Source organism: Verticillium nonalfalfae, assembly GCF_003724135.2.
Source record: "Verticillium nonalfalfae strain VnAa140/NRRL 66861 chromosome Unknown scaffold_3, whole genome shotgun sequence".
Taxonomy (NCBI): domain Eukaryota; kingdom Fungi; phylum Ascomycota; class Sordariomycetes; order Glomerellales; family Plectosphaerellaceae; genus Verticillium; species Verticillium nonalfalfae.
In genome coordinates this window covers 761-61,708 of record NW_021167228.1, presented here as the reverse complement: position 1 = coordinate 61,708, position 60,948 = coordinate 761, and the positions used below count along the sequence as shown (strand labels likewise).

At 46.8% G+C, this 60,948-nt stretch overlaps 8 protein-coding genes across 8 annotated transcripts; 4 read left to right on the top strand and 4 right to left on the bottom strand.

Annotated features, from left to right (window-relative positions):
* Nucleotides 1-5,510: 5,510 nt before the first annotated feature.
* Nucleotides 5,511-7,255, bottom strand: D7B24_004968 (uncharacterized protein; the record flags this gene model as incomplete). The annotated part of the gene is made up of 4 exons (XM_028639131.1): nt 5,511-5,523; nt 5,594-6,778; nt 6,857-7,110; nt 7,169-7,255. 4 exons carry the CDS (start codon nt 7,253-7,255, stop codon nt 5,511-5,513), a joined length of 1,539 nt encoding a protein of 512 aa, XP_028499038.1.
* A 4,569-nt stretch (nt 7,256-11,824) lies between these two features.
* Nucleotides 11,825-17,005, bottom strand: D7B24_004967 (uncharacterized protein; the record flags this gene model as incomplete). Its single annotated transcript, XM_028639130.1, has 7 exons — nt 11,825-12,664; nt 12,723-13,121; nt 13,184-13,219; nt 13,290-13,601; nt 13,646-13,758; nt 15,412-16,813; nt 16,871-17,005. 7 exons carry the CDS (start codon nt 17,003-17,005, stop codon nt 11,825-11,827), a joined length of 3,237 nt encoding a protein of 1,078 aa, XP_028499037.1.
* A 978-nt stretch (nt 17,006-17,983) lies between these two features.
* Nucleotides 17,984-20,879, top strand: PAN3 (PAB-dependent poly(A)-specific ribonuclease subunit 3; the record flags this gene model as incomplete). The annotated part of the gene is made up of 6 exons (XM_028639129.1): nt 17,984-18,252; nt 18,819-18,967; nt 19,051-19,151; nt 19,207-19,386; nt 19,439-19,583; nt 19,786-20,879. The coding sequence occupies 6 exons, from the start codon at nt 17,984-17,986 to the stop codon at nt 20,877-20,879; spliced, it is 1,938 nt and encodes a 645-aa protein (XP_028499036.1).
* A 733-nt stretch (nt 20,880-21,612) lies between these two features.
* Nucleotides 21,613-22,176, bottom strand: LSM7 (Sm-like protein lsm7; the record flags this gene model as incomplete). The annotated part of the gene is made up of 3 exons (XM_028639128.1): nt 21,613-21,743; nt 21,799-21,870; nt 21,954-22,176. The coding sequence occupies 3 exons, from the start codon at nt 22,174-22,176 to the stop codon at nt 21,613-21,615; spliced, it is 426 nt and encodes a 141-aa protein (XP_028499035.1).
* A 2,368-nt stretch (nt 22,177-24,544) lies between these two features.
* On the top strand, nt 24,545-26,576 carry D7B24_004964 (uncharacterized protein; the record flags this gene model as incomplete). Its single annotated transcript, XM_028639127.1, has 3 exons — nt 24,545-24,656; nt 25,008-25,121; nt 25,180-26,576. 3 exons carry the CDS (start codon nt 24,545-24,547, stop codon nt 26,574-26,576), a joined length of 1,623 nt encoding a protein of 540 aa, XP_028499034.1.
* Nucleotides 26,577-27,215: 639 nt separating this feature from the next.
* On the top strand, nt 27,216-28,531 carry D7B24_004963 (uncharacterized protein; the record flags this gene model as incomplete). Its single annotated transcript, XM_028639126.1, has 3 exons — nt 27,216-27,424; nt 27,484-28,219; nt 28,307-28,531. The coding sequence occupies 3 exons, from the start codon at nt 27,216-27,218 to the stop codon at nt 28,529-28,531; spliced, it is 1,170 nt and encodes a 389-aa protein (XP_028499033.1).
* Nucleotides 28,532-29,791: 1,260 nt separating this feature from the next.
* SF3A1 (splicing factor 3a, subunit 1) lies at nt 29,792-36,119 on the bottom strand (the record flags this gene model as incomplete). Its single annotated transcript, XM_028639125.1, has 5 exons — nt 29,792-30,604; nt 31,283-31,527; nt 31,626-32,928; nt 34,230-34,948; nt 35,456-36,119. The coding sequence occupies 5 exons, from the start codon at nt 36,117-36,119 to the stop codon at nt 29,792-29,794; spliced, it is 3,744 nt and encodes a 1,247-aa protein (XP_028499032.1).
* A 6,091-nt stretch (nt 36,120-42,210) lies between these two features.
* Nucleotides 42,211-43,034, top strand: D7B24_004961 (uncharacterized protein; the record flags this gene model as incomplete). The annotated part of the gene is made up of 3 exons (XM_028639124.1): nt 42,211-42,247; nt 42,312-42,358; nt 42,585-43,034. 3 exons carry the CDS (start codon nt 42,211-42,213, stop codon nt 43,032-43,034), a joined length of 534 nt encoding a protein of 177 aa, XP_028499031.1.
* Nucleotides 43,035-60,948: the final 17,914 nt, after the last annotated feature.

Genomic DNA, 60,948 nt, shown 5'->3' with positions numbered 1-60,948 from the left:
GACGTTGGCACTCGGGTACAGACTAACGCAGGTAAGACGTTGATGTGTGGCATGCTAAATGGTGAACGACAGGGAGAGTGAATGCCCACCGTACGCTGGCGTGTATGAGGCAGGCTGAAGGAGAGGGGTCTAACGCGATGCCAGCAACATTAGCCTAGGGCTTCTTCTCACTGAACCTTGAGCGCGGTTATTGGGCATCGTACCACGATTCGACACGGACGCAGGACGGCGACCTCAAGAGATGATGATGGTGTGGGCCTGCTCGTTCTGTCGTTTGCTGACTAGCTAGCCCGCCCAAGTCCGGAGACTCTCGGTGAGACGACAGCCGAATTAGCGTGCTATACGGTTCCGGAAGCCGGAAGGCGGCTTGATTTTTCGTCGTCGGCGATGCGTCATGAAAGCCACCGGGCTCACCGAAGGAGGAGGTTTTAGCAGCCTGTTTTGTCTCACAAAGAAGCTGTTCGTGTGCTTGTGCTGAATATTTGACAGCAAGAAGATTTCGGGTGCTGCCTCGCCCTACTGGCCCCGAGCCCACATGGCTCCGATAAAATGTCGATCATACTCAGCTCGCATGATCATGGAGACGGACCAAGACTAGAGGGGAGGCAGGCGCCGCGCGAGAGGCCCGTGTGAACGGGCGGGCGAGGGGTGCAGGGAGAGGGCTTGGAGGCCTTGTGCATATCGAGTAAGGCCGCTAGATGTTGAACAAAGGATCGCGTCACGGGCGCTGCATAGCTCGCAGGATGGGGACAGCTCCTGATGACACCGACAGGGCCAGACAAGCTGGAGTGAAAGAAACGCAGCGGGGAGCACTCCCAGGGGGGTAGGTTGGGCTGATCTAACGTCGCTCGTCTGTTCTGTGCACTTCGAAGCGGTTGCAAGATGACCTGATCTCGCGGCCTAGCTCCCTCTTCCTGGAGCGATCCAGTTATAATGAAAAGTCGCAGGGGCGGGGATAGCCCGTGTTAGTAGCTTGCTCGAAGGGAAGGGGGGGGGGGGGGTAAGCCAGTCTTGCCAGACAGAGGTCAAGAGCGCCAGAACATGACGCGAAACGGCAACGAGCAACGGTGGTTGGCAAGCATCTGTCCGTTGGTGCCATGTCTTGACAGATCTGTGGTCTCCAAGCCTTGGGAGGGTCGCAGGCTGAAAGTAGAGACCGTCTCCAACCTTATCCGACACTTGTTGGCCCTGCCCATCCTTCGTTCGACGTGTTGGAAAATCAGGACCTGCCCTACTTGATCCGCGGCCGACGTCCTAGCCTTGCTAACTGTCGCCCAGATCTGCAACTTCAGTCTTCCCTTCAGCTCTACCGTGACGTGAAACGTATATCCATCATGATGGTCTGGTGTTGTAGTCGTCTTGTATGGATAGGACTCGCTTGATGACCGCAGCACAGACTCGTCACATGATGCAAATATCGGCAATCTCCCTTCCTAGGGCTGACAGGCAGCAGCAGCGGCGGCGACGACAGATAGCCCAAAATGAGTACCGAGCAGCTGTAAGAAGAAGCCTTGGACAAGTATTCGATGTGTAGCAAGATCCATTGGCACCCTGTAGCGTGGACCGGATATCTCAGCCCCAAATCAAGCCCGACATTAAGCGCAAGCCTGCTGACTTTGAGTCTGTGGAAGCTGACTTTACGAACGTTGTTGATACATGTTCTTTTTTAAGGTTCGCTCTCTAGGGTGAGATGATCATCTGTACTCCGTTCTAATCGGTGTCTTGTTAGGAGTCGTTCATTCATTGGGAATGAGCCCGCGATGTGCAAGATGACGTGTTGGATCGTGACTACTTTTGGCAAGATGTCTCATCAAAAACGATATAGCGGTGGCATTGTTGATCTCGTGTGGTTTGGTGCCCTCCCGGTAGTAGCAGAGGAAGTCGACTGGGGAGAAAGGGGGAGGAAGGAGGGATGACAGGCTGGCCAGCTCCAGTAGTGCCTGCCGTGGCTGGCGTTGGTTGCTTGTACCTGGCACTACCTAGAAGTGGCGATACTCAGGGGCTTTGGTCAATCTCGCTGGATTCTTCCTCCAACTTTTTCCTGCCCACGAACCACATCTCACATGGCCTGCCATCCCGCAAATGCATTTCACAGCATGCTCGTTGCAATGTTCCCCGAGAAAACTCTACTCTCTGGTCACCATGATTTCCCCCTTGGAACCTCTCATCTATTCCTTTCTTTCTACAAACACTACGTTAGGGGGGGCTTGAATCCATAGATTCCGCATCTTTCAGTCGACATCACGCCGGGCACTCTGAGGATTCCGGCTCCGCATGGCTTTACCATTGACTATGGAAACGTTCAAAACAAACCTTGGAAATTTGCCAAATCCGATCGATGGCCATGCCAGGAATCCCGGTGGTCGACAACCCAGGCGGCGTGTCGTGCCGAGACCCTTAGAGCCATCGACTTCTCTCTTACAGTCGAATGCCCGACCCGAACTGAATATGCATTTCTGGTTGTAAGAACTCGTCAAGTGCCGCAGACCCTCTCCTGGCTTCAGGTACGCGTCCACTGACGTAGTAACCCCGCCTCCCATCACCACCCTACCGTCCCTACAACCGAACACACATTGTATCCGGCCGGGCTTTTTGTTCCCGTGGATCAGTACTCAGTCAGTCCAGTGGAATCCGACGCGTCAATGATGCCAGATACCCAAAAGAAATGTTGGTCAGGCAGTTGATACTTCCGTCACGGTACCGAACGAACGTTTGGTATCTGGCCATCATGGGGCTCATGCAGCGTGATGGCTCCATTGTATCATCGTTTACTGACGTGGGAACGTACCTCTCTTTCCAGGACTAACATTCTGCGCGGGCATTGGATCAATACTAGCAATGGCTGACGTGTCCTCCCAGAGAGTACTGGCAATACAAAACAGAAACCCCCATCCAGACCAACTCCTCGCCGATCTTTCGATATACGAACGGGGAAAAGCAGGCTGCTGCATAGCTGCACAATGCCACTTACGGAAGCCTGTCTTCGTGGCTTTCTTCAAGACTCTGTTGGGTCTTGAGAAACACCAGGGTCGAGTGGCGACAGCTCTTGATCGTGCTAGCATCTCTTTACCCAACGACAATCCGATAAGACAACAAGCGGTGAAAGAAGCTCGGGCACAAAATCCCGTGTTTGGGAAGCGCCCAGCAGCAGTGATCAAGGAGATTATCTCCCTCGCCGAAGCAGACTGCCTATAGGGTCTCTCGTGGCAAAATTGAACTTGCGTCAGGTCTCGCAGCCGCAGTCATGCTTTCGCAGCACCTATTGCGCAGGCTTGCCATATTCCCCAAGCCTTCCACAGACTGAGGCTGGCCATTAGGTCACGGTCCACGATTGCCTCGATTGGGAAAGCCTCCCACATACTAGAAACAATTGTTGAAGGGCAAGAGGTGGAATCGGTACAGACTCAACGCTGCTGATCAGGGAATTGTGCCGAAATTCCGTTCATGTTTGCATTCCTGCATGGTGCGGGATACGACCCGAGGGACTGGTACGCTAGTACCCAGAGTCAGACTGTGTTTCTCTTGTCCATTCTTGTCTCTAAAGTTCTGACACAGGCAAGACAGTGTTGTCAGGCTGTGTTACACCGCACCAACACTCTGTAAAGTATGTGGGACGTACGAAAAGGGTGACGTGTCCGCGTTATCTTTACTAACGATCTCAACTGTATTGTATTGTCACCTCGTGCGATGGGGCATGCATTAAGTCCATCCAGTCTCAACCGTTCCCGTTGCTCAGCTCGACAGCCCGACTCGCGTGTATTTCCTGATAGGCTAGATGTTTTGACAAGGGAGCTGCGTGATGACGAGAAAGGACGGGAAGGACGTGGTTCCTGGCATCTTCAGGTTCCTATCAGCATTTTTTGGTCTTTCTGAACCAATGAGCCATGCGTCACTCAAACATGCCGATGAAGTCCCCGATGATGATGACTCACCGCCGGTGCTGCCGAGCAGCCAAGCCGATCTATATATCCCTTTTCTAGGCGCATGACACGGAGCGGACGAGGTGCTGAACGGGTCTCGTGCTTGTCAGGCCCCGGAGGTTGCCAGGAGTTACGTTATTTGTGCCGCAGGGCACGAACCCGGACCAGACTTACGGGCAGATGGTAGCGAATATGATGATGACGGAATGAAGAATGCGCGACTGGGATCTTTTGGTGGTCCTGTCCTCGGGATTTTTTCAAGTTTGATCTGCTTTGCTATTGTTCAGGGATAAAAAAGGCTTGGCGGCTCCCGTACAGTACCGAAGACTCTACATAGTTCATGCAGTCAACTGGCTACTCAATGGTTTCAAGAATGCTTAAGAGGCAGAAGCGTGACAGGCCATGGAAAAGCGCCCTATTCCAAAACTATCGGTAGCAATTTTAACGCGGCCCTGCTAGCCCTATTGCAGTGAGGTGATTGCTTGCTTGTGTCTTCTCGGGCCATGGCTTCAACGGTGATATACAGTACTGTAGGTCTCTTCTTGACTCAAATATGCTTCTATTGTGAATTGAGCTTTTCCCAATTCTTTTGGGATGCTCTTGAAATGCCTCCTCGTATTTCACTCAGGATGTCCGGCCAGGATAACATCTTTTTTCTGCATGACTACTTGGCTTCGCCTGAAAGAGTTCTCAAAACCAGCTCTTCGCCTTTGGCTTTTCGGTTTTGGACCCCTCAGACCTCAACAAACTTCCGAGGGTGGTTTTGAAAGTCTCGCGAGAGGGATGCATTTCGATCGCTTGCCTTGCCGGGCAAGCAATGTCCTTCTCAAGTACACAGCCGGGAAGTCACCGAGATACGTGATGGCCTACCATGCAAGACCAGAGCATGCTCGCACAATGTACATCTATCTTGATGAGTATGAAGCACAAAGAGTAGCCAGCCCTGACGGCAAGTGTCAAAGTTACGACGTATCCACGCAGGTAAATCTCCTGGAGCACAGGAGGATCCATAGTCTTAGTATACCAGACAGTGGACACCAAAATCACATTAACAACCAGAAGACACGACGGAGGCCAACCGGAGCGAACAATGGTACTCCTGCTGACGAACATGCCGAATCCATCGCTGCTCGGATCAGCTCCGAGTCGCTCGGCGGAGCCCGATCGCAAGCTCATCGAGCTGAAGCGGGCCCTTGACACCTGGGCAAAGCCATGTGGCATACCGCAGCCCCCTTTGAGCGCCAGATCTTAGAAATGGGCGGCTCCTTTTCTCGTGTGACGGCGTGTCGCGATAAAAGTTTACTGCCTGGGGCCGTTTAGACTTCGAGGCTACTGAACACTAGATGAGCGGAGCACTCGGGACGGATGAATGGAGTCCAAACAGAACACGTGGGAAGATTCAGCCGAAGCGGGGCTGTGGCAGTAGTAGGTAGTCATCGTCTCATTAATGTAAGGGCCTGGGTCGGCCTGGTATGGTGGCCTATGTCTAGTATCATGGTATCATGGGGGCGGCGGGTCTGGCAGGTGCCGCGGCAGCTCGGGGCTTCCGAGCCGTCTACGTCCGGTCTTGTCCAGCTACCTCTCTGACTTTCAGCCTCCCTGTCTCCGGAAGGTGTCAAACACTCCGCAACATCGTCTCCGGGGTAGGCGTCGTGGAGCGCGTCTCAACACACCTTTCCTCGCGGAATGTCAAGCGCCCACTACTACCTCTGTCTCGCTCGAGAATAAAACACCGCTCCGCGAAGACCCCCTGTTCATTCTGCCGGCGCCAGGCTGCACTAAAGCGACGGACCATGGCACGCCGCCAACCTCCAACGTTTATGGTCATGTGGCGCCATGGTTGCGGACCGCAACCTGGCGCTGCCCTCGCCTCGAAATCTTGCTTGCACTGTATGAGACAGCCAAAAGTGCGGACTGCGGCGTCGTGATCACGGTCCATGCCCGGGTGGACTATTTCAAGCGGGTGTAGGACAGTCTGCACGTGTAGAGTGAGAGTATGTAGTTTCTTGAAGGCACAAATGGCGCGCAAAAACTCAGGCGGGTCGCACAGAGCAATGTCCATGTCGATCTCGAGAGTGTGGACAAAGGGCAGCTGGCGGCCAAGAGTCTCGAGGTCAGCTGGCCAGAGAGTCGGACAGCGACGGTCTTCCTCCCCAAAACCAACATGATCTCGGAAGCGCAGAGACCGAAGTGTCGATGCATGCGCCAGGATACCGTCAAGCGGGAAGGAAGAGATGTGGCACGTCAGGCTTAGGGAATGGAGGGCTCGGATATGCTTCTTGACAAGCAGATGGAGGCCCCGTGTCGCATCCTGTCGCTTGTCGGTGACCTGGTGGGCGCTGTAGTCCTCGCAGTGAAGCCGTTGGAGATTTGCGAGGTCATTGAAGTTGACAGACACAAGGAAATTGAAAATGGGCACAGAAACCAGGTCGAGGGATTCCAGGCGAGAAAAATCCCAATTCCGATTCACGTCTTCTCTGGAGTGGTTCCAGTCATATGATTTCAACACCAGTTCTTTGAGAGCCGGCATGCGCTCACCGGGGCTGAACTTGAAGTTGGTACCTTGGCCTCGATCTTCGTAATGAAAAGTTTCGAGTCGTCGCGAGAGCAGCAGCAGCTGCTTCAGTGAGTTGAGCCGTGTTGTCAAGGGGGGCGCGGGGCTGGCTAGTTTGAGCGTCGTCAAGAGATCTGTGGGGATGGCTCGAACGTAGGTGTCACGCAAATGGCCTTCGAATTCCCGCAGCGGCAATCCTTGCACATGAAGCTTGGTTGTGTGATGTCGGGTCTGTTCCGATTTGAGCACATCAGAAGGTAACCACAAGAGGCCGCTGTTGAATTCAGCATCGACATAGTCCCATCTGCAGAAGTCAAGTGTGAGAAGGGCATGTTCCGAAGCAGGGACAACACGGTTGCTCTTGTCGTAGCGGACGACTTACTGGACAGATTGGAGCCTGCGAACCCTGTCTAGCACGCGCTTGATGCCAAAGGGGTCTAGATTGCTGCGGGCCACCACATGGTTGGTGTGGGCCGTTACGTTTCGGAAGAGGTTAGGGTATCGTGCCTCGGCGTCCGTTGACACAATGCTTTCGTTGAGGCACAGCACATGATAGACGATGGGGGTCGCGACTGCCTCGAATCTCCTCGACAAGCGACGGCTTGTGGCGGCCGATGGGGGATCAATGTCCCGGAGCTGGTCTGGTGTCAGCTGCGGGTTCGACGTGAGTTCGGGACAAAGACGAACGCCTCACATGCTCGATAATGAGGGCTAGCAGCTCAGAGCTGAGGTCGTTGAGAGACCATCGCTGTTCTGCAAGGCGGCGTGGGGAGGTCGCCATTCGCATGCGCGATGTGGTGCGGCAACTCAACCCGTCTCGATGGGGAGGGGGGAGGAGGAGAAGGGGAGAGGAGAGGAAGGCGAGGGGAAGATATGGCGAGGCGGCATTCGAGATGAAGCTTGTCAGGGAGGGGATAGGGCCCTTCTGGTCATGGAGAGGGGACAGCTTAGTTTTATTGCTGAAGCCGCCATGGACGGCAGGCGTCCGGGCGTATTTGTCTGATGAGATGGAATCGGGATGGGGCGAGATCATGATGCGCTCGTTGACAGGTGCGCTAGGCTTCTTGGGGAGAATGTCACGAGCAATGTCGGTACGGGGGCAGAAGGCACAGCAAGGTAAGGTACCTCAGGGTAGGTCGGTAGACCAGGGGAGGCGGGAGGCGGTCGTGGCAGATCGGGGCCGGAGGATCCAAGGAGGCCAGCGGACCGCGCATGCAATTTTAGGGCGAGAGAGGCTGCAGGCTGGCCGGCACGTCGTCCAGTAGAAGGTCGGCGATCGAAGCTGCGAGTGGAGGTGGAGGGCGCCGACAGCGAGGCGGAGGGATGAGACTAAGGAGGAAGATGGGGCCGATCAGTATGAGGATCAGGGGGTGCCAGCCAACTGGATCAGAGTAGGAGCCTCTTCCCAGGGTGGGATAGAAAGTGAGAGAGAGAAGAGGCGGGGAGGGGAGAACAAGGGGACATGAACCGACTAGATGCGCGGGCTGTGATGGGGTGTGAGAGGTGTAGGACAAGAATACGCCGATGAAGGGAAGAGAGGGAGAGGAGGAATGGTCAAAAAAGACACACATAAAGCCACGGGCAGGCAAAATACACTTGCATCGACCGACGAAACCAAGCGAGATCAGACCGCGCCTGCCCAGAGCTCAAACTCGCTCCCATGGCTCCTTCTGACAGCAACGGCTGCGTGGGAGCAGAAGGAGAAACACGGTCATGATTCGTTGTCAATTGTTTCGTTTGGGGGCCGGGGAAGCGGAGAGTATGAGCAATAAAAGACAGCTACGGCTGGAAGGCAAGCTCGACACATCAAAGGGGAAGGAAGGAAAAGTGACGAGGCAAGAGGTGTCGTTCGCAAGATTGTCCCAAAAGGGCAAGAAGCGAGCCTACGCTTCCCCCCCCCCCATGCCCCCATGCCACATGCCACGAAGCACAAGACGGCAGGGCCGTGAACCCCACAAACCTCGAGGTGCATATGCATGCTTGTAAACAGAATCAGACCCGGAGCCCTGTCACGCAGATGCAATGAGGGGCTGTCTTGTCGCCAGCATCACCCTGCTCCCACGTTTTGTCGTTGCAAGTTGTGGTCGATGCAACATTCGACGAATGAGGCATAGGCCGCGAGGACGGCCGTTGCCAAGCTCGTCCATGCTTCTCGCGGAAATCTGTCGTGGATTTTCGCAACCAAATGGCTTCCAAAACAGGTAGCTGGATATTGGGGCTGGTAGTGTTTGGCTTCTTTAATCGCATTTTCGCGATGCGGATCCAATCCAGCCTATCTGACTACTTAGGCAGATGTACCTAAAGGGTTGAAGGTACCACCAGGTGTCCTTAGCTCCCTTCCTCCACCATTTCCCTTCTTAGAACGAACCGCCGAGCCCAGCGACCTGGCCAGCACCCCCAACCCGCCTCGCTACTGATGACCACCACACTCTCAAAGCTCCGGATGCCGTCGGAACGGCATGGCATGGTGAGGTCTATTCTAATCTTGCCCTCCCCTATGCTACTGATTTCTCATTGAGTTGGACCCTCCCAACCCACGCGACCGCCGCTCCCGTGCTCGCGGCTTCAACCCTCCACTACACCTGAAAGTCTTTCGTCATCGTACATAGCAGGTATCACTGCCGAAGATGATATTCATTGACTGTTCGAGCAATCCCTCACATTGTGCTGTACAGTACCAGTTGCCGCGGCCCGAGCACTGAACTCGACCGACAGGCCGGCTGGGCCCAGGAAAAATCAGAGTAAGAAACAACCCCGTACAACACAAGGTCCCAAATCTCCGACGTCAACTCAGCCCGCCGGAACCCTTTCACTGCGCTCAGACTCCCGCGCAACCGTCAGATTGGTGACCCTGGTCTACCATTCTACCGAAGTGACCTGCCCATGGCTGAGTAGCGAGCGGTCCCGCCACCCACCGCAACCCGCAAGGAAAACACCCCTGCCGGGGGAACGGACGCCGAGTTCTTGGACGAATCGCATCTGGAGGAGAAACCCTGCCCGCTTCCCAGCTGTCGGTTCTTGACGTCGCTATTCACCCACCCCTCCTGTCGCACCGAGTGATAACCAGTCAAGTGGCATCCCCGAACTGCATCCTCAGCCGCGGACCCGTCACTTCATTTTCACTATGGGAGTGTAGGGTCATGGACGTTCATCTGCTTTGGGTTCTTGTCGCGATACCCCCACAAGACAGCCACGCCGCTTGCCTACGTACGCCTGCATTGGCTCCAGTTTATGCTTGGTACTTCTCTTCCGGCCACGCTTACTGACAGGCACGCTGTTAGGCAGGGTATTGACCACACTCAGCAACGCACAACTTGTTTTGCCTCTGATCACAGCACGTACAACCAAGTGGTTCAACCCGAAAGGTGACACACCAACAAAAAACTGGTTGTCGTCTCAAGTGATGATCGACAACCGCCCCTCCCCCATCTCAAAGGTTTGAGGATCAGCTTCAAACGGCCTGGGACTATCCGAGCTTTCGGCCCCGTTTCAGAAGCTTTTTCAGGGTTCGGTTGACATTTGTTCCACCACCACCCGCATGGGCCTTCATCTGATTGTTGTCTACGTCTAGCTTAGCCCCGAGTATTACTTTTCTTCCTCGCGAACCTGGTCTGTTCGGAGATGCGAGTGGCCCATTATATCCCTGTCTAGCGGCACCGTGCTGTTGATATTGAACCCGTCCTTTTCGGCAGGCCATCCGAATCCTAGTTCGCCAGTTGACCACCTCCAAGGTGCGTCAGCCATATGATTGCCAGTCTGCTTGCAAAGCCTTGAGAGCCAGCTCGTAAAAGCCCCAGATTGACGTAGCCTCTAGGCGATGAAGCTGAGATGGGGTAGGTATCGTCACGGTCCCAATGTTGCAGGAAGGCGGCCCTGACTCTTGGTCACACCATTTGTCAATCGAGCTTTGATTTGACGAGCCGTATCATGACCAGATACCACGTCGAGTCAGCCACTGCGCACTTCGTGTCCGCTAAACGCCGAAGAGCATCTGCATGATTTCTGCGCTTGACATTGCTCATATCGACGAGGCCACTTCTCCTACTCGCAATTCCTCCAACGGCCACAGCTACCCCTCAAAACACCCCCCAATCGGCCCCCTCACGGACGACTCCGCACCAAGACAAGTTAACAACTGCAGGCCTGTCTCAACTAAAGCATCTACGAGCCCCGCCCCCCCCAAAGTCACCTTTGATGGCGGAGCTGGTTTGCAAGCCACGGAGGACACTAACCAACGACAGCTTGGGGCCGGAAACCAGATCTAGGAGTGGGCTTGGGGGTGGGGGCAAGGGTCATCGCTGGCAGCCGCCGTGGCCGCCCGAAAGACGTGTCTACATGTACATGGGACGTGGCCGGTCCCTTGGCCTTGGTTATTGAACGGCACTTAATCTAAGGCTGCATGTGCAGCTTGGAACTCAATCGATGGCGTCTTAAGGCAAAAGGACGACATGATGCCCGTGATGAGTTAGAGCCGATCCAAAGGCGATGTAAGTGCCGCTTTCGTTTTTTTCTCGGGCCACGCATGTCCTGTCTACATGGAGATCAGAGCTGCGTTCAAGATGGCTGCAGGTGATGCTCTATGCCTCATGTCTGCCTGTATCCCTACACGGCGGCACAGGGCGAGGAACTGGGAGAAGATTATCTCATAGAGCGGCCAGTATTTTATTTTGTCCGCCAGTCACGAGAACGCTGCGGAAGCAACATGATACGAGCAGTCGGCTTCTGTACCCCTGTCACACTACATCGTGTCCATCTTGCATCCCAGCCGGCCATACCATTATTGCTCCCCTATACCGTCGTCAATGACCAACTTTGGCAGCCCTTGCGAGGACACGCATGCTGCGTCTGACGCGCACAGAGATCCACGAGCAGGAAAGAACAAGCACATAGAAATCGTGACTGCAGCGAGTGGACGAATCACGGTGTACACCAATCGCGCGAGCGGAGGCTCGGCCTACCGTTGACAGGGGAGATTGTCTCCGTTCTGCTGAATCAGAATGCTTGCTTCATCTGCCTAAATGGCCTGCGAATAAGGGAATAGACCACCAAATATGAAAAGAGCCACTGCCATCTCGCCTTCAGTTCCTTCTTCATTCTTCTTTAGCCGCCGGAAAGAGTACGTCCCCATCGGGATGTCTGCCTCCTCCCCTTCTCATCCGTTCGTATGCTGCTCTGTGTCAGGCTGGTCGCGATGACAAAGAAGGACAGTCGGAGACGATGGCATAGAGGCATGTCGGGAAAAGTACAAGGCAGAGCACGTGCCAGTGTAGATGGAGCCTCTGGAACCCACTCGCCCTAGATCGACTTCGGGGTCTTCTACACTGAGATTGTCGGACGGACGAAGTGTAGATTACCTCGAGTCGTAGATGTCATCGTCATCCCGCGTGTTCCGGCTGCCCTGCGCGCCATGCATCGTCGTGTGTCCGACGGCGCTGTCCTGCCGGCCGACGTAGCTCTGCGTCGGATTGAAGCCCGGGACTGGCGGCGCGCCGCGCAGAGGCGCGGGCGCGGGGTCCTGGAAAGGGTCACCGCCACCACCAGACTCAAGCGTTCGGTCCTTCGGTGGCAGACCGGGCGGGGGGCCCGCCGGTGGCGCAAAGTCGCCGTGGCTGTTCTCGTTGGTGCCGCCGACGGGTTTGCGAGATGGCTGCTGAGGCGCCGAGGTCGGTTGAGAGGGCAGCCACTGCTGCTCATGCTGTGGAGGACGGGTGTCGAGGGGGAGAACGGGTGGCTGGCCGTTGGTCATCTCGGCCGAGAACGTGTTCTGCTGGTTGTGGCTCGGGGTGCTGTTGAGGCCGAGCTGCTTCCGCGCGTTGAGGACGCCTCGTTGGTGTTGGTTGAGGGCAGTCTGAAGCTGCTCGTTGGCGTCGATCAGGCTCTCCATCGTGTCGTTGTCAGGAGCGGGGTCCTCGGCGAGCATGTAGAGCTGTATGCTGCGCGTCGCGCTCTGGCAGCGGTCGGCAAACTCCTTGACGAGGTCGTTGTTGAGAAGTTCCTGTGGCGGGGTGTTGTTGACGACTTGCGAAAGGAGCTTGGCGGAACTCCGGGCTTCCTCGAGGCGGCTCGCGAGCTCAGCCGGGCCTGGCAGCCTCCTGTTCGAGTGACTCCTCGCAAAGTAGTTGGAGTTGTGACCGCCTTGGTTGTACTGTGATGCCGTCATCTGCGGGGCAGAATGCGCGCCTTGGGGATACTGAAGGTGTCAACTGGCGTCGCGTAGTGTCGTGATGAGGAATTGTCACTGAACATACCCTGAAGTTTCTCTCGCCGCGCTGGAAGGCGCGCTCCTTCTCCTTCTTCCACATGTAGACCAAGTCCTTGACGCCCTCATCGTTGGCCCTCGTCTGCTCGAAATCGTCCAAGGTCTCCATGAGGATCTGGCGCACGCTCGGGTCGCGGCCGTTTCTCAGCACATCCTTGACGACGTTGCAGAACTTAAAGTCGAAGTTACGGGTGAAGCTGCGACCAGGGTTGTCGGCCAGGATGCGGATCAGCATGACGGCGTTGTACTGCCAGGAGGCCTTTGGTGAGTACTTGTCCGTCAGATACTTGCGGATGTAGCGGGCGCATTGCGTCGCGGCGGTCGGAGAGGATTCGGCGGCATCGACAATGGGCGGGAGGAAGAGAACCTCGTCTCCCTGGTGGCACGCCTGTCAGCGCACGTGGTTCCGGCGCACATGGGAGTGAGGAAGACGGCAATGGATATACATACCTGTCTGTTTGGGCCTCCAGACTCGCAGAACGCTTTCTGTTGGGTCGTCAGTGAATAGGCACAGGCGAAAACAGTTTCCCAACGACGGCAACCGAGGTCTGCATACCACATTGCGAACAGCAATTCCTTCGGGGCTGTCTTCTTGTAGATCATCTGCGATGGCGAGTCCCTGGGTTGTCGGTGCCTCGTTGGAAGGCCCGCTGCCACTGCCGGTGTTGTTGCTGTTGCTGTTGTTGGCTGCCGAGCTTGTTCCCGTCCTCCGCTTGAGGGTGCCAACTATGCGGTTGACGCTGAGACCCTTCTTGACGGATTTCATGATTGCGACCACAGAGCCAAGGTTGAGGTGAGGTTTTCGGGTGGGCGCAGGCCGCTTCAGATCCGGGCCTCGGCGGGGTGGTGGATGACGCGGATGGGTCGGCTTCAAGCGGGATTGGGGTTTCAATGGCAGTCGCCTTTTGGAACGGGATACGGCTCTGGTTCGTTGGGGAAGACGCGCAGCTGCAGGTCGATGGCGGCTGAGGCGAGGCAGTTGTAGATGCAGGTCCCAGGTCTCGGGATGCCGGTCGGTGGGTGCTCTGTTCCAGTTCGGGTGAATGGATGATGAGAGTCAATGCTGAAAGGGTATCAAGTCGAGTTGCACGTTTGGCGTTGGGTCACGCCGGGGTCTGGGTACTTTTGGGGTTGGTCGCCTTGCTTTGGGGTGGGAGGGGCGAGGGGACGAAGGAGCATGGGGCTCGTGAGCCGAGAGCGAGAGGGGGGCCGCGCGAGGGAGCTTGTGGTTTGATCGGTACCTGTTACCGACCTCTGGGATCCCTCGACGATGGATGGCGCCTCTCTGTGTCGAATATGTTTGGTTTTATCAGTGGTCGCGCCGCATTCACTGCTGCACCTGCAACTGCAACTGCACCGGCATCAGCCTCGGTATGTTTGTCGGGAGGCACGGTAGACAAGATGGTGCGGCGGCGACCAAGTTGGCTTTGGGGGTCTCTTTCTTGCCTTTATACCAGGGTCCAAGCTACCTTGGCGATATGTGCCCTCGGGAGACTAGGAACGAACAATAAGGGTCCTGTGGCCTTGCGCGCCCACTCCACAATTCACTTGAGCATGGTCGATCTTTCGCGGCTTTGCTGTCGTGGGCCCTGTCAAGCTTCCTTTCTTTGCTTGCTTGCCTGCTTGCTTGCTTGCACACCTCCGCGCCATGACCAGGCGCTTGAAGCATTAACCCCCGCTGTCCTCGTGGCCAATTTTTTTTTTGAACGAGTTCTGCGCTACCTGCTCGCTCATCTCGTCTACTTTCGAGCAGAGCAGGCGGAGGGGGCTGCCCTGTAGTGACGTCTCCCATGCCAAGCATCTGCCACGCGCCTGCACAGCCTCATCCACGCAAGCTCTCGAGCAGGTTGCCGCACCCACGACGGCAAAAAGGACACGCCATCTACTGGACAAATGTCCAGTTTCTCCCATCCAGTCCATCGAAAAAAAAGGCCGGCCGACGTCGGCAGTTGGACCGACGCGTCTTCGTCGGGCTTCCGTCCACGTCGAGCATTCATCGTCCTACAGGCCTCCGCCTCAGAGAGCGATAGTCCCCTGTGCCACTCTGTGTGTACCATGTACCGCAATCCCCGATCAGCAACGCATCCCGCCCCCTTTCGTCGTCCCTTGAGGGTCTCGGCCCCCTCGCTCGCAAACAGGGTGAAAGCTTGTGATACACCCCTCGCCAACGCGCGGACGTCATCTTCAACATGCCTCGTCCCGCCTGCTGTGTGCGCCGCCGCGGCCCTGTGCGCCGTCGTGGCCCTGTGAACTTGTCCCCCTCTGTGTGTCTCTCCGAGGCTGCATCTCGAGCCTGAGCCAGAGTGACAGACAGGCAAAACCGACAGTCTCCTGCATCACGTCGCTTAGCGCCTGTTGGCGGGACACTCTATGAAACCCAGTCCTTCCACAAGAACCGCAGAGCCCCGCGGCAAACCAATGTTTCATCCCAAGGCTATCGCGACAAAGTGCGATCTGAAACGAGCGAACAGTGGAGGAGGAAAAATCTATTCGTAGCGACCAACTGGTCGGTGGCCTACTCATCCCCCGCCCGTGATCACGGTGCCATAACGGCCCCATTGTCCTACAGCCCAGGCCCGCCTTCCCCGGCGCAGGGCCACGCCGCCGCCTGGACATGCGCTCGTCTGCCAACCCCACATCACAACAAAAACTGACCATCACACCTGATCACCTCTCACCATCTGACTCGTCGACATGCGGGGTGACGTCCTCCACGATGAGATTGCCCGACCGCCCTATCTTCTCTCCCATGGTCGTGTCCTCGCTGGCTTCGTACACCACCCTCGGCATGATCGATGCAATGCTGAAGCCGAACTTGTGCATGTAGTCCGCCGGTTCCTCGGCCTTCTCGTCGAGCTCTCCCTGTAGCAGGTCGTAGCACTCGACAAACGCGTAGAGGGCCTCGAGGGACGTATCCTTGCGGAACCGTCTCACGATCCTCCCGGCGCCGGACGACTCGGGCATCTTGAGCGCGATGCGCACCACCTCCTTGTCGTCGGCGGCTGGCTCGGCCTCGATCCTCGCCGCCCGCCAGCGCTTCCACTGATCACGCTGCGCTGCGAGCCGCGTAGCCGCCGCGGCCTCCTCCTCTGCCCTCTGCACCGCCTCTGCCGCAGCCTTCTCCGCCTCGCGTCGCTGCCGAGCCCTCTCTCGGTCCTTGGCCAGAGATCGCTCGTAGGCCGAGTCTTGCTCGTGGCGCAGGTTCTGCGTCACCTCCCTGGCCGTCCTTTCGGCACGCACGCCCGCCAGGTCTGCCGTGTACTTGTTGATGGCGCTCTGCGCTTCAGAGAGGTAGGCTGTCGGCGGCATCGCGCCGACGAGGCGCTTCACGATGCTCATCCTCGTGCTGCCCTCTTTGGGCGTCAGGCAGACCAGCGCTGAAAACGGGTATTTGGTGCAGTTGTACTCTTGCGCCACTTGGTAGGCCTCCGAGTCGAGGATGTTGCCACCCCACAGAATGATGTTGTTGGCCGGGTCCCGGATGAAACTGATGACCTCCGGTGCCAGGAGCGTCTCGCGCGTGAAGGATTCCGTATCGTCGTGCTCCGGTGACATCAACACAACCCACAGGAACTTAAGGTCCTTCTTCGCCAAATCTTGCGCTTGCGCGATGCCTCCTTCGAACCACGGCAGCTCGCTATTGCCGTACTCTTCGTCAAACTCGCGCTTGAACCTGGCTGCCGTATCTTGGGGCATCAGCATTCGGCGGCCCGTGGTGTTCCGAAGGCCGGGTGCCGCTCCGTTCGTCAACCCTCGCGGTCGAATTGAGGCCGGCAAGAAGGAGAAGAGGTACCAAACAGTGCGGAAGAGTCGAGAGGCAACAGCCCACCCGAGGCTGAAGGGCGTCAGTAGGAGTCCGACGAGGAACGGCGGCCTGTGGATTGTGTTGGGCATGGGGACGATCCTTGGTGCCGGTTCGGGTCTGTCGGCTGGGTTGCGTCTCGGCGGCTGAGCCGCTGATGTGTACATGCTCTCCTGCAAGTTTTCGAGTCTGGCAGATGACCGCGGGAGCTCTTGTTGAGCCAACGCCTCGGCTAGAGGATCAGGCCCTTCGCCGTCGAAGAACTTCGCGATGGCAATCTGTCACGAGTCTCGTTAGTGTTCGTGAATACCTGGTTGATTGGTTCATGGCCGTACCTGGACATTCCATTGTGATCGTTGTAGGAGTGGTATGGCGTCTTTGACCTCTTGATCTGTGACCTGCATGTACTGCTGCAGGGCATCTTGTTGGCTTGGAGAAAGCTCTCCCAAGTCAACATCTCCCGTCGCCATCGGTATGCTTTTGAGTGGCGATAATTCTGGGCGTTTTCAGGAATTGTCCTGAATGTGAACCAAGTCGCCTGGTCTAAGTACACCAAAAAAGAATTACTGATGCTTGAAGTGACGCCGTAACCGAATCAAGTCAGGAGACTCTCGAGCACGACTTGAGCCTGTTCGTTAATGTTGCGTGAATGAGTGACCGTGCCGTGATGCCAGTGTCTAGTGAGACGCGTTGGAGAGATTTGGTTAGGCCGCGAATGGGAAAGAAGGTGCAGGCGGGTTAATACAGCGTACGCACTCGTTGCTCGTCATGACCGACTGAAGAAGTCGGCTGCCTGTTGTCTCTACCCAGTGACGACACATGGCTTCTCAAAGCTAGGTATCCGCTGTGGTCCCACCGTTATCTCTTATCCTGTGTCGCGTCAGACACGGTCGCAGGTGTCTTGCCCCATTGCATGACCGGGTAAATGCCCCTATCCTACACTCCTGTCACACAGTGTACCGCATAGCTGCATGAAGCCCCTCCAATGCCTTGTCCCACCCTCCGATTCAGGGATGGATGGCCACACTTGACATGGGAAGCTGGAACCGCGACAGTGGGGAAACCAGCTTGACCCCCCCCCCCTCGAACTCCACCCCTTGGGCCTCCTCGCGAACCTCGAAACGCTGCGGCGATCTGCTCAGTGGTGTCTTCCCACTCACCATTACGATCGCATCCCACGCTCGCATGGGCGAGCCGCCGAACTTTTTATCCGAACAATGGGCCAGGCCAGCGAGGCTCAAGTGCGTACAGCCCTGCCAAGCCTCTTACATACACCCTACACCTCAACACTGTCCTTTGTCTCGAAGGCTCGACACCCATCGTCCGACGACTCGAGCGCATGACGCGTTCCCCAGCTCTCATCTTATTACCTCCTGCTAATATCATGCTGCAGACGTCGTAAAGCCGACCTCCAAGGGCGTCCTACCTAGTCAACGCCGCGAGCGATCATGTCGGCGCCGCGATACAGCTCGGCCGGGCGCCAGGTCGGGTCACCCAAGCCGAAGACGCGAGGCGAGTCCTCCAGTACCCGCCGCACCCAGCCGCGAGCCGAATTGCTGACCGCGCCAGTCAATGCAGAGAGCAAAGACACGCTCTGCCGAAATGTCCTGATCTATGGCCACTGCCGATACGAGAACAGCGGTTGCGCATTTAATCACGACCAGAATAGAACCACAAACCAGAACGGACAATCGCCGCAAGGCCTACAATCAGAAGTGTAAGTCTAAGCTGCGCGTGATCACGACCCGTTCTCCTTCTCGACCAGCGTCATGTCATGCTGCCAAAAACTTGACGGGAACTACCTCGAAACCTGGAACCGACCCGCCCTCCTCCAAATTGCACCCAGACCAGCGTCCCAAGCTCTTCACTTCAATACTCTTTGGGTTGGTATGACAGGGCTCAGACTGGAGTCATGCAGCCGAATTGGATCACTACCCAATGATGCCATTGTACTGCCTCGCCAGGGACGACATCTTCGACCCGAAGGACCAGGCGCTGGGGCGATTGCTGACAAGTACAAACGAACCCGGGAATCCAAAGTTGCGGGCATCACCACGTGATTCCACGTTGATCCATGCATCGACAGCCTATGAAAGCTCGTGCGCGCCCTCGACACGAAGCCGGCCAGAAGGATTCGGGTGTGGGAGTCTTGCTGGACCTCGTGGGAAGCTGCCGTCGAGGAACAGCCAGATGGCATTTGTCTTGATCTCGCTCGCGCGGCCTTGAAACCTTGAGTCAAGGGATGAACTTCGTATTGATCACCAGCTGACCGGATCAAAGCAGCGCGAAACGATTCAACGTCGACTCGCCGTCGTTCACCCCGACGACGTTGCAAGCCGCGCCCGGGTCGGCGACGACCACGCCGGTCAAGAAGTCTACTTTTTCGTCTCAAGCGGCGAGTGCGGCATCTTTTGTTCCCCGCGGAACAAGCAGTAAGTAATGGCTCGGTGTTGAAGCCACCCATGCCAGCGCAGGTCTCAAAAGTTTACTAGAAGCTGACGCAATCGCCTAATAGGCACCCCGTCTGCCGCGAAAGATACTGAAAGCTCTGCATCGCTATTCAATCCTGCCAAGTTTCAAGAGTTCACGCCCCAGAACTTTGAGTTGAGCCCCAATGTAGGAACTTGTTGAAGTACAGGCAATTACTCGTACGTAGCTAACTTTGCGCAAGGTCAGCACCAATGGCGCTGCCAGTGATGCTGGCCTTACATTCGATGCCTTCTCCATGGCGAACCTCAACCAAGGGCTGCCCCAAACCCCATTCAACCCGTATGCGGAAGACCCAACAGCCCTTGCCTCCACTGGAGCATTCTTCCAACAGCAGAACCCCTTCGCGGCTCACACGCAACCAGTATGTCAAGCCTTGCTGGACACGTATCCTGCGTGACTGACAAGTCCCTCAGCTCCAGTACCACCTGTATGCTCCACTAGGGCAACATCGCGAGGGCCTCCTACCATACCAGAGGCAAACAAATGATTTCTTTCTGCCAGAGAAGATTCGCGAAGATGTTCAGCGAAAGCTAGAAGCTGCCCATCAAGTTATGAACAGTAAGCATCAAGACACTCCTGAGATCCGGGCTCTCCTAACACCGCGCAAGACACGGCACTTCCGAACATTGATCACTACTCTTCTCTGGTGCCCCTGGATACCAGCAACAGGGAGAGCTCAGTAATCTTTGGCTACACCAGTTGGGTCTACAAGGCTACCTCGCAAGAAAATGGCAAGACGTACTTTTTACGGCGTATCAAGGGTTTGTGCACTCGCGCTACATGGCCCAACACGTGCTGACAAGTTCAGACTTTCGGCTATCTAATGAGCAAGCCATCCGTCTCGTCAAGGAGTGGAAAAAAGTCCACAACGGAAGTGTCGTCTCGGTGCACAGCGCATTCACGACGCGTAAATTCCAAGACAGCTCCATCATCTTTGTCTATGACTACCATCCTCTTTCGAAAACGCTGGCTCAGCATCATTTCCCGCAACAACAAACCAACAGATACAACACAAGGCCGACCGTCACTGAGGATGTAATGTGGAGCTACATCACCCAGCTTGCGAACGCCCTCCAGGCAATACATAAACTCAACCTTGCGGCGCGCTGCATCGACGCTAGCAAAATAATCCTGACAGAGAAAAACAGGATACGACTGAGCGCATGTTCCATTCTTGACGTCTTGCATTACGAAGCCCGGAGACCATTGGGAGAACTTCAACAAGAGGACTTGACTCAGGTCGGCAGGCTCATGATCTCCCTGGCCAGTAACACCCCGGCCAATTCCATTACGGCCAACAACGTCAACATTATCATGCAGCAGATGGGCAATATGTTTTCTGAGCCACTCGTCAGTAGTCTGATGTGGCTTGTCTACCCCAGCCAAAATGGCGAGACTAAAACTATCGAGACATTCCTCTCCAAGATTTCAAGCCAAATTATGGCGAATATGGATATGATGCTGCATCAAAATGATGCGCTGACGTCAAACCTGTACTCAGAGATTGAGAACGGCAGGCTCTTCCGCCTGCTGTGCCGCTTGGGCACCATTAACGAGCGACAGGAGTTTGATGGAGACCGCCAGTGGTCGGAAAATGGCGAGCGTTACATGCTCAAACTGTTCCGAGACTACGTCTTCCACCAGGTCGACGCCAACGGCCAGCCGGTCGTGGATTTAGGACATATCGTTCGCTCCCTTAACAAACTGGACGCCGGCTCGGACGAAAAGATATGCCTCACCAGCCGTGACGAGCAGTCGGTCTTTGTCGTTAGCTATAAGGAGCTGAAGAAGCAGATCGGTAGCGCTTTCGGCGACCTTTTGAAGGGCAGGCCCAGCGCCGGGCGGGGATTCTAGGAGCCAGCAGGCGCAGGGTCAGAGACCCCGAACCGCGACATTTCCAAGGACGAGGTTGTGAGCGACGGGCAGGCTTTGATGACATGACTTGGAATGGTTGGATCACAAAGACCGCAGCCTTAGAGATGATGGCTTGGCGGATGCTTGGATGGAAACATGGTTGGGCCTGAATCACGAGCATAACGATGAAGCAAGGGGCGATGACGAGGTGGATGAGTGATGCAACGGAAATTTGTCGCTTGGAACCTAGGCTTGCACAATCATAAGGGCTGACAGGGCGGTGGCCAACGTGAGCCCGTGTCTGGCTCGTGTGGCTTGGCCGCTGTCTCTCCAAACTGATGTCGGCCCGGTCCCGAGAACATACAGGTAGCAGATGCAGTACAATAAGTCAACTTTCGATCTCTTCACAGACTTCAGCTGTCCAATTTGGATGCTGACGCTCATGTCATGCTACAGGGTTTGATGCATTTCCATGTGCCGAAATGATGGCGCGGCATGCAGGCCATGGGCCTGGAGCGGCTGGTCCAACATTGATACGTCCCCCGGACACAGCTCTACCCCGCATCGTCATAGACTCCTTCCCACCTTGAGGCATCCTCGTCCTCGGAAAGTGTTGACCTTCACAGGCGAGTTGGTGTGTTTGTGTCACTGGAACATGGCAGCCTCTTTCCCTGCCTGTCCTATCAGAGGTATGTGCAGGCCACTGTGGCGCAACGTCGTCGGATCAAGGTCCTCAATCTTCTTCTGGCTGGGCGAAAGGGTTGGCGATCGGCTCGCTTCCGTCGACAGGGCTGACGAGGACCAAGAGTGTACCGCGTGCCACGACGAGGCCGAGAGATCGGGTGTTCTCCTTTCCCTCATCATCTAGAGGCAGAAGGTCAGTTGCGTGTCCAGCCAAGGAGGGGGAGGGGTAGCATACCTCTCATGACTTCTTCGACGTCATCGAGCACGAGATTCATCAGAGCGTCGTATCCCTTGAGTGTGCCAGTCACTGGACACAAAAGTCAGCCGGTGATTGTCGCCGTGACGCGCTGGGCCGCTGGCCCTCGGCGGTCGATACGAGGGATCACTGACCTTCGCGACCGCCATTGAACTTGACGGTAATCTTCTTGTCCATATACTTGCCCAAGTCAAGGATGTTCTCCTTCTTGGGCCTCTCGCGGTCGCCGCCAGCACCACCCTGGCCTCCACCGTGTCCGCCACGACCTCCGCCGCCGCCGCCTCCCCTCCCTCGATGACCTCCTCCACGACCGCCGCCTCCTCCTCCTCCTCCACGATGCGAGCCTCTGTCAGCCATGGCGAGGTTTGATGCCGAGTCGCGTGAGGTTGCCTGAACAAAGCAGCTCGATCGGTCGATTGCGATTCTCGAGAGATGGGATGTGAGATATCGGGAGGAAAGCTTTCGTCGCGGGATGCGCGTTGTGTCGGCCTCCGAGAAAAGTTGGGGTTGGGCTTGATGGAGTGGAAGTACCTTGTACCTACCTCACCACGTCTCTATCGATTGACGTCCGACGTTGTTCAGGCGGCGGCGTTGTACAGATGTGGGCGGGGCGGGGTGGAGGGGTGTGGCGCTACCTCCTACTACTGTGGCTGACGCTGATCGGTGAGCGCACCACCCCCCCTTTCTGTCTCTGGGCCGACGCTGCGGCGTCGATGGAGGTGCCCTACCTCGGAGCGCTGCTAATGGCAAGCCAAGTAGATGTTGCACAGCACCACAAGTCACGATCCAGTGGCACGCCCACACGACCATACAGTCATAGAAACGACCGAACGATAAGTCGGGTAGGACGAGCATCCATGATATGATAGGATCCTGCGATGCATTGCTGCATGGTGGTTGTCGGCACAGCATCGGACTAGTTCTGTTGGCCTTGGACAGGCTTCCTGCAGGAGGACATGCTGGTTGCTATACTGCCTTGAATTTCAGCTTGTCACTTCAGATCATGCAGGGTACCTCATCCGTGCGGGCCTCCACGCGTCTGAAGAACTCCGTCAACTTGCCGAAACCTTATGAACCTGGCCGGCAGTTTGAGCACGCGAGCGCTGCTCGGAAACATTGCCACACTGTACTTGCGATGGCAGGTTGGACGAGCTTGTCAATACCTGCAGGCTGTTATCTAGCAGCTTCATGTACACATTTGATTATTTGTAGGCATCCAATCGTGTTAGACCCGAGGTGAAGCAGATCGCCGTTCCAGACCAGGTCCATTTCCACGCCTGCGAAAATCAAGGGGGCCAGGAGCAGCGTGCTTGGTTTTCAAATGGCGCGCCTTTGCCGACCGGATGCTGGATCGACGTGCCTTAATCTCAACTGAGGTTGGAAGCAGGCGAGCAAAGCAATATATTGCATGTATAGTGCCAAAAAGCTCGAGTCAGGGCGAAAGACCAACACCACATGCGCAGAGCTCATAGCGGACAGGCCTTTGTGTTGACGCAGCTCCCAGGTGGGTGCAAGTGGAAAGGGGGCGGGCGAGGAACCTGCGGCGCGCGGGTTGCTGCGGTGGGCTCTCTGTCATCCAGGACGGTGCAGCGCGTCAAGTGGTGGACAGAAAGGGAGGGCTGGTTCAAAGGCAGTCAGTGGCTGGCAGGCAGGTGCGGCCCAGCGGCCTCCAATGTCCCGTCCCGTCAACCCTGCCCACCGTCACCGACTGCCCGTCCCCATCGCATATGCCCCGGCTTCCTCCCCGCCCTTGACGCTGGAGACGCTAGACCCAGTCAACCCAGTGTACTTTCCTGCTTGTATCCAAGCTGCTTTTGGGGGCCCATCTGAAGCGGGCAGGTACTTCCCAGGCTCCCGGCTACCTATCTACCCTTGGTGGTACGAAGTGCACATGCACACACACACACACACACACACACACCACCCACTGAATGAACCTCCACCAAGCAGGCAGCGCATCGGAGAACCCCCGGACCTTCTTTTCTCTCCATTTCCCTCATCCCATCCATTCTTTCATCCACCTCTCCTTCCCGTCTCCCCCCTCTGCTCCTACTCGCTTCTTCTCTACATTACCTTCTGGTCCCTTTGGCAGCTGTGTACCAAAGTCTCGGTAGTCCAGTGCAAGAACTCGGCGCCTCTGGTCTGGTCTGTTGTCCTGGTGCCTGCCTTTCACTTCAAGGTCACAGCCTGCGTCTGTCATTGAATCGACCACCTGAAGAACGTCCAGCGGCATTCGACAATGGTTCTCTAACAACAACCCCTCGAGCTCTGAGCGCTACCTCGTGTTCTCGTGACCATTCGTCTCTCACGACGGCCAGAGCTCACCCAAACAATCTATCTCGAGATCCAACAACACTGCGACAAACAACCCTCGGTGCATCCTCAGTGCTCAATCTTATTGACACACGTCTCTCTCACCTACGCGGCGACCAATTGCTACCTACGAACGACATTGGAATCTCTCCCCTGTTGACTTTTTCTTTTTGCTGCAACTCGTCTTTGGCGCAACAAAATCAGCTCAGCAGCATCTGTGAACTGGATTAGACTGCGCTTTCTGCCTGCAGCGGAGCCGAACTCAACCTGACGTGCGTTCGCCGGTTGTGAGAGAGATCCTGTTCTGGGGCCCCTAGCTTGCGCTCCGCCAAATTTCATCCGCCTGTCCACTCTTCCTAGGATTTCCCTTGGTGTGGTGTCCATTGCAAGTCTGCAATCTTTAGCCGTCACCATGACACATGTTTCAGAGCCTCAAGAAATTCACAAACGGAAGCGCGATGCGGACGATGCTGGCAGCCAAAACAACTCAGACCGCATCCCTCAACCGCCTCCGCCGCAATCTGGTATGTAGCAGCGGCTCACACTATTGTGTTTGCGACCGTCTTTCATCTTGTCTTGCCCACATGAGCCCTCCAATCCGATGCAACGCACCCATCATGCACCTGAACGGCTATCCACCGCGCGAAAAGCATAGACCCGTCATCCAATCCTCGGGTCTATCATTGATTCTTGGCGCTCCGGGCCGGGCGTGCTCGGCTCCGGGCGTGACGATGTGCCGAGGCTTTGACTTGAACTCAGCAAACAGCCAGCCTTGAATGTTGGCTGCCTCACGGATACTCGCCACTGTATTCAATCAGCCTTATGGGGACGCAATACATCTTGTTGAATGAAACCCGGCTAATCTATCTTTCCAGGCAACTCGTTCCTCATCAATTACCTGACCAAGTCGAGCACCGGAAGACTGGAGCTCATTCCCGGTGACGCTGACACATTTTCCGATGTTCTTGGCCTTCTCAACAGTTATGAAGGTGCGAATAGAACCCAGCTATTCCCCTCCTTGTTCGATCGTAAACTAACACCAGCCAGGGGTGCTGAACAGGCACGAGAGCCTGGCAGCCAACCTGGGTGCCAAGCTCACGGGCCCTCGCCTGCTGAGGGCCATGGAGGGTGTCTTTGAAGGGCCCATCATTGCATCTCCCGCATCTCCATACCATCATCAGCACGCGCCAATAAGCTGGCTCGATATCGTCACGTTCGCGCGATCAAACTCGGACAAATTTGTACTGACCACAAACGCTGATGGTGAGCGATCGTGCCAGTTCTTCCTCAATGGGTCGCAGGTACAAATCCTTGAAGACGATTGGCGACTGATAGTGAACGGCACCCTTGACCGATTCTCCATTGCCTCAAACGCACCGCTCGAGGAAGACGAAACGGCCGAGCTGGCGACGCTGGACATTGTTGAAAAGAGGTTACAGGTGCTCATCAAGAAAGCAGACGAAGTCGCCAAGAGGGCCCGTCAGCTGAATTATCACCTAAGCGGCCGGAAAGCCGCCATCAACTCGAGACACAATAGCAGCTCACACTCGCCCGGATTCCATCCTGTTTCCTCTCCACACCGACATGGCGGTCCAGGGCCAAGCTACGATCTTCGCGCCGACCTCTTGCAACAGTTTACTGCTTTCAGCGTTCAGTCATTGGCACAGCGGACGCCACCTGGTCATTCTCACGATGCTGGTCATATCCTTCACAACTCGACTAGCACCTCGGATCATCGTCAGCAACTACCGACGCAGCCTGGTCGATCCCCTTTACCGTCCGCTCCACCTGTGCACCGGAGGGACTCTTTCGACCCATCCGCAGTCCACCGCACCGCGATGACCTCGCGCATAGAAAGACTCGACAAAGGAAGCCCAATCTACCCACCATGTGACCGTTGTCGACGACTGAAATCGCCCTGCATCAAGCATCTCACGGCATGCCAGGGTTGCACCAAAAAACACGCCAAGTGCTCTTGGAAGACCATCACAGAGCGCGAAATTGCATGGCTCGAACGGGAAGAGAACAACGCGGGGGACGCTGAACTGGAAGGCAGTGGATCTGGTTCGGGTCACGCGACAGGGTTGAAATATGACGCGAGCCACGATGAGCAGCGCCACACGACGGATGAGTCTGTAGGCTCGCCACCAGCCCGCGGAGAGAGCTCGAGACCGGGCAGCAGGGGAAGCCAGCCTACGATACGACCACCTTCTCCAACCGAAACGGTAGAGAAGAGGGCACCACCGAATAGTCTGCCGCAGATCCGCGTGTCCGTCTCGCCCTCGGCATCCAAGCCGTGGCCAGCAGATATACTTCACCGTGACGATCATCCGGGCCCACACAGAGACCATGCTCGGCTGAGCCATATGGCCTCGGTAGCCACGGCAGCAGCGGACGCTCGAGATGGTGTCGTCAGGCAAGCCCCTTCGCCAACAGGGCATTAGATTAATGGAAATCCTGATGCTGAGGTCAAGTGGAAAATGAGATGTACACAGAGAACACATCAATCACGTGGCTATGTCATGTCAGGCTGAAGCACAGGGTCCTCACAGATAGATCTCACAGGTGGCGTGGTGAAGACGATCATGGGACATGGGCAGCCTGTACATATGTTGAGAGAAAAACGAAGTGAGAAATACGTATCAAAATCAAGTTTATGCATGAACAATCATAAACGCAGGCTCATGCAAATGTATGCCCCTGAAAGTGAAGGCTAGGCCAATCGTAATGCATGCATTCCAGGACCTCGTCACACCGACACACACCGAGTGGCGTGGATGTGTAGGCACACCGCCTACCACTCCTGCCCATCCCATTGACGCACGGGCCAAGTCTTATGATGACACAGCCCAGTCGATGCGCGGCGCGTCGTACAGGGGAAAAAAAGACTTGATGATTCCGGGACCCTGATCCATATCTCGACAAACCCCATGGCACCACAAGTCCCGGTCAACTCACCCAGAGATCACGACAACATCTCTTTGTGCCCGCAAATCGCACCGAGATAGATCATAAAACTCTTTTTCCCAACGACCGCGACTCACATCACCTCGCTTTTGTCTCCGTCTTGTCTCGCCACATCGATGGCCCACTCCTTCTCGAAACCAGACTTCATGGCAGGTCCTGGAGACCGCCATGGCAGGCCAACCCTTCACAGCCCTCAACCAGACACGGCATCCTTCATCACATCTCGAGAGACTGGCGATGTGTTTCCCGACACTACACAGAACCCAGCGATTGTAACCCAGACATCGCCGTTTGGAAAGTCATGGGTCCATTTCCTGGCTGGAGGGTAGGCTCTGCCCCTTGCCCCTTTTTCTCCTCATCGCCAGACAGCTAACATGCCTCTAGTGTCGGCGGCATGACATCGGCCGCCCTTACGGCGCCTCTTGACGTTCTGAAGACACGCCTCCAATCCGACTTTTACCAATCTCAGCTGCGGGCCTCTCGTCCTGCTGTTGCCCTCAATCCGTTTTCCGCCGCCGCCTTCCACCTTCGCGATACCCTATCCATTCTCTCTTCTGTCTACAAGCTCGAGGGCCCGCGGGCCCTGTTCAAAGGCCTCGGTCCGAATTTGACAGGCGTCGTCCCGGCGCGCGCCATCAACTTCTACACCTACGGCAACGGCAAGCGCCTCATCGCGCAGTACGCCAACGACGGCAAGGAGGCGGCTTGGGTGCACCTCTGCGCGGCGGCCGCGGCGGGCATCGTGACGAGCACGGCGACGAACCCGATCTGGATGGTCAAGACGCGCCTGCAGCTCGACAAGACGATCGTCGAAAAGGCGGGCGGCGCCGCGACGCGCCAGTACCGCAACAGCATCGACTGCATCCGGCAGGTGCTGGGCACCGAAGGCATCCGCGGCCTGTACAAGGGCATGAGCGCCAGCTACCTCGGCGTCACAGAGAGCACGCTGCAGTGGATGATGTACGAGCAGATGAAGCGCTACCTGAAGGAGCGCAACGACAAGATTGTCGCGAGCGGCCGCGACAAGACGGCTTGGGACACGACGGTCGATTGGACGGGCAAAATCATCTCCGCTGGCGGCGCCAAGTTTGTGGCCGCCGTTATTGCATACCCTCACGAAGTAGGTTTCCTTGCCTCCCCTTGCCCGCCGGGATGGCGTACAAGACTCTTTTCTCTAGACTGAATCACGTGTGCTGACATGCCACAGGTCGCACGGACAAGGCTACGACAGGCGCCCGAGGCCAACGGCCGGCTCAAGTACACCGGTCTCATGCAATGCTTCAAGCTCGTGTGGAAGGAAGAAGGCTTCATGGGCCTTTACGGCGGCCTGACGCCGCACCTGATGCGGACGGTGCCGAGCGCCGCCATCATGTTCGGCATGTACGAGGGCATCCTCCGGTTGTTCGACGTGCCGTCCAATGAAAAGGAATGATCGCAAACGGCAGGAAAGGGGGAGAAGCACAATTGCGACGATAAAACGACTTTGTAATACGAGCCACACCGCCGCCCGGCCTGCGGACACACAGATACACTTACACACACACCTCCACTTCTCCACGATATCCTTCTCGCACAACACTTCTTCGATCACACCTCTTTTTGTACATCACCACAAACCACTTATTCTGGAAAAAGATAAAATCAGGCACCGGTCATTGAATCCGGAACAGGCAGCAGATGGGGCATGGAAACCGCACGGGGGGATAAGGCTTTGCATTGGGGCACCAGAAAAAATTCCGGCGTTGGGAGATTCTCCACTCGAGAGAGAAAAGGGAGAGAAAGAGAGAATTGTGTACATTGGAACCAGTTTTGTAACACCACACTTGTTAGGAGTAGAGGGGCCGTCGGCTGGGAGAGTCCAGGCTTCTGCAAATGACAGGCAGACAGCCAAGGGCCAATCGATGCGAGGGAGAACAGCGAATGGACATATCCTGATTCGATCAATATTTTCTGCGTCGGGCATTTTTTGCCTTGCGTTTACATAGCATCGAGAGTACACACACTTTGTGAAAGGTGAGAAAGAATGGTTTGTAGCTCATGTCATGGCAGAGCTTTCCTCCCTCCCGACGCCACTTTTGAGAGAAAAACCAAGGAAACTGCTAGGATGAAGGCCGGGAAAGAGGAGATTGAACACGGAGAAGAGAGAGAGAAGGGAAAAAAGGTCATGCTGGCACCCCGTGGATTCCTATATCGAGCGGTTGAGACGTCATGTAGGAAGCTGACAGTGCTGCGCGGGGAAGAAGAGATGGAAGGACAAAACGGCCCCCTCAACCTAAGTAACACACACTCATTTTCTTTCCCTCTCTCTTACACACACACACACACACACACGAAAATTGCCTGTATCCAGATCCCTGCTCAACGTCCTGCCCCGATTGCATTCACCCTATTGTCCTGCCAATCCATTCACAAACAATGCAAGGCTCGATTCCTCGTTGGGCATATGGGCGCGCGCAACAGCGGAATTCACATGTCTGACGACGACACCCGTTCGAGCGGCGTGTCGGAGCGCGGCTGGCAGCGCGGCGCATGTCTCTTGCGCAGCTTGTTGGGGACCCGGGCAGGGGCGACGGCGGAGGGCGCTTCGGGCGCAGCGGGCGGCGGGGACGAGGGGTGGCGGGCGAGGGCGCTGGGCCAGGCGCGTCGGAGTTTCAGTCACCACGCATTGCGGTCCCAGTTGGGGTCTGCGGCATCACGTCAGCTGTCTGTCCCCTCGCGGCTGTGGAGTGCCTCTCTCTTGGTCCCCGTCCCTGTGTCTGCCCGCGGGCGGCTGTTGGTGGTGGTGGTGCTGCGGCTGCGGCGGCTGCGGCGGCTGCTGCTGCTGCTGCAGGACGGAAGACCGCCGCCTGCCCCTCGTCCTGCCGACGATCCAGACGAGGTCCTCCTGCTGGCGCTCGGCGGCGACGGCGGCGCGCAGCGACTCGGAGGAGACGGGGGTGTGCAGGGCGGTGGCCGGCGGCGGCGGCGTCTCGGGCAGAGAGCAGGAGGCAAGAGAGGAAGAGGAGGTAGAGGTGGTGAGCAGCGGCATCGGCATACCTTGGACGAAGGCGGCGAGGACCTTGCTGCCGGTCTGCAGAAGGGGGTGGCCGACGACAATCTTGAGAAACTTTTCGAGGCCGGCGCGGCGGCCCTCGATGACGTCGTCGCTGAAGCGGTTCGTGAAGACCTTGCCGGGCAGCGGCGGGATGGTGACGCGGGCGGACTCGCGCTCGAGGATGTCGCGAAAGTACTCAAAGTCGGAGTAGCGGCGGCGGACGCTCGAGGCGCGCAGCTTGAAGGCGGGGATGTTTGTGCGGCAGAGAATCTCGTAGTCGGTGTACATGGAGCGGCCCATGCCGTGGGTGCGGGGGTTGCGGACCTCGATCTCGAGGAAGTTCTCGGGCGGGCCGTAAATCTCGTCAAAGGACTGCTGACGGTTGTCGGGCATGGCCTGGAGGATGGGACGGTGGAAGGGCGAGGTCGGCGAGTTGGGCGACTCGGCGCCGCCGGGGGCCTGAGCCCCGTCCTGGTCGCGGGACGCCGTTTTGGCGGTGTTGGCGGGGGGTCGCCGGGAGAGAGGATGTGTCGGGGGGGGGGGGAGGATGCGATGGAGGGGAGAGGTCGTCGAGGTCGTCGAGGTCGTGTGTCGTTGGTTGTAGGTCGTAAGTTGCAGGTTGCAGGTAGCAGGTCACAGGAATTCCCGCTTTTTGGCTGGCAATCGGAAAGCAGGCGAGGAGGGGTAAAGAAAGGTGCCTTTATTGGAGTTGCCGGGGGGGAAGAAGCTCGGATGGCAGATGCTAGCTCGCATTACCTCAGATCAAGCACACAAGCTGCAGATGCGGGGGCTGCCTCGTACCTACCTTTAGGGAGTCGGTATGTATCATGTCATCATCACGAGCTGCAGCCTTGTGCATACGTCCATAGGCATCAGACACCATCGGCAGCAGGAAAGTATCCAACTTGTCCCTCGTTTTTCATCATGCAAAGCCTCTCTTGCAGCCACAGCGAACTCTTGGGCCGCTCGCTACCCCATGATCAAACCTGAACCCTCTCGTGTACACGGCGAATGCCTTACCACCACACCACATTGTACAGGCCTACACATTGTACAAACGTACACATGGTACAGCAGTAGCCCTCCCTTCGCCGGACCCTACTTGCGATCCGAAAACTTTTGGTGGATCGCTCGGATCTGGTCATTCACATTGAGCCCTTGCATGTGGTTGGGCCCCATGTTGGGGTTCTCCACGCCGTGGACCGCCGCCTTCTTCCGTCGAGCCTGCTCCTCTTCGCTCAGAGGCTGGCCCGTGATGCCGTCAAACACATCGCTGCGCTGACTTGCCAGCCTCTTGAGATTGTTGGCCACATCAGCCGTCGACAGGTTCGTCGTCGCATAACGCGCGTCGGCCTTGGCCTTCTGGTCCTTCCATCGAGGATCGAGCAGTTCAACTAGACAGATGTGTTAGCAGAGATGCGACCCCTTGGGTAAAAAGAAGGAAACGAAAAAAAAAGGGGGGGGGGGGGGGGGGGGGGTCAGGTCCACTCACTCCTCATGTGCGCCTCGAGCTCGTCCATCGGAATCTGCTGCTTGCAGTTCGGGCACAGCGCCATCGGCACCGCTTGCGCCGCCCGCTGCATCGCCCGCGGCACGTAGTTCTCCTTGATCTTCATGGGCCCGTTGCCGCCCCGTGCCTCGGCTCGCGCCTGCTGCTCCCTCGCGCGCGCGTCGCTCCTCTCCTGGATCCGCCTATCTTCCTCCTCCTCTTCGGCCGTCTTCCTCGGCGGTTGTCCATTCGGTCCATGTGTCTGTTGGTATGGCTGTTGCTGGTGTTGCTGCTGCTGCTGCTGCTGGGGTTGTTGCGGCGCGTAGCTGTTGTGCAGAGGCAGCGACGTCGCGTTGTAGTCGGTGACCTCGTCGGGCATGGCCTCCTCGATGCGGAAATTGCCGCCAATCGACGCATTGTTCCTCTCCTCGAGAGACGCGTACTGCAGGTCGGCGAGGTTCGTCGGCGGCGGCAGGTTGGCCTGCTCGTCGGCGTCGTTGAAGACAATCGTCTCGACGACGACAAAGTCGTTCCAGTCGATGCGCGCAAACTCCTCGCGCTTCTTCTCCGTCTCCTGCTCCCTCTTGACCTTCTCGGCCTCCTGGAAGCGCGCGTACTCGGCCCGCTGCCGCGCCCGCGCCAGCACCCTGTACTTGTCGTCGACGTTGCCCTGCAGCTCGGCCGTGACCTCCTGCTGCAGCTTGCCGCCCTCGCCGCCGAGGCCCATCGTCCGCAGCAGCGCCGTGTACTGGTCGACCTGGTGCTGGAAAAAGTTGTGAAAGGTGTGGTTCGGGATGAGAAAGTGAAACTGCGGGCTGCCGGCCTCGCGCTGCGCCAGCTGCGTCATGAACTGCCGCCCATTCTTGGCCACGAACAGCGCCGTCAGCCGGATGACGTCGAGGTCCTTCTGGCTGAGCCGCGGCATGCGCGCCGAGAACTGAAAGTCCGCCGGCTTAGGGGGTCCCTTGGGCTTCTCAGCCGCCGCCGCTGCCGCCTCGTTGGCGCGTCCCGCGGCGATGGCCGTGCCGCGCCCGGCCTTGATCTCCTCGAGCCGCCACTGGTAAAAGGCGTAGTAGGCGTCGGCCGTGTTGAGGAAGCTGAACTTGGGATTGGCGCGCTCCTTCTCGCGGATCCTGTCCTCGAAGACAAATCCGTTGCGCGCCACGTAGCCCGCCGTCTTCTCGAGGACGTTGCGGATCTCGCGCGGCGGGAGCACGACACCGGCGGGGGGCTTGATGTCGTCGAGAGCCGCGGCGGCATCGCCATTCGTCGCGGCCGAGGCCATGTTGACGGAATGCTTTAGCGGCTGGCAGTGTTGGGCCTTGTCTCAATGGGAAGAAGCCGTTTCGCGTCTGTGTTGAAGGGTCGGGAGATGTCGAGGGTTGTCGTCGGCGCGGGTGGTGGTTGGCGATGCTCAGTCGAACAGAGTGGATAATGTTTTTTTGGGTGCAGGAGCAAATGTGACGAGGATCCGATGCACGCGTGGTGGCCAGGCCGGCCGGAGCGTGGTCGACCTTGGAATCTGATAAATACATATTACCATGCTTGTAGCATCTCTATCGTTTTGGCGGGGATGCAGTTCCGACACAACTCCAGTAACCCTAACCCTCAGCTCTATCCATTTTCAAGATTTTCGGTATCAACGATATCTTTAGTCAAGTAACTGCCAACCTAGTTTTAAGCTACATTCAGTAGAGCATAATATTAGATTGTAATTCACCATTGAACATAGGCATTTTAGTGTAAGGACGTAACGAAGGGCCTCCCTGGGTTACTAAGGGTCGTTTCGCCGAGTGCGCGTAGAGTAGGACTGAAGAAGCGTTTCTGTGCACGTGTTGAGCGCTCCGCAGCAGCAAACCGTTTCACCAGGGGGGAGGATTGTAAGGCGTGCTGAGAATGGACACTAGGAGCTGGACCATTGCTCATCATAGGGCTTGAACTTTAGTGTTAGTGATTCCCATGTATCAGGAAACCCTAGATTGCGCTACGGGCGCCCTTGGGCTCTTGTCGACAATGCCAGCATGAAAAGCGATCCCAGGTCATTTCATGACAAGATTCACTCTAGCAGGCCTTCCTACTTGGCATCCTTCTTCCTACAAACGATTCCGCGGGCCAGCCTTGCAGAGTGCACTTTGTCCCCACAACATCGCCCCCCATGACAAGAGTGTGTTCTAGCAAGCAAGCATCAGGTTGCATTGACGCGCCGCTGAGGAGTCGACTTCCTGAGCGAAGCACACATCCATCGCCAATGTCGAGGCGGTTGAGGTCAAAGTTCCCCCGCGTGTTGATGTGCGCCACAATACTCGCATCATCAATGGCGACGCGATTGCCAATGCTGACGAGATCAGGCTCTGTAAGCATAACCGTAGGATGGCCATTGGCGAAGAGTGCACAGTTGCGGCCTATTCGGGACCCCAACAGACGATAGTACCACACCAGCCACTCTGTACCAGTGAGATAGCTTAATATGCCTTGACTGCGAAAGCAATGGCGGCGGAGACGCTCGAGAGCGAGATGAAGTTGCCATCGCTGACAGTACGATGATTTGTCCCAGTCGTAGTTGCCTGGGACTCGATGGCCGATAATCAAATGCTTGGCTAGAATCACAAAGGCCAAGGCGAAGGGAACCTGAGTGATTGTGATCACCGCAATGCTGAAGGTCATAATGCCCCAGATCCTGAGCGCTTCCCACAGAAGAACGCCTTGCTCCCCATCACTCGTGAAGCGTTGGGTAATCTGGATAGCAGCAACACTCGGCACGTTCCAAAACACAGCCGTGAGGACAATGATCGTGCAAGAGATGATCGTGACTTCCGGGATTCCGAGCACTTTGTAAGGCGCCTGTTTTTGATAGAATGCCCGGCTGAACGGAGACATGACTGATTTGGCGGAGTTGTCGTTTGTGGATGCGCCGTCGCCTCTCTCATTGTCGCGATCCAAACTCCCTCGAAGCTGCGTGTTGTCACTCAGCTCCTCGGGTAGGGCAAGGGGACTCTGCGATGAGTTTCCAGACTGTGCCCAGATGTCCAAGCTCTCCTCGTGCTGGGAGACGTCCCGGTCGACTCGCCTGGACCGCGCTTGTCCACCTTTGCGAAGGTGAATTGCCTGGCCGTTCCTCGAGCCAACATAAACCGCACCAGAGACGTAGCTCTCACCCCGACGCGATAGAGCGCCTGATCCCATGACAGTCTGATAACCGATATTCACACCGGGCTGCAAAACAACACGGTCCGCAATCATGGCGTTGTCCTCGACAGTGATGGGCAGAGTTCCCATGGCGTCCGAGGTCACCAGATGAGCACGAGACCCGAAGACGACGTCGTTGCCTATGTTCAGCATGTGGTAATCGCCGATGCTCGGCCCCGTGCCCGGCCAATAGACGCGTCTGCCAATTTTGGCTCCCATCGACCGGAGAATGATTGAAGTCATCTCGTAATGCTGACCAAACATGGAAGCCAAGCTCGACAATTTATCGTTAGGAAAAAGCGCTCTGATCAGAGCGTTTCTCCACAGCACGAGCTGATGCGGTCTGCGGCGAAAGTCGTGCAACCTGAAAACATCGTCCACGACCCTGCGGACAGCATAAGCAAAGAAAAACCCCACCACGGGGCTTAAGAGGACGCGAAGAACGAGTGCCAAGAGGTGGAAGCCGACTCGATGAGGCTGCGCAAACCACCTAAGAACGTGCCGAATGGAGTCTTCCACTTCATTGGGCTGCTGGATCACCATCCCAACCAAGCCGCTGAGCCAGGGAAGCAATTCGAGAAACCAGCCGGTGACAATGAGAGGGCATGTCAACAATAATGTCATCCAAAAAGCTGGTTCAGGTGGACACTCAAATCCATTCGCGTCGTCGCCATCAGAGCCTTCGTTCGCGGCTTCCCAGCTCGACGAGTTGGGCCCGATATGCGAGCCGGCTGGGATGGCCGAGCCTGGGGCTATGATGGACGTGAGGCCAATAGAAGCATTGGCTCCAATCTCAATGCGGCCGAGATACATTGACGTCTTAGCCTCCACCGCAAATGGACGACAGATGCACTTGTTGCCCGACGAGCCATCGCCCAGGTCAAGCAGATCCCACTCGCCAAGTTGACACCCGTGGAAACGAACGTTGCGTCCCACACGGGCGCCCATGGCGCGGAGATAGACATTGTGGGTTGTGTCATTCAGGCCGAATACGCCTTGTCCGCAGATTGAAACAATCTTCTGCACCATCCACCAGCGCGTATGGTATGATCCCCACATGGGGAACAAGCCCTCTTTGTACCTGCCAATTATCACCCACTTGGCCAGGATACCGACGAGAGGCGCGATGATGCGTATGCAAACTCGAGCAATCATGATGCTGACCACCAGGTTGACGAGCCGACCTGAGACTGTGGCACCAGACGACCAACGCTGTGTGGCGGTCATGCATAGCAGGAAGAAGGTCCATTGCAATCCTCGCCGCATAGGATACAGTAGGGCGATGGGGAGGAGTTGTAGTACCATGAGCATTGGTTGTGTGGAAGAGCGTGTTTCTTGGCAGGTTGGGTCTCTTGATGCAGCCTCGTGGTCTACGCCGATGGTGGGGCCGGATGTAGAGGTGGTTGGGAGGAGAGTGTCGATCCAATCCGCAAGCGACTTGATGCTATCGTGCTCGAAAATGGCTGTGACGGGCACTTGAATACCGAATCTGCGCCGCAGTAGTGCACTCAAAGCACCGGCTCGGATCGAGTCGCCTCCAAGGTCGAAGAAATTGTCTTCGACTAAGATCCTATGCGGGGAAACACCTAAAGCCTGCGAAACAGCCTCCTTGACGAGCATGACAGTCAAGCTCGAGTTCCTAGTCGCCTGCCTTTCAACAAGGTCCATGATTTGTTGTAAAGCAGACGCGTCTACCGCGCCGGCGGGGTCGACCGGGACACACTGGCGGAGCATCGTAATTCTTCCGGGAACCAAGTACGCGTCGAGGTGCTGAAACAAGTAGCTCTCCACTTGCTTCGCAAGAGCCGTGTCGTATGGGAGCGCATCGGAGTGGGCATCCTCGCCCCGAGCTGATCCCGTTGGCCATATGATGAGATCTAGCATCTCACCAACGGGGCTAAGCTGAAACCTCGTCTGGAACCTAGGAGGAAGCATGCTGCAAGTGCTCAAAACCATGTTGACAGCTGTCTTATCAAATCGAAGCGGCCGTGAGGGAATGGGAACTAGTAAGCTGGTATCCGTAGCTGGACAAAGCGCCTCAAGATGTCTGCTAAAGTATGGGAGACCATCATGGAACTCCATCATGCCGAGGCGTTTGGCGAGACGACTTCTCAATGGCTTGTTGGTGCTATTCCGCGGCAACTGGTCCATGTAGCAGATCATAACAGGCCACTTGGCTTGATGCAGCAGCGTCTTGAGGGCGGCATGAAGGGCCCGTAGGTCAATGCGAAGCTTTCCACTTGGCGTCACCAAGGCTACAGCAACTGTTTCCTGCAAGACATCGTGGGGAATGGCGAAAGCAAGCACTTGGTCTATCCTACCACTGACAGGAGTGCCTTCAGTTGCTGAAGCTGTCAGGATAGCGGTTTCCACCTCGGAAGGTGAGATCAATTCGCCTCCGCGATTTATGATGTCTTTGGTTCGACCTGTGACGTACAGATATTGCTCCATGTTCAAAAAGCCAAGATCGCCGGTATCGAACCATCCAGACGAGTTGAAACATGATCGATCTAGCGAGCCATCCTGCTGGAGATAGCCCCGGAAGAGAGGCTCGCCTCGTATACAGATACGACCAGTGGTACCGGTGGGGACCGGATTATCTGCTTGGTCGAGAATAACTAGCTGCGGTCCACAGCTATAGCCCGATGTCCCGGGTCGCTCGAGCGTGTAGTCGAGAGGTGGTGTAGATATCGGCATACATCTGAACTAGTCGATTAGCCTAGCCTCCTTTTTAGATCAATCAGATTTTACGCACTCTGTCATTCCGTAACTGGGCAGAACTACACTCTGAAACGTGGAGCGTAGTTGACTCGCAAGCGACTGCGGCAAATCTCCAGCGGCATTGCATACAAGCCTAATGTTGCTACGCCTCAAGGCTTCTTCTCGTCCGCGTCCAGCCGCCAGAATTACGTGATGCATGGTGGGTGAAGCATAGTACCAAGTTGGTTTACCAGACTCAACAAGATCCCAAAATCGAGACGCATCAAATGCCTGGCAGCATACAACGGAGCCCCCTGCGAAGATTGGAGCGACGATGTTCCGAACAAGACCGCCACTAATTTAATGTCAGCTTTCGGGCATCACAAACAAGTGTGACCGCTCGATTACATGTCAAGAGGAAAGACAGAGGGAGAGACGAAGAATGGAAGAAATGGACAGTGACTTACATGTGATACAAGGGCATCATGTTTATGCATGTATCCTCACTTTCCAAGCCCCACGAGTCAACCACAAGCAATGCACCTGATATGATGGAATGCAGTGTGATTGGAACACACTTCTTTGTTCCTGATGTCCCACTTGTAAAGAGTATGAGCGCCAGGTCATCTGCCTTGTTGGGCGTTACATGCAAAACGGGCTGGTTGGTGCCAGGTAGCGCAGGCAAAACGGTTCGGCCTTCATGATCCCACATCGTAAAGCCGTGGGCAGGCTCCCAGTCGATGAGCAGGATTGTAATCTGATTGATGCTAGCCCAATCGTCGAATAGAGACAACTTGCTGAAGAGTTCCCTCGTAGTGATAATATATGTTGCTCCGCTTTGTATAACTTCGGATCGGAACTGCTGCATTCCCCCCAACGGATTCATAGGTGCAGCCACATAAGACGCTGCAACAGCCAGGCACGTGGCGGCGAGTAATGGCCCGTTTGCTAAAGCGAGGGATATTACAGACTTTTTCTGTAGGATTGCTGCTGGCAGTCCCTTGTATCTTGACTGTGACTGATCCTGACGGTTGCTGCTTGGCAGAGAGAAGTTTCGCACGAACTCAAACAGCTCACGATGAGAAATTGAAACGTCGGGATCAGAAGTTCGAAGAGAGGGAGTGTCGTCGATTGAAAGAAAATCGGTGAGGCACTTATACCCCGATTTGACATAGGTTTCGACTGCTTTCAGAACCCAGTAAAGTTGATCCTCCTCAGCCGACAAGTGGACAGGGAGGCATCGTAGAAGGCGAGCGTAGTGTAAATGCAGCGGTGTAAGTGGCCAAGGACCTCGCCGATTCTGTAGAAGCAGGTATAGAAGATGGAGTGGTCGGTATGACGCTTGCTTGTCAGGTGGGATGGAAGCAAGGATGGCTTCAGGTGTCAGATCTGAATTGATCCATGCCTGGAAATAGCCTTCAAGGTAGATTTCGTGTGCTTTCTGCGTGTAAAGTGCCCGCAGCTCGTGAAAGGCATCCATCCTCTACCACAGGCTCGATACGTTTCCGCTGCTACTGCTTCACTAGCACCAAAGATGCTGGGACAGGTGGCTGCTGATGTTGGCGAGGTACTAAGAAGATGTCGAGTCGTGGCAGCGAAACTATAGCTGTGCAGTAACCGTGTTGCAGTGGTCGTGTAAATTATTTTCATAGAGGATTTTTGAAGACCATGATATTTGTGCTTCGTGAACAGGAACGGCAACTGGTATAGCATTGTACAAAAAATGGCAGCCTAAAGTGGCACCCGGTGCGCGTCTGTTCTGGAACTCGTCGACAAACACGGACAAGGATATTGTGGTGGTACTTGTTGTAGATACCATATTTAGATTTGGGCTAACGCGTGCCACCCATTCTCTCCATATACCGTCGACTTCGATACGAGAAATTTTATGCGGATTTTGTCAGCATTCTATTACCGCGAGCCCCAGTTCTCACGACGATACAGATGGGATGTTGCGTTGAAGATTTAGATCCTAAATCAGCGCTTCTCAAGCGGACCAAAGGTTTTTCGATTAATATGGGGCAATGCCTTCGGCTGATCTGTGTTGAAGGACTGAGCGCTAATCAGTCTTGAAACGGGGATGGGATCTACGTTGAGAATACCGTGGATTTGCAGGAGGACGTTTGCTCTGCTCGAAAGGGAAAGGGAAAAGCCGCAATAACAGCTCCACTGCTCAAAATAACCGTGAAATCGATGTACTCTGTCTTCAGTTTTGTACCCAACTTGAGTTTTTATAGGTGCTCTACCCAGGAGAATGCCAGAGATTCCGTGATCAGGGCCCTGAACAGCCTCAAGATTATTGCCTACTTCAGCTTTGGGTACAAGCCGCTGCATCAAGTGCATAGAAGCCACAGCATTTCTCTCTCGGTTTCCTCATGAGCTTTAGATTCCTAAACTACTTCAGCTTGGAGGGCAGAAAGATTACCACACAAGGGCCGAATGAACATCATCATTCCTCGTGTTTGCATCTTCACTTAGCATTTGCCCATCGCTGGATATTGGTAAGTACGCCCCACTTGATGCCAGTATCTTGGCTTGTACGAAAAGAGCATCATAAGCCGAGACTAGAGATGTCTGAATAGTAATTGGCTCGTGGCACGGCTCCCTTCCATAGCAGGGTACCTTTCCTCGGGGTATGCCAGCCCGGTGGTTGGGTTCGCAATCGCCAAGGTATTAGTCTGTCTATAGAATCTAGCTCTGTTTGAGGGCACTCGATCCTCCCGCTTAGTCATCACCGAGCCCTTACGTTTCCTCGGGTTGGGCCTTCAAAACAAGTTCGTGGGCCGAACTTATCTTAAGCTCATCGGTTCAGTGACAACCAGAATCAGAAGAAAAGTCTCTTCAGGAGTCGTTCCTGACGTCCATCAGGGTAGAACTCCTAACTCTCGCTCAGATGCTCATCGCCGAACTTGAGGCAATTTCTCATACCAATGTCGAGTACCACCCCCGGCTCTTCGACAATGCCGTGGAGAGCATTAACGAAATTGTTTCCCGAGATCGCGGCATCTTGGTTGCTGAAATGTTGCTGCCTAAACTGATCGGGTGGAATCCCCGCATACATGTATGTGCCCTATAGAGCACCTGTGTCTAAGTAATACTAGGATAAAGTGGTTGGGCTCCATGCCCAGCAGGATCGACAATCTACACCTTCTTCTTTCGTCTTGGAACAGCACTAAGCGATATGAGAAACGATCAGGGGAAAAGACATGAGCCTGGCCGCCTATGCTTTGATTTCAAAACTATTCTGTGTGAGGCGTGTGTTTAAAGATGTTTTTCTTTCTTCTTTCCCCCCTCATTTTTCGGCACAACCTCTTTTCCGAATTATACATTTCTCACCCGCGGACTTAACTTTGTACCGCGCCAGGCTTGATCGTTTCTAAATATGTGGTTCATCTGGAATGTAGTAGCATTTGGGCTACTTTGCTATCTAGGGGTTGCGACTCCCATCGATACTGTCGAAAGAACAAGCGAGGCCGTCTGCAGCACTACCGCATGCCGACTCATCGCAAACCAACTCTTGGAAGCTCTGGCCCCGAATCACACCACCTACGATCCATGTACCCAGTTCGATCAGATGGTCTGCGGAGGCTGGCTATCACGGCACGAGCTCGACCCCTCCGAAGCTTCTGTATCGACTCTTATCGAACGACAAGTTGAGAATACGAAGATCATGAAGACATACCTGGAGGGAAATGCATCTGAAAGCGCTTCAACAGCCGATAAACATATTTTCGAAATGGTTCAAAACATGTACAGGTCGTGTATGAACGAGCAGCGGCTGAAGGAAGTCAGTCTGGACCCGCTGATTGAGATAATGCTCAAGATCAAGCATTTCTGGCCCATCTCAAATTGTACGAAGTCCAGTGTCCAAAGCGATGAGCTTACGGATGCCCTGCTGTACATGTCACAGGAGCTTGGGGTTGAGCCTTTGATCAGCTCTCAGGCCTGGCCAGGTGACGACACCAGACCACAAGTTGTCTACCCTATTCTGGCCCCCCCTAATACGTTCTTTATGACTGGCTCCGATTTCGAAAACATTGAGATTATTGCCAGCTATACTTCTGCCGTGGCGTCCATGCTCCGGAGAGTTTCCAACATCTCAGTCGATTATGAGAAGCTTGCTGAAAGAATCGTAAATTTCGAGCGGCAGGTTACGACTCTGGGCGAGTTTATAAGCGAAGACGATGATGTGACTGAGGCAAGTGATGAAAATTCTGCCATACAATGTACTTAAATCCTAACTGACAATTGCCAGGATATTGCCAACTTAGCTGACTATAATCGGCATCTAGCCCTACACAAGTACGTACAAGCACAGGTTCCAAAAGAATACCAGCCGGGGGACATCTTGCTTCGTTCATCCTCATACTTCAGACGGATGTCCGAAGTCCTTGACAACACAGATCGAGAGACGATCCAGGGTTACCTGATGTGGTTCACCACCTACACTCTCATGGCTCGGGTTTCCCCCGACTTTAGCCTCCCGCTAAGGCGGATTCAGAACATAATGAATGGTGTAGAGCCTGAAAGTACGCCAGAACGATCGCAGACCTGTATTTCGCAAATCTCAAAAGAATTGAGGTGGAGTTTTGGACGAGCCTTCGTGCAAAAGGCATTCAGCAGCGAGTCTAAGACGCTAGGAGACCGAATGATTGGAGAATTCAAAAATGCATATCGCGAGCGTCTAGCAGCAACTTCTTGGATGAGCGACGCGGTTAAGAAGCGCGCAGTTGCTAAAGGTAAGAGTCATGCAAAGCCGCGATATTGGCGATTTTCGTCACAATTCTTCTCACATGATCACAGTGGACGCTATGGCTCAAAAGATTGGGTATCCTACAGCGAATCCTAATGTGGGCGATGCTCAATCAGTGAGGGATTGGTATCGCGGCCTGAATATCAGCCGGGGGGCGTATTTCGAAAATTCTGTGGCGTTGTCAGTTTTCCTAAGGAACAAGAACTGGCTGACTCTTCTTGCCCCGAAGGATAAGGATGGATGGTTGTTCACAGTACGAGACCGTAGCCCGAGCATCCATCACCTATTCACTTTACTGCAGGAGCACTAACTGTTCACTACAGGTGGCCGAGGTAAATGCCTATCATATTTACGAGCAAAACGAGATCGTGTTTCCGGCTGGGATCATGCAGTCGCCCTTTTTCGGCTTAGGATATCCCGAGTACGTCAACTATGGCTCCTGGGGCATGCTTGCGAGCCATGAAATCAGCCACGGGTTTGACAACTTAGGTCGTCACTACGATGAGTCGGGAAACAAGGTGGAGTGGTGGGACAACGCCACAATCGTTGATTTCGAAAAGCGAGCACAGTGTTTCATCGATCAATACGACCAATATCAGATCATCAACTCGGATGGAAAAGCCGAAAACATCACTGGAATAAGTACCCAAGCCGAAACCATCGCTGATGCTGGTGGCGTGAGTTCTTCCCCAACTGGTGACCTTTCTATGGGCATCAATCTGACAGATCTTGCTGCAGCTCGCAACATCGTTCCGAGCATGGAAAAAGCGTGAGGCTGAAGCGCCTAGCCAACGCCTCCCTGGTCTCGAAAGTTTTACACCCGCGCAGCTGTTTTTCATTTCCTTCGGTAACATATGGTGCAGCAAGTCACAGCCAGAAGTCTTGGAAATGAGCATCGGTGGGAGCCATCCGCCTGACCGTGCGCGTCTTCTGTACACGGTTGCGAACTCGGCTGGTTTCCTAGAAGCCTTCAACTGCCCCAAGAAGCATCCAACATGTGAGCTATGGTAAGCTTTGGGGCCTAATGTGAGGATGGATCGCGGCCCGGATATCCTTGATAAAGCAGAAATGTAATGAAAGCCAATTCAACGATGTAAGTTATGGCTGGTGGACGATATTGAGCTATCGAATTTGAACCCTGCTCTGTTGGCTGTTCTAAACAATGTAGACAAGCATGGGAAGTTCATCCTGAGGCTTGATCTCGGCAGTATCTGAGAACCCTGCGCCGTGGATTCGGTGGTGGTTGTGATGAGTGATTCATACACTCTCTGCGATTAGTAAACCCTATTTCTGGTCACAATATCACTCTGGCAGTGACCTACACCCTTCTTCGAGCTATAAACTTTCCATATTCTTCATCTGGCTCAACAAAGAAGCTGCTGGAATATCGTTGTTGAGTATGACATGATAAGGGTCCGAAAGCGGATTTTAAGCAGAAAATGAAACGCGACGACATACTTTTGAAAGGAAGGTGAGCTGAACGGGCCCTTGCATGTTATAGAAGGTCAACACCTGTCAGTGGGTGGTTTAGAGCAGAGTGAAGGGGTCTTCCACAGGGTCCGCAGATAGTTAGAAGCAGCGCTACCGCCCGACTAAATATACTTAAATTAAATAGTTAAATAGTAAAATAAATAGCCTCTATAGATCCTACTAAATAGTTAAATATAGGCCTATATTATAGTTTAGATTTATTAAATAGTTAAATATCTATATAAAGTTAGAATATATATATATTCTAACCTTAATACTTTTAAAAAATAAAACCTTAAATTCTTAATTATAAATAGAAGTTTATAATCGAAAATATAAATACTTAGAATAAGATTCGAATCTATTATCTCTAAATATATATTTAAAGGTCTTATTAATTAAATTATAAAAACTTCTTTTAGAAATAATTCTATTAATTTAGTATTATAAAGTCTAAGATTAACTTCTTTAAAAATACGAGACTCTTTAAATTAGAATTTATATAAATATAAATATAAACGTAAATACTTCTATTAACTTTACTTAATTCTTATTTAATTAATTTATTTATATTATTATTAAAAGAGCTTTTATAGCCTTTAAACTATTATTAATACTTCTATTATCGTTAATATATCCTTTATTTTATTTAGAGTATATCCGATTTCCGTAATCCTTATTTAATTTACTAAATTAACCTCCCTCCTCCTAAGTAATTCTAAGCTCTTAATTATAATATAACGTAAACGTTATTTTACTCTTAACTCCTTAATATCTAAAAAGGGCTTAAAAAGGTATATAAATTAGATTAGAGATTATAGAACTTTTATAATAAAGTTTATAAAATATATAAATATATTAAAAGAGAGCTTCTAAATATATTATTATTATAATAAAAAGCGAGAAGAATTAATATTATTTAGAGCTTTTATAATAACCTTTATAATTAACTATTTAAAAAGGAAATATAGAATAATCGAAAAATCTTCTAAATAATATAGTTTTTTAAGTTTATTAAATATACTTTTAATAAGACTTTTTTATATTTACCCTTTTATTATCTTAAAGAATTAAATAAATACTTTTAAAGAATTTACTTTTAGCTTTATTATTATAATAAATTAAACTTTTAATATCTTTAATAATCTTTTCTTATAATAATTAATATAAAGTTTAAATCTTAATATTTTTAAGAATTTTCTTTAAAATTAAATAAATAAAAATCGAAATTTAATATATTATTTATATAAAAGAAGAAATAAATATAAATAAAATTATAATATTTAATTTTAAATATATATATTATATATAACTATTAAATATCTTTAAATCGTTTTATTATCTTTATAATATTTATTTATTTTATTAATTAAATTAAAAAATAAAAATAATATTTCTTTTCTTTTAGAAAATAAATAAATATTTATATAAATAAGAATATAGTAAATATTTTTCTTAAGATTATCTAAAATTAAAATCTTATTAATTATTTAAGTATTCTAATATTTAATAATATTATAATAAATAATATTTATAATTAAAAGCTTTTTTAATCTTTTAATCTTTTATTAAGCTTTAAAGATATTACTATTAAAAGGGCTTTACTACTTACATAAACCCTAATTCATTACTTTAGCTATACCTAAGAGCTCTAAATACGTAGGGTAGGTAATATAAGTCTTATAATATAATTAATAATTTCTCTATAGATTATTACTACCCTTATAAGTTAGATATACCTATTCGACCTACTAATTACGTAAGCTATAATCTATATACTCTTAGGAGCTATAAATCCGTAGCTACGGTGATTACGGGGTTAGTAATCCCTTAACGGGATTACTACCCTAGAGAGTTCCTTAATATTAGTTTAATATTAGCTCTCTTTTCTTTATAAATAGAATAGCTATAAGAACTAATATTAAGAGCTATTACTAAGATTAATAGGCGTTCTAGTATACTTCTAGTCCCTAGTCTTTAATATATTAGATCTACTTTTCCCGTTTTAATATTATTATTTAATAATAAGAGAATAATAGTTATAATAAAGGAAATATAGATTAATCTCTTTATTCTAATAGGTATTAGACTTCTAATCCTTAATACCTTAGAGTAATAGAATTACCTATAAATAGCTCTTTAAAGAAATAAATTAAATTATAATTTAAATAATAAGAATAAATAATTAAAGCTTTTTAATAAAGGAAATAAATAATAATCTAATAATATAATAAGTATTTAAATAGCGCTCTTAGAATAACTAAATATATACTTTTAATACTTTTAGATTATTAATCTATTAATAGAAAGTAAATATATTATTATTATTACTTCTTTTATTAACTTTCTATAGAATAATTAAATTAAACTACCTTTAAAAGAGGATAATAGAATTAAACTATTTAAATAGAATTAATAAATCCTATTTACTTAGATTAATAAATACTATATTCTATAGATCTATATATTTAATTAATAAAACTTAGTAATTCTATTCTTTTTACTTCTCCTCTTCTTTATAATAATTTTCTATTTTTAAGATTAATTAGCTTAATTTACTATTTAAGAGCTTTAACGATTAATAAATCCCTATTTTTACTATTCTCTCTCTCTCTCTTTTTCTCTCTTCCTAGCCTCGATAATACTACTTAAGCGTAAAGCCCCTATACCTATTACCCCTCCTACTAAGAGAGTAGCGAAGCGTAAGAACTTAGTTAGTATTAATTATAGGAGCTATTAATTTAGGATATAGTATATATATATAATAAGATTTATAAATCCTTTTACTTAAAATACTTAAAGTCTTATTTTACTAATAAATAAATTAAAACTAATACTAATAGTATATACTACGATTTAGAGCCTAAGGGTTCCTATTATTATAAATATATTTCTAAGTACTTTTATAAGCTAATATAAGCTTCTACGATCTTTATTTCTAGTATTTATAGCTTTAATAATTATTATCTTTAATCTAATTAAAGCGTTTAAGCTCGCTATAAAGTTTTTAGCTATTTAGGATAAAAATAATAAACTTATAAATTCTCTTTCTTTTTCTTTTCCTTAATTCTTTAATCGTATAATTAATTAATAAAGGGTATAGGATATAGAGAAATAATATATTATTATTAAAGGTATATTAACGATTACTAAAGAGGAAGAGGCTATAAGGGGTAATAACTTTAATAGAGATTTAAATAGTTTTAGTAATACTAAATATAAGATAATTAAGTAGGCTATAGCTCTATAATTCTTTAATTACTTCTAATAAGACTTATTAAAGTAATTAGACTTAGAGTCCTCGGATTCTAAAGCTTAATTATTTTATTAAGCTTTTACTTTATTATTTTACTATTTATAGGGTAATTATTTTTAAAGTATAGCTAATTATTATTAATATTAATTACTTTTACCCTTTAATTATTCTTTTCTTAATATTTAACTTATCCTTTAATCTTAATTATAACTTTATTAGAGCTTATTAGTACTTTTAGTATTTAATTTAAAGCTCTTTTAATTATTAAATTTATAAAGTTATCTCTTTTTACTATTTAGCGGATTTTATTAACTTTATATTCTTCGTAGCTTTACTATAATATTATAAGATCTATTATTAAACGTTTTTCTATTATTATACTTAATTAAACTAAATATTAATAGAGTAAATAACTATTAATATAGATAATTATTTATAAGAGTAGTAATTCTAAATATTTATAGATCTTATAGAATATCTATTTAAGGATATAAGCTATATCGAAGTTACTAACTATCCTATAGATTTCGCTAATTAAGACTAAATATATAACCTATTTATATTTAATAGATTATTAATAAAGGATATTATTATATATTATAAAGGTATTCTATTAATCGTAAAAATATTTATTATTAAGAAGGATAATAAATTCGATCTATAAACTAAAGTCCTTATTATTTATAAAAGAGCTATTAATAAATATATATAATTAGGCTATTAATAGATCGAGGTATATATAATTTAGGCTACGACTTATATTATCGATCTACTATTATATACGTTTATTAAGCGTTTTAAAGTCGTCCCTTTCTAGGTTCCTAGCTTAAGAGGTTATAGCGAAATTAAAGGCTACCTCTAATTAATAAATAGAGGCTATATATACGCTACGAGCTCTCTAAGCGACGAATTACTACTCTAAATCTTCTATCCCTAGAGTTACTTACTCTAAGCGATTAATTTAGCCTTTCTATAAAATTATAAGATTATTAATTCCGATTTTAATAATATAGTTATTAAATACCCCCTTTAACTTTATATTTAGGATAGAAGTAAGCTTTATATAGAAGCTAGCTCTCTAGAGCTTTACTTACTCCTTTTCTATAAACGTAGGCTCTCTAAGGTTTAGGGTATCGTTAATCTATATCCCGATTAATCTAAAGCTCTCTCTAGCCTTTATTAATAGGAGATATAGATCGTAGCCTATTAGAATAGTATTTAAGTACTCCCTATAATACCGTTAATAAATTATAAACTAATAGAGGCCTAACTCTATAATTCTATAGAGAGGCTTTATAATATAGAAGATAGTTCCTTTAAGGTATTTATATTATATCTCTTTAGGAATATATAGAAGAACGTTATATAATAGATCTATAGCGCTTTAGGTATAAGCTTAATTAATATCGTAGAATATTAACTAATAACTATATTACTATAGTATTAAAGTAATTACTAGGATTAGTTATTAGTTATAATATATAATTATAAGCGATTACGTTAATAGGGTTATCTTCTCCTAGTCGCTATACCCTTAAATTACTAATCTTAACTTTTTATATAGGGCTTAAAGGAGGCCTTTTACTTCTCTTATAAATTAATATCTAAAGATCCTAGTATTAGGAAATACTAATCTCTTAATTAATATAATTACTCTAATTATAAGAAATAAATCGATTTCCTCTTAATTAGATTATTTAAATAGTCTCCTAAGTATTATTATTTTACTTTTATTTTATAATTTAATAGCTAATTTATAGCCCTATTATTCTCTTTTAATAATAAATTAATATTTAATCTATAAAGTCTTAGTTATATTACTCTAATAATCTATAAATATAGCCTATATTAGATTTATAGCGTTTACTAACTTTCTAAGTCTTCTACGTCGTTATAATAGAATTAGTTCTAAGTACTTAAATAGCTCTAAAGTCTCTAAAGATCGGACTATTATTATATCCCTAGTTTACTAATCTAGTAATCTATTATATAGCTTAATATATATTCCCCTAAATTCTATTAAGCTATTAACTATTTTAATTATAATTACTATATTAGAAACTAATATAACCTTATATAGATTAATCTATTTCTCCCGCTCCTAGAATATTAGGATATCGCTTCTTAGCTTTAGCGATCTTAGTAGTAACTATTTAATATCTAGTCTATTATAAGTATTAAGAGCATTATTAACTTTCTATTTAGCGATTATTCGCTAAAGCTCTATTATTACTTTATTAACTATTTCTACGTATTATATTTAGGTCGCAGTTAATACTAAGTTAATAATAATCTTAGGTATAGCTCTAAATACGAATAATATTAGTACTAATCCGTTAAGCCTAATAGTATCGTTTATTACCTTTACTACTCCTTAAAGTAGCGATTCTAGGCTTATATTATAAGATTCTACTTTTAGGATCTTATATACTCTACGAATCGGCTTATAATAGCTTTTAACTTTACCGATTAATTAATAGGCCTTTATCGGGATTTAATAGTAAGTTATATTTAGAAGGCGTACTTTTACCCTAAATTCTATAGAGGTAAAGTTCATTTTAGCATTAATAATTATAATATTTAGAAAACTAAAGTATATATCTAATTAATACCTTTTAAGGGCTTTTTACGTTACTCGAGCTATAAAATTAGGAATAAAAGTTATAGATTAGAATCCTATATTTATATCGATTATATAGAAGATAGGCTTTCTATTTAAGTATATAATATCGATTAAAATCTCGTAATTAAAGTTAATATTTAATTTTAGGGTAAATTTAAAATATTACGGAGATCTCCCTTTAATCTAATAGTAATAATAGAAGCGATTTATTAGCTCTAGAGCGTCCCGATTAATATTATAATTTACTCTTTAGAGTAGATTCTATAATTTCTCGATAGATAAATAGCTAAATCGCTTATAATTTTAGCGTAGCTTTACTTCTATTAGGAATAATACTTTATCGCTCTCTATTCCTATTATATATATAATCCTAGTACTAATATAGGTCTTTATATCTAAGAAGAACTATAAATAGCCCTATTTTTAGAAGATAGGTATACGTTCTTAGAGCTTCTTAATACGCTTTACTAATTCATTATAAGTATTATTTAAGTAGACTCCGAGATTATTTATATTCTTAATATAAAATAAAAATAGGGTATCTATTAAGACGATATAGAACGTAATCTTCTTAATAAATATTAAGATAGTAATCTCCTTTATAATAGATATAGCGTTTCCTATTCTAAATCTTACTCTAGCCCTTATTCCCTATTTATTAACTATTAGGCCTAGGACTAGGGCTATTAGAGCCTTAGTCTATAGTGCTCCTATTATAAAAACTAATACTACCCCTATATTAGGGATAATTCCGTATTATATTAATATACTATTAATATAATACTAATTAAATAGTTACTCTATTAGAGCTATCTTTTTAGCCTCTTAACTACTCCTTTTAATTCTATACTAGAACGACTTATTTACTAAGAAGTAAGCTATATAGGCGTTTATTAGTTCGCTCTCGGGATTAGACCTATAGATATCCTCTACTCCTAGCCCTTCTAAACTATCGGAATCCGAGCTCCCGTTAAGTTCTATAATTATTAAGAATTAATAATATCCTTTCTAATAATCCTTACGTACTTCTTATATACGTTTCTATTACTCTTTCGAGTATTATTATTCTTTAAGAGAGTATTTTATCGATCTATAATCTAGCTTAGAATATATCTAGTATTTACGAGTTCTAGGAATCTAATAATTATTTATTCTATATACCGATTACTCTTTACGATCTCCTCTTCCACTAATTTAGCAATATTTACTTCTATTCCTATACTATCTATTAGTATAGAAGTACCTAAGTATTCTAGTATTCTCTTCTACCCTTAATATACTCTTAAATTAAGCGGATAGCGTATTAAAAGATCGCTTTAGTTTTATTAATATAATCTTTAACTCTAGGACGCTTTAAATTACTTTTAAAGTATTTATATAGAAGTAAGTCTCTTCTCGATATATAAGGCTAAGTACTCTCTAATACTATTAAAGTCTATTTAGAAAGATCTAAAGAACTTCTATTTATAGTTTTCTTACATTCTCGAGCTCTATAGTAATAGAATCGAAAGTTATAGAGCTCTAATCTATATAATATTAAACTCTATTAATCTCTAAATCGAATTATTATTTAATCTTTAAATATATTTAGTAGATTCCTATACTTCTATTTATATATTCTAAGAAGAAAGCTTATATATATCTTAAAAGTATATTTAGGAAAAGTATATAAAACTATATATATTAGATTTATAAAAGTTTATATATATTAGTAAAAATACGTATTTTATTATCTACGATATTATAGGTCTCTCTAGAGTAATTACTCTCTTTATTCTAATATAATACGAATTACTTAATTATAGCTCTATTAATTAGTAAATTTACTAATTTATATAGTAATAGAGTATAGTACTAAGCTAATAGATTTTAAATATTATTCGGGGGTAAGGTTTTATTTCCTAGTAAATAAAGCGTAATCTCTTATTAATTAGATTACTTACTTTATTAATCGGATAACCCTAAAATTAAGGGTTATTAGGGATCTATCCCCCTAGCTCGTAGGAGTCGGGTTTAAGGGAGTTATATAGTTTTTATAGGTTATTATTTATCGTCCTATTATTCTTACTATTCCTCTATTCTCTAGAGTAGTAAACCCTAATTAGCGTTACTCGATTCTAATATATTAATATCGGGTATCTCTTCCTATAATAATATTAAGATTAGACTTTTTAAAGTTTTAACGTTTACTATTCTAGGAAGAGGGATCTTACGATCTATAAGATATACTTTTAGCGCTCGAGAGATCGTTAAATTATAGGAGTCGAAATCCTCTTCGCTTTAGCCTTAGAAGTCTTTAATAAACGCTTCTAAGAGGTAAACTCCCTTTATAGTTCTATATACGCTTATTACCTTAATAATCTAAGCGCTCTTAAGATTAATAGATACTAAATCTAATAATCTAGGGAACTATAATTCCGCTCCGTTTACGATAAAGTCGATATCGAGGTCTTTTTTAACCCTTTATATTAAGCGTCTTATATTAAGGTCCTTTAGGATAGCGTCGAACTCTTATTATAGCTTTTTAGCGCTTTCCTACTCTATTATAGAGCTATTACTATAATTTAAGGAATTTATTATCGCTAATTCTATTAAAGCTTTATTATAGTAAATTAACTATTCTATAGAGCTTCGTTTATCGAGTTTTATAGTTAATACTATAGCTTAAGTAGTAATCTTAGGCGTAGGAGTCCTAAGATATTCGTAATAGACGGTACTCTTATAGATTACGTAATAGGGGAATTCCCTACTACTAAGCTTTTACGAGAGCCCTAAAATACTTATAAATAAGATAGTATTCTTATAATTACTTATAAAACGTAATCGATAAGCTTATATATAGTAAATATACTATTTATAGGATCGATCCTTACTTCTCTAGCTCTAGCTATTCTATATTACGTTAAACGTAATACTAATTAATATTAAAAGGGCTTTACTACTTATATAAACCCTAATTCATTACTTTAGCTATACCTAAGAGCTCTAAATATATAGGGTAGGTAATATAAGTCTTATAATATAATTAATAATATCTCTATAGATTATCGCTACCCTCGTAAGTTAGATATACCTATTCGACCTACCGATTACGTAAGCTATAATTCACGTACTCTTAGGAGCTATAAATCTATAGCTACGGTAATTACGGGATCGGTAATCCCCTAATAGGATTACCGCCCTAGAGAGTTCCTTAATATTAGTTTAATACTAGCTCTCTTTTCTCTATAAATAGAATAGCCGTAAGAATTAATATTAAGAGCTATTACTAGGGTTAGTAGGCGTTCTAGTACGCTTCTAGTCCTTAGTCTCTAGCGTAATAGATCTACCCTTCTCGTTTTAATATTACTATTTAATAATAGGAGAATAATAATTATAATAAAGGAAATATAGCTTAATCTCCTTATTCTAATAAGTATTAAACTCTTAGTCCTTAATATTTTAGAGTAATAGAATTACCTATAAATAGCTCTCTAAGGAAATAAATTAAATTATAATTTAAATAATAAGAACGGATAATTAAAGCCCTTTAATAAAGGAAATAAATAATAATCTAATAATATAATAAGTATTTAAATAATACTCTTAGAACGGCTAAATATATACTCTTAGTACCTTTAAATTATTAATCCGCTAATAAGAGGTAAATATACTATTATTATTACTTCTTTTATTAGCTTTCTATAGAATATTTAAATTAAACCGCTTTTAAAAGAGGATAATAGAACTAAACCGCTTAAATAGAATTAATAGATCCTATTTAATTAGACTAATAAATACTATACTTTATAGATTTATATATTTAATTAATAAGATTTAGCGACTCTATTCCTTTTACCTCTCCTCTTCCTTATAACGATTTTCTATTTTTAAGATTAGCTAATTTAATCTACTATTTAAGAGCTCCGATAATTAGTAAATCCCTATTTTTATTACTCTCTCTCTCTCTCTCTTTCTCTCTTCCTAGCTTTAATAATACCGCCTAAATATAAAGCCCCTATACTTATTACCCCTCCTACTAAGAGAGTAGCGAAGTATAAAAACCTAATTAATATTAATTGTAAGAGCTATTAATCCGGGATATAGCGTATATATATAATAAGATTTATAAGTCCCTTTACTTAAGGTACTTAAAGTCTTATCTTATTAATAAGTAAACTAAAATTAGCGTTAATAGCGTATATTACGATTTAGAACTTAAGGGTTCCCGTTACTATAAATATACCTCTAAGTACTTTTATAAATTAATATAAGCTTCTACGATCTCTATTTCTAATATCTATAGCTTTAACGATTATTATCTTTAGTCTAGTTAAAGCGTTTAAGCTCGCTATAAAGTTTTTAACTACTTAGGATAAAAATAATAAGCTTATAAGTTCTCTTCCCTTTTCTTTTCCCTAATTCTCTAATTGTATAATTAATTAATAGGGGATATAGGATATAGAGAAATAATATATTATTATTAAGGGTATATTAACGATTACCGAGGAGGAGGAGGCTATAAGGGGTAACGACCTTAATAGAGACTTAGATAGTTTTAGTAATATTAAGCGTAAGACGGCTAGGTAGGCTATAGCTTTATAGCTCTTTAATTACCTCTAATAAGACTCGTTAAAGTAATTAGACTTAGAGTCCTCGGACTTTAAAGCCTAATCGTTTTATCGAGCTTTTACTTTACTATTTTACTATTTATAGGGTAATTATTTTTAAAGTATAGCTAATCGTTATTAATATTAATTACTTTTACCCTTTAACTATTCTTTTCTTAACGTTTAACTTATCCTTTAATCTTAATTATAACTTCGTTAAAGTTTATTAGCGTTTCTAGTATTTAGTTTAGAGCTCCCTTTATTATTAAATCTATAGGGTTATCTCCTTCTACTATTTAGCGGATTTCGTTAATTTTACGTTCTTTATAGCTTTACTATAACGTTATAAGATCTATTATAAGGTATTTCTCTATTATTACGCTTAGTTAAACTAAGTATTAATAGAGCGAATAGCTATTAATATAGATAATTATCTATAGGAGTAATAATTCTAAGTATTTATAGATCTTATAGAGCGTCTATTTAAGGATATAAGCTATATCGAAGCTATTAATTATCTTATAGATTTCGCTAGTTAGAACTAAACGTATAACCCGTTTATACTTAATAGATTATTAATAAAGGATATTACTATATATTATAAAGGCGTTCTATTAATCGTAAGAATATTTATTATTAAGGAGGATAATAAATCCGATCTATAAACTAAAGTCTTTATTATTTATAAAAGAGCTATTAATAAATATATATAGTTAAGCTATTAATAGATCGAGGTATATATAATTTAAATTATGATTTATATTATCGATTTACTATTATATACGTTTATTAAGCGTTTTAAAGTCGTCCCTCTTTAGGTTCCTAGCTTAAGAGGTTATAGCGAAATCGAAGGCTACCTCTAATTAATAGGTAGAGGCTATATATATACTACGAGCTCTCTAAGCGACGAATTATTACTCTAAATCTTCTATCCCTAGGGTTATTTACTTTAAGCGATTAATTTAGCCTTTCTAAAATTATAAGATTATCGGTTCCGATTTTAATAATATAACTATTAAATACCCCCTCTAACTCTACGTTTAGGATAGAAGTAAGCTTTATACGGAAGCTAGCTCTCTAAAGCTCTATTTACTCTTTTTCTATAAACGTAGGCTCTCTAAGGTTTAGGGTATCGTTAATCTATATCCCGATTAATCTAAAGCTCTCTCTAGCCTTTATTAATAAGAGATATAGATCGTAGCCTATTAGAATAGCGTTTAAGCGCTCTTTATAGTACCGCTAGTAAGTTATAAACTAATAGAGGCCTAACTCTATAATTCTATAGAGAGGCTTTATAATGTAGAAGATAGTTCCTTTAAAGTATCTATATTATATCTCCTTAGGAATATATAGAAGATCTATAGCGCTTTAAGTATAAGCTTAATTAATATCGTAAAGTATTAACTAGTAACCGTATTACTATAGTATTAGGGTAATCGCTAGGATTAGTCGTTAGCTATAGTATATAATCGTAAGCGATTACGTTAATAGGGTTATCTTCTCTTAGTCGCTATACCCTTAAACTACTAATCTTAACTTTTTATATAGGGCTTAAGGGAGGCCTTTTACTTCTCTTATAAGCTAATATCTAAAGATCTTAGTACTAGGAAATATTAATCGCTTAATTAATACGATTATTCTAGTTATAAGAAATAAGTCGATTTCCTCCTAATTAGACTATTTAAATAGTCTCCTTAGCGTTATTATTCTACTTTTATTTCGTAATTTAATAGCTAGTTTATAGCCCTATTACTCTCTTTTAACGATAAATTAATATTCGATCTATAAAGTCCTAGTTATATTACTCTAGTAATCTATAAGCGTAGCCTATACTAGATTCGTAGCGTTTACTAACTTTCTAAGTCTTCTACGTCGTTATAATAGAATTAGTTCTAAGTACTTAAATAGCTTTAAGGTCTCTAAAGATCGGATTACTATTATATCCTTAATTTACTAATCTAGTAATCTATTATATAGTTTAATATATATTCCCCTAAATTCTATTAGGCTATTAACTATTTTAATTATAATTACTATATTAGAAACTAATATAACCTTATACGGATTAGTCTATTTCTCCTACTCCTAGAATACTAGGATATCGCTTCCTAGCTCTAGCGATCTTAGTAATAACTATTTAGTATCCGGTTTATTATAAGTATTAAGAGTATTATTAATCTTCTATTTAGCGATTATTCGTTAGAGCTTTATTATCGCTTTATTAACCGCTTCCGTATATTACGCCTAGGTTATAGTTAGTATTAAGTTAATAGTAATCCTAGGTATAGCTCTGAATACGAATAATATTAGTATTAATCTATTAAGCTTAGCGGTATCGTTTATTACCTTTACTACTCCTTAAAGTAGTAATTCCGGGCTCGTATTATAAGATTCTACTTTTAAGATCTTATATATTCTATAAATTAGCTTATAATAGCTCTTAACTTTATTAATTAATTAATAAGCCTCTATCGGGATCTAATAATAGGTTATACCTAGAAGGCGTACTTCTACCCTAAATTCTATAAAGGTAAAGTTTATTCTAACGTTAATAATTACGATATCTAAAGGGCTAAGGTATATATCTAACTAGTACCTTTTAAGGGCTTCCTATATTACTTAAGCTATAAAATTAAGAATAAAAGTTATAGATTAGAATCCTATACTCGTATCGATTATATAGAGGACGGGCTTTCTATTTAAGTATATAATATCGATTAAAATCTTATAATTAAAGTTAATATTTAACTTTAGGGTAAACTTAAAGTATTACGGAGATCTCCTTTTAATCTTTTAATCTAATAGTAATAATAGAAGCGATTTATTAACTCTAAAGCGTCCTAATTAACCTTATAGTCTACTCTCTAGAATAGATTCTATAGTTTCTCGATAAATAGGTAGCTAAATCGCTTATAAATTTAGTATAGCTCTACTTCTATTAGGAATAATACTCTATCGCTCTCTATTCCTACTATATATATAATCTTAATATTAATATAGGTCTTTATATCTAAGAAGAATTATAGATAGCCCTATTTTCGGAAGATAGGCGTATATTCTTAGAGCTTCCTAATACGCTTTATTAGCTTATTACGAGTATTATCTAAGTAGACTCCGAGATTATCTATATTTTTAATATAAAGTAGGAATAGGGTATCTATTAGGACGATATAGAACGTAATCTTCCTAATAAGCGTTAAGATAATAATCTCCTCTATAATAGATATAGCGTTTCCTACTCTAAATCTTATTCTAGCCCCTATTCCCTACTTATTAACTATTAAGCCTAAGACTAAAGCTATTAGAGCCCTAGTCTATAATACTCCCGCTATAGAAATTAACGTTACCCCTATATTAGGGATAATTCTATATTACGTTAATATATTATTAATCTAATATTAACTAAATAGCTACTCTATTAGAGCTATCCCTTTAGCCTCTTAATTACTCCCTTTAATCCTATATTAGAATAACTTATTTACTAGGAAATATATTATATAAGTATTTATTAATTCGCTCTTAAAATTAAACCTATAGAGATCCTTTACTCTTAGCCTTTCTAAACTATCGGAATCTAAGCTCCTATTAAGTTCTATAGCTATTAGGAATTAATAGTATCCCTTCTAATAATCCCTATATACTTCCTATATACGTTTCTATTACTCTTTCGAGTATTATTATTCCTTAAGAGAATACTTTATTAATCTATAATCTAACTTAGAATATATCTAATATTTACGAGTTTTAAGAGTTTAACGATTATTTATTCTATATATTAATTACTCTTTATAATCTCCTCTTCCGCTAATTTAACGATATCCGCTTCCGTTCCTATACTATCTATTAATATAGAAATATCTAAATATTCTAATATTATCCTCTACTTTTAGTATACTCTTAAATTAAGCGGATAGTATATTAAAAGATTACTCCGGTCTTATTAATATAATCTTTAGCTCTAGGACGCCTTAAACTACCTTTAAAGTATTTATATAGAGGTAAATCTCCTCTCGATATATAGGGCTAAATACTCTTTAATACTATTAAAGTCTATCTAAAAGGATCTAGAAAACTTCTATCTATAGCTTTCTTATATTCTTAGGCTTTATAGTAATAGAATCGAAGGTTATAAAGCTTTAATCTATATAGTACTAAGCTCTATTAATCTCTAAATCGAATTATTATTTAATCTTTAAGTATATTTAGTAAATTCCTATACTTCTATTTATATATTCTAGGAAGAAAGTTTATATATATCCTAAAAGTATATTTAAAAAGAGTATATAGAGCTATATATACTAGATTTATAAAAGCTTATATACGTTAATAAAGATATATATCTTATTATCTAAAATATTATAAATCTCTCTAGAGTAATTACTCTCCCTATTTTAAAATAATACGAATTATTTAATTATAGCTCTATTAATTAGTAAATTTACTAATTTATATAGTAATAGAGCGTAATATTAAATTAATAGATTTTAAATACTATTTAGGGGTAAGGTTTTATTTCTTAGTAAATAAAGTATAATCTCTTATTAATTAGATTACTTACTTTATTAATCGGATAACCCTAGAACTAGGGGTTATCGGGGATCTATCCCCTTAGCTTATAGGAGTCGGGTTTAAAGGAGTTACGTAGTCCCTATAAGTTATTATTTATCGTCCTATTATTCTCGCTATTCTTTTACTCTCTAGAATAGTAAACCCTAGTTAGTATTACTCGATTCTAGCGTATTAATATCGGGTATCTCTTTCTATAATAGTATTAAGATTAGCTTTTTTAAAGTTTTAACGTTTACTATTATAGGAAGAGGGATCTTATAATCTATAAGATATACTTTTAGCGCTCGAGAAATCGTTAAATTATAGGAGTCGAAATCCTCTTCGCTCTAGCTTTAGAAGTCCTTAATAAACGCTTCTAAGAAATAAACTCCTTTTATAGTTCTATATACGCTTATTACTTTAATAATCTAAGCGCTTTTAAGATTAACGGATACCGAATCTAATAATCTAGGGAACCGTAATTCTACTCCGTTTACGATAAAGTCGATATTAAGGTCTTTCTTAACCCTTTATATTAAGTATCCTATATTAAGGTCCTTTAAGATAACGTCGAACTCTTATTATAGCTTTTTAGTACTCTCTTACTCTATTATAAAGCTATTACTATAATCTAAAGAATTTATTATCGTTAATTCTATTAAAGCTTTATTATAATAGATTAACTATTCTATAGAGTTTCGTTTATCGGGTTTTATAGCTAATACTATAGCCTAAGTAATAACCTTAGGTATAGGAGTCCTAAAATACTCGTAATAGATAGTGCTCCTATAAATTACGTAATAGGGGAATTCCTTACTACTAAGCTCTTATAAGAGTCCTAAAATACTTATAAATAAGATAGTATTCTTATAATTACTTATAAAGCGTAATCGATAAACTTATATATAGTAAATATACTATTTATAGGATCGATCTTTACTTCTCTAGCTCTAACTATTCTATATTACGTTAAACGTAATACTAATTAGTATTAAAAGGGCTTTACTATTTATATAAACCTTAATTTATTACTTTAACTATACCTAAGAGCTCTAAATACGTAAGGTAAATAATATAAGTTTTATAATATAATTAATAATATCTCTATAGATTATCGCTACCCTCGTAAATTAGATATACCTATTCGACCTACCGATTACGTAAGCTATAATTCACGTACTTTTAGGAGCTATAAATCCGTAGCTATAGTAATTACGGGATCGGTGATCCCCTAACGGGATCACCGCCCTAGAGAGTTCCCTAATATTAGTTTAATAATCTATATTATACTCTAAGATAGTATTAAATAGTTTTTTATCTATTATATAATAACTAGCTCCTAAGTTAATATAAGTATTAAAATAAATTTCTTTATAATTATTAATAATTTAGATCTTAATATATATAAAATTATACTTTACTTAGTTAAGCTCTAAAGTAGTCTAAGGCTTCTTTTCGATTACTTTTATATATTATTAGCTTAATATCGATTTATAAGATTATTAATATTTAATAATTATATTATTTAATCTATATATTATATAATAAATATAATATTAACTTAAAATTTAGAATTTATCTTTATATTTAATTATAAAATTAAAAAGGTTAATTATATAATCGTTATTATTATTTTTATTATCTATTAACTAAGCTAAGTCCTTATTTAACGATTTACTATTTAATTCTATAATTAAATATCCTTAATTTTATAAATTAATAATTAATATTTAGTTTACTATTCCCTTACTTATCTAAATAGGTATTATAATATCGTTTATAGTATTTATAATATTAATTCTTTAAAATTTATAAAATTTCCGGAATTTAGCTTAGTTTTAATTAAGTATTATTTAACGTTTAAGCTTATATATATTAATAAAGAGCTTTCGTTTACTAAATAATCTAGATTTAAGTAGATTCTATTTAGGGTTTCTTAAATATTATTTATTAAGTTCTAAGGTCTAGAATTATCTTCTAGGTTTAAGCTCCTATATATCCCTTATATTTAGTTATTAGGAGTTTCTTTATTAAGATCTTAATAAATAGCTCAATTAAATTAAAGGCCTCTATACTCTATAGAAGTAATTCCGCCTCTATCTAACTATTAATCTTTAGATCTTCTCTATAAAAGCTTTATAGTTAATATATCCTATTAACCTCTTAAGGCCTATAATTAATATAGCCTCTATCTAATCGTA